Here is a 72,089-nt window from a genome sequence, read left to right as displayed (position 1 = left end):
CAACTCTGATAAGCAGCCCTTAAGATATTAACACTTTACAAAAACCCAGGAACCACAAAATGCACTCAAAGACGGCATAGACATTCAGGATAATTTTCCTCCCCATTTTTCTCTTCTGTCATCATGGCGGTATCTTCTTCATTAGACCTGTGGGCATATGACCTCTTTGCATGTGTCTGATCAGAAAAGGATAATAAATTATCTTTCCTTGTGTTTCTCAATAGAGTATGAAGTCATCCCCCCCCCACCACCAATCATTCAGCAGGCTTCATATATACTTATGTTACCCCCAACACCAGGCTTTGCTTCTGTCAAAGCAATTTTTTTTTGGGGGGGGGGTTGTTATTATTTGTTTGTTTTGTTTTGTTTTTTCTGTTTTTCAAGACATGGTTTCTTTGTGTAACAGCTCTGGCTATCCTGGAACTCACTCTGTAGACCAGGCTGGCCTTGAACTCAGAGAGATCTACCTGCTTCTGTCTCCCGAGTGCTGGGATTAAAGGTGTGCACCACCACCCCTGGCTAGAAAGTCTCTTCACACTTCTCTATGAAGTGATCTCCCCACTATTTTTAAGGTCACCCCCTTATATTTCTGAGCATTTACTGAGACTTTGACCTGCATCCTGACTCTGTCATTGGTTGTGAGAATAAGATTTCTGTATAGGAGAGATTTGCTCCCTGCTGGGGCATGTTTTTAGTCAATGAAAACTGAACTCTGAGATGCATTTTAGTGTCCAAATTCATGATACAGCTAATAAGAGGTTTGCACAAGCAGTAGGAAAATCAATACAGTCCAAAATAGCTGGCCTTGAGCTTGGCTTTTGCCAACGGGTGAAAACTTATCAAGTGGTGACCTTGACAGAATAGGCATCAATGCTATATGGTGATTTCAGAAACTGAATGAAATTGACACAATGTCATTTTGGGTTAGTACTATGTAATAATAGATCTCGCTATATGACGGTATCAAAGGAAATTCTAGAACCAAGTGGACATTAAAAGTAGGATAAAATGTAATGTTGTGTCTGCCATTTTTTTTTGAGGAAGATATACTTTTAACAGTAGGCTTAGAGGTCCCACCATTATCCACTTAGTGAAAGTAGTTACTGTTAAAGTTATTTCAAGGGAAATTTTAGCAGTGGGTGTCACTTGCAAGAAACAAAGTATCTAGCAATTCGTTTGTGGTAGAGAACAGAAGATCTGGTTGTCTGCTGCAGTCCCTTTTTTCTCCGCCACAGTTTTTTCTACATGACTTTATGATCCTCACCCCGGATACATGGCAGCTAGACTGTGCAAAACTGTGCATTTGGGTTTCTGAGTCTCTGGAGGGTGACGCTAAGGGGACAGCAGAGCATTCCTTGGAGTCTGGGTTAGATTAGCAGCAGCAGATGCCACAAGGAACAACAGGAACGGAATGATTAGAGAGTGTGCCAAGATGAAAGCAGGAAGGGACAGAAGACTTCCTGGAACTAGGACCCTTAGTCCACTTCTCCTGTGTGGAGTCTTCATAGAAAAGGTAAATGGAGAGAGTCTAGCAGAAACGGCAGAAAGAAAAAGGGTGAGGCCACCCGGGAACATGAAAGGTTACTAACAATTCCAAAAATAATCTGCCCCAGCAAGACCGCCTGTTCCTACCAGAAGAAATATTGCCCTCATTTGCATTATCTGGTTTTTTTTTTTCTCTCTCTTACAAAGAATGAGGGGAAAGTACATTAAGCTACAAGCTCTTTATCTTCGGGAAAAGCAAGCATTAGCCAAATATGTTCTTAGTATGCTGTGCTTCTCTCTCTTCCATACAGTAGAACTGATTTCAAACCAGCCCATTTTTTAACATAAACTCTCATCCTTTGAGAATGGAGCAACTGCTAGAAAGTCAAAAGGTTCCCCTCTTCACCCACATGCTTCTGCTGACTGATCCAAGAACACGAGGCAGAAGATAGAACAGTCACATGCATTTGCTTTAAAGCTGGGGCACACACGTATTGCTTTATTTGAAATAAGAAAATGCAAATGTTATTATTTCCCCTTTTTGTGTATGAAGTTTCACTGAACGAAGATTTATCACCTGGTGATCTCAACTTGTCTTTCAAGGAAATTATAAACTCGTTCCAACTCTCCCTGGAATTTGACACCTTTATGACAGATGATGTGTTAGTTAGCTACAAAAGAGTAAATAAACAACTAACAACATTTTGGTACCCAGTGTGGGACTTGGCTTTCCATAGTGCCTGAGAAAGCTTAAAAAAAAAAAAATTTAAAAAAAGAGAGAGAGAACACAACTCCTTTAAGAAACCCTGCTGTACAGCAGAACACCTAAACAGCTTCTTTTTGAACTAAATAGAAACAAAAAAACTAAGTAAAAAAAAAAAATGCCTGCCACAGTGCAGGGCACCTGCACTCCATACCTGGAATACTGAACTTCAGTCTGGCCTGCAAGCTTTAGGCTTTGTTTTCAATAGCCTAGAAGTGGGTGGAGCCAGCCAAGAGAGCTAGTGAGGAGGATGCAGGTGTAGGTTAGCAGTTTAAAGGTTTGTTCACATGGTCAAAAAGACAAGCAGTACAAGAGGTCCAGACGGAAAAAACCTCTCAACAGGTGCCACTGTGTTTTACAATGTTCGTAGGCTTAAGAAACAAAGAAAAGGGGTATGGTCATAGAAAAAAATGAATAGTTTAAGAAATAAAGTCTTTGAAGAGAGAGTTAAAGTAATATAAAAGGAAAAAAAGCCATATGAGATGGGAAATGCATGGGGAGTCTAGATCCTGTATGTTACTGCATTGATATTGAATTTTTTGACTGTGGAGAAGCAAAAGACAGCTGCTAGAAGATATGGAATTGTGAACTGGACTGCTAAATTGAACTAATCTAGATACTTTAGGCATGCCTTCACTTAAAAAAAAAGTCAAAAATGTATTTGTCAAATGGAAGTCAAAAATGTTTTGGAGTTTTGTTCCCATAGAAAATGAAAGGCTGTGTATTCCTTTAGTGTTAATATAGATCAGGTTTGATCAGGCAAGACCTCCTAAATCTTGACAGGTGATATTTATCAGCAAAGATTATAGCTGGTCTACCTAGGACTTAGCCATTATCTCAAATTTTCTCTCTGAAACCCTAAAGCTGCTTAAGATGCACAAACAGAAGGAAGCTGTCTAGAGAAAACAGTGGTCACATTCCCAAGAGTTGGGGTGTGGGTGGCTGTTGGTTATTTGGTGGGTTGTGGATGTTTATTATCATTTAGGGGTATATAGGAATGATAAGATAAAAGGGTAGATTACTGAATCTACTTTCAACTAAAAAACAGCTATTGACTGCTACTCACAAATTCAGGGAGGCTACCTAGAAAAGAGGACCCTAAGAAAGACACAGGGATCACCCAACGACAGAGAAATGAATGAGATCTACATGAGCAAACTGGACATGAGTGGGGTAATGAAGGGCAAGGGTTGAGGGAAAGAGAGCTTGGGGGAGCAGGAGATCCCAGCTGGATCAAGAACAGAGAGGGAGAACAAGGAATAGGAGACCATGATAAATGAAGACCCCATGAGAATAGGAAGAAACAAAGTGCTAGAGAGGTCCCCAGAAATCCACAAAGATACCTCCACAATAGACCACTGGCAATGGTTGAGAGAAAGCCCGAACTGACCTACTCTGGTGATGGGATGGCCAAACACCCTAATTGTTGTGCTGGAAACCCCATCCAATGACTGATGGAAGTGGATGCAGAGATCCACGGCCAGGCCCCAGGTGGAGCTCCAGGAGTTCAATCGGCAAGAAAGAGGAGGGATTGTATGAACGAGAATTGTTGAAACCATGATTGGAAAAAGCACAGGGACAAATAGCCAAACTAGTGGAAACACATGAACTATGAAGAAATAGCTGAGGAGCCCCCAACTGGATCAGGCCCTCTGGATAAATAAGACAGTTGATTAGCTTGAACTGTTTGGGAGGCACCCAGGCAGTGGGACCAGGACCTGTCCTTAGAGCATGAGCTAGCTGTTTGGAACATGGGATCTATGCAGGGACACTTGGCTCAGCCTGGGTGAAGGGAAGAGGGGACTGGACCTGTCTTGACTGAATCTACCAGGCTGAGCTGAATCCCCAGGGAAGTCCTTGCCCGGGAGGAGATGGGAATGGGGAGTGGGCTGGAGGGAGGTGGGGGGCACAGCAGGAGAAGGGAGATCAGGGGAACCTGTGGCTGATATGTAAAATTAAATTAAATTATAAAATTTAAAAAAACAGCTATTAATCTCAAATATTTTATAATGGTATGGACTTTTCTATATTGATACAAATTTAAGGTCATTTTTGTTATAATATCTGTAAATATGTTTCTACTTTTGTTTATATTGATAAAAATTTTAAGTTTATTTTTGTTGCAACATATTGTATGTATATTCCTTTTTTTTTTTTTTAGATATTGTGCCTATGCAGCTCATTTGGAAATGTAGGGTAAAGTTCTAGTTTTTGAAAGCTATTATTATAAACTCTATAGGATAATAAGGAAACATAGGTTATTGGTTAGTCACTTATCACAATCAAAATTGTAGATATGTTAGGTATGCTTTCCAGATCATACAGAGATATATTTTAGATAGATAGATGGTCTTCAAACCATTCAAAGACCTACAGAATATGGCATTTAAAATGTTTTGTTAACTTAAAGTTTTTCATGACAATGAGACACATCTGCTCCTGGAAGCAGCAATTTACTTCAGAGATGATGGGCATCTAAGAAACTCCTTATGGAGTTTTCTTTCAGTGTGGCAAGGCTAGCCATTTGGGCAAGGAGTGGCTCTTGCCTGGACTGCTTGACTGTATGTTGTATAAACTGGACATGCAGGTCCCACAGGAAAGTGACCATTGAACTTTGCCCAAACAAGGTGTGATGGTCCTTCAGGATTCCTGCTTCACAGAAGAAACTGCCAGACATTCTGCAGAACACAGAAGAAAGTGACAGACAAACTTTGCCAACATAGGTGGGTCAGTCTTTCAAATTCCCAACTTCATTGAAGAGTCTGCCAGATACTATGGTCCTGTAGGCTGAAGATGGATGCCCCAACGTTGCAGAGGAACTGTGAGTGACTGTCCGGGCAACCAGATGTCTCTGTTGTTAGGTAATATTATATCTTGATGGGTCTTTGATGGAGTTAAAGACTAAATAGAGTTTTGCAAATGGACTGAATACTATAAATTCTTACTTGATAACTGTTTTTGTTGTGTAGTTTTACTTTTTTAAAACTTTTTTTTTACTTTTATTTTTGTTTAGACAAAAAGGGGGAAATGTTGTAGAATATTATTTCAAGGTGCATTACTTTTGTTTAACTCTGTGAAGCTGTGTTACTATGCCTGTCTAAACCACCTGATGGTCTAATAAAGAATTGAACTGGCCAATAGCAAAGCAGGAGAAAAGATAGGCAGGACTGGCAGGTAGAGAGAATATATAGAAGAAAAAATCTGCGAGGAAAAAAGAGCCAGAGAAGGAGGAGGTCACGAGGGGCCAGCCACCCAGCTACACAGCAAGCCACAGAGTATGAAATAATGAAAGATATACAGAAATAGAGAAAGATAAAAGCCCAAAGGCAAAAGCTAGACAGGATAATTTAAAGTTAAAAAAAAAAGCTGCCTAGAAACAAGCCAAGCCAAGGCCGGGCATTTATAATTAAGAATAAGGATCCATGTGTGATTCATTTGGGAGCTGGTTGGTGTGATCCCCCCAAAAGACTAAAAAACAACCAACAACAGTATATTAATTCTGAGAGCCATGATCTCTCTTTCTCATATGTCATGTTAGGACACTTTTGTTCAGCTGTCTCAGGTTCAGCCCTGTGAATCCTAAACTGAATAACTGATATGTCCACAGACCCAGGTTTACCTTGTCCTGGTTTTTGTCTTCACAGCTAAATAATTTTTAAAAATATGTATCTCTCAGTCTATCATCTATCATTTATCTTCAACTTGTTCAATCCGACTTCCACCTTGGACCTCTTGGTGAACTCAATGTGTCAAAAGCAATGAAAACTAATTCACACACATTCATATGAAGTATTTAACTTCAGCTGACCTCTCAGCAGCCCTTACAATGTCCCCTTAGAAAATATCTCCTTACTTGCTATAAAATATAAATAAGATAAAATTTTAACTTTCCTAATTCCTTGTGAAGACTTTTAGTTTCTCCTTCATCGACTCATTATAAGATTCTTAATTATTCTAGATTGGTGATTCCAATAATTAATAAGGTTGTAACTTATTTCAGGTTTTGGTTTAAAACTAAGGGAAGATCAAGTTATTTCGCATGGTTCTGTTTCCCCTCAGCTTACATCTGGCCACACGGTTTCCCTCGGTGATTTTATTTAAGCCTATCTACAATAATCCTCAAACTTATTGATCCAGGCACAATCTCACTCAACATTCAATCGGAACTGAAAGCCATGAGATGAAAGACAAGTGTCTTTCCAGCCTAGCAAGAAAAAGCTAACATCACATGAAAAATAAAGAACAGGAAAGCAAAACTGAGCTGTGTATAGTTCTCGTACCCTGTAACCCAGCCCTTGGGAAGTAGGGTAGAAATCATGCTGCAAATTCAAGGCCAGCCTGGTCTACATAGGGATACCCCATCTCATACATGCACACATGCACACATGCACATACACACACACACACACACACACACACACACAAACACACACACACACAAACACACACACACACAAACACACACACACACACCACCGTCAACAACAACAACTAATAATAATAATAATAATAAAATAATAAAGCAAACCTTTGGAAAACATAAGCATTATTTGCATATTTTTCCATAAAATAATGTGTGACTTTAATGAAGTTGTTTAATTTCATTTTTAGCTTTATGTATGCAGAGAAGCAATTATCCTTTTTCTTTTTAGGATTATACTCTATCATTTCTTCCTTCTCTTTTCCTCTTCCAAGAACTGCCATATACCTGTCCTTACTCTCTTTTAAAATTCATGCCCTATTTTTTAATTGTTATTATAGCACATAAGAAAACAGATGTGTGTCTATGGATGTGTGTGTGTTCCTACGGTACAATAATGTCACTCGTATGTATGTTTGCAGGACTGATTATTTGGCACTGGACAACAAATTGGCCTGCTCTTCCCGTGGAAGGGCCCCTCTTCCACTCCCAGCTCTCCTCAAGTGCCTAGAGTTCCTTGTACGGAACTGAGACTTTGTAGATTTCCCCTGTCCAGTTTTGTATGTTCCTTGCATTCTAGTTTAGCTTGGCTTTGGACAGTCGTGTTGGTGAGACTTTATGGGTATAGCTTCTCACCCATTACTAAGAAACACAATCTCACAGCAGACCCCCCCTATCCTCTGGCTCTTACAATCTTCCCATCCCCTCTTCCACAATGTTCCCTGAGCCTTTGGTACTGGAATATTTTATAGAAGCATCCACTGGGACTGGGCTCTACAACTCTGCATTTTGACTGGCTTGTTTTCTGTAATGGTCCCTATCTATTGCAAAAAGAAGTTTCCTTGAGGAGTAATACATGATGAATTTAAAAAAAAAAAAAGAGCCCATTAATTTGAGAGTAAGTAAGGATGGGTAGGTACATTGGAGGGTTGAGAGGTGAAAACAGGGAAGAGGGGAAATGATGTGATTATAATCTCAAAATTAAAAGAAATAATTGATCCCTTGAGACAATAATATTAGTTACTGCTGAAAGGAATTCAAATTTTGTGTAATTTTTAAAATTAATTAAATTTGAGAAATTTATTATAACTGTGTTAATTCTAAGAGAAAATACCAGAGTTTTCTCATTGCATGACCTTGTTTGATAGACAAGGAATATTCTGACTGTATAAAACTCGAAACACAACTAACATTTAAGGTCGAGCCCTGAAAAGGGAATGCATTTCTGTTGTGTAACCTCTGAAGCAGACGTTGGTCAAAGAACACTGACTTGACTAAACTGATAGCGGACAGCTTGAGCAAGCGACGGGAGCTGGCATATTGGGGCTCGGGAACAAAGAAGTGTGGGTGACAAAGGTCAGAACACAGAAGGCGGCTCGAAATCCCACAGGGAATTACTGCTCAATCCTTTAAAAATACCCTGTGCGTTCCTTTACCGTTCTTTATTAGAGATCTCGGCGGGGCAGCAAAACACAGACCTTCCGCTGTCTTGATATTTTCAATAACTTCTCATGTGAAACAAATCACGATATACTAGTTCCATTAAAACCAGCAAAAAGAAAATGCCAGCTTCAAATTTATTTTCTTGTTCATTCTACTCTCCTAAAGCACTTTTTCTAGATATGATACTATACAGATTAAGAAGGTCCCAAGGAGAAATCAAATTTGTGTGGATTTCTGTGGAAATGTCCACGTTCTGATTGTTTCGTGAGAGGTTAGTTTTTCTGCTTCAAGGAAAACTATGGAAATTTGAAACGGGGTCTCAATTCACATCTCCGACCCTCAGTATTGGAATGCGCCTACAGAAACCGGAAAGTGAAGAGGTTTTCGACATCTCTCCCTTCCTGGCTGTCACTAAGGGTTCAGCCACTGTACTTAGTTCTTTATAGTCATAGTGTGATAATCTGTTGGCCTCTTTCTTTCTCTGCAGCATAAGAAAAGTGGCAAATTATTATCTTGAAATGGCACAAATTTCCATGCTGAAATCAGGCAGAATAGATAAGTTCTGATTCTCAAATGTAACAAGTCACACATACTTTTGGTCACTTCTTGTCTTCTTGTTGCTCTTGAAACTGAGGTGTGCAAAACCTATTTTTTCTTAAAAGCCGGCAGATGTTCATATTCGGCTCAGTTCACACTGTCTTGCAGAAAACCCCTGTGAGGTATGACCTCTACAGAACTGTACTTCTGAGGAGAGCTGGACTTAATAAACTGTGGACCACTCAGGATGATTTGAAGACGGCAGAGAAACCACAGTTAGGGAATCGGATTAAAGCAGGGCCACCACCTTGCCAAATTACAGTCATCCACTATAGCAGGCCTCCGCATCCCTAAACTTCAAAACCCCTCACACTGGTCCAGTTAATGATAGCATGAAGAATGGGAAAGATGTATTTAATTTTTCTCACCCAATCTCTCAGCACTACTCTGGGAAGAGGAACAAATTTGTAAGCTGAGAGGGTAGGAAGTCAGCACATGATAGAAACACTGAGACATACGGGAAACCATGAGTTTCAGCTAGTCATCTGCAGGTCTCTGGGGATCCAGATGCTTGGTGTTGTAGTAACAAAGATTTCAAACTACTGCTGAAAATTTAAACTAGAATTAGGAGTTTGGGCATCATTTAGATTTCTCTAAAATGCCTGGAAGTACAAGCCAAATAAACCCTTTCCTCACCTAAGCTGCTGATAGTCACAGTGTGTGTCACAGCAGCAAAAAGAAATCTAAATCAATGGTGAACTAAGACCAGGAGTAGGATGTGCTTTCTTGACTGACACCAACCAACATGAGCTAACCACAAGACAGATATATATATATATATATATATATATATATATATATATATATATATATATATTTTACATATTTAAAAGTTGTGGGTTGTTTTTTTTTTTTTCAGGCTTTAGCACTTTTTCCTCTACTCCAATGCACACAGGAACTCTAAGTTAGTGAATGAAAGTCTTCACTAATTGGTGAAATAAGCCATAGTTATAATCAGATAGTAAGTTTCAGACATGAAAATCAGCAATTATCAACTGCAATTAACATGGTTATAGGGTGAGATATGAGTGTAAATAAAACACGGCATACACAGATCCTAAAACGCCAGCATCTTCAATAAACCTGATATAAAGAGTGCCCAGACAACTGGTAAAACTAGATTTTTTTCAACATTTTGTATTTTGTCCTTGTCTTCGTTTTATTGCTCCTTTTTACTTTAGCATTTTTTTTTTGGATGGGGGGGAGGTTGAGACAGGGTTTCTCCGTGTAGTTTTGGTGCCTGTCCTGGATCTCACTCTGTAGATCAGGCTGGCCTTGAACTCATAGAGATCTGCCTGGCTCTGTCTCCCAAGTGCTGGGATTAAAGGCATGCACCACCACCCGGCTACTTGAGCATTCTTATGGAGGAAAAAAGCAACATTAAAGGGGAAGCTTATGTGACATGAGGTGATATACACAGACTTCATTAGACAGAGAGCCAGTGTAGCCCTAAATGGAAAGACTTGTACTCTACAGAGGATTTACAGTAGGTGACGTTGATGGAAAAGAGATAAAAAGAAAACTTATGTGTGTCTGTGAGTGTGTAGGAAAAAATGCACAGGAGAGTAAGACTAAAAATTATGACTGAAGGTTCCATTCTTTTAAATGAGCAGTACGCATCTATAACTTTATATGGAAGCAAGGAATGTTATGAAGACCCACGTGACAAAGAATGGAAATTTATAGGCATTAAGAAAAAGAGGACCCAACAGGAAAACTTTCAAAAAGATAAACACTGCCAACATTGTGAAGCCTGGAAACAAACCTTTGCCCAGTTGATATCCAGGTGAGAACTCAGCCCTGCCAGGACTAGATGAAAGCCTTGAAAAGAACTTGAGAGCAAGAAAGTACATTAAGTCACAACTGGACTCCTTGCCCACAGAAACCATGATATTATAAATACATATCATTTTAAAATAATAAATGCATGATAGATTAGCCAACAACAGAAATTAATACAGATTCTAAACTCAAGTGCAGTGACCACTCACCTACCCCCACCTCATGACCATAAACCCATATTGAGTAAATAGTTTTAAACTAATATCACTTTTATACAAACAATATTAAGGGTTGACTCCTTGCCTTGAGTGCAAAAGGAAGTTTAAACTTTCAGTGTTCAACATCTAGGGATATATTCCTGACACAAAACATCCAGCCCTTTTTTTGCTGAGCTCAAAGTAGAACACAAATCTGGTGGACCTGATAAATCATGCAATCTATGATAGCTGCCTCTTCATTCTAAGTCATTTTATAAAATATTTGTTATGCTTGATTTTTATTTTGATTTTTGTTTCACATATAACCCTCTATCTTAGTTCATTTTCTCTCAATGTGATAAGTTGACCAGAGCAACTTAAAGAAGAAAGAGTTCATTTGAGGCTCACAGGGCCAGAGGATCAGAGCTCACGATCAGCATGGTGGAAAGGATGGCAGCAAGCAGGCAGGCGTGGCATTGGACAGTAGCTGAGAGCACACATCTTCATTCATGAGCGGGCAGAGAAAGAGAAACTGGAAATAGCTTGGACTTTTGAAGCCTCAAAGCCCATCCCCAGTGACACACCTCCTCCAACAAGGCCACGCCTCCTAATCCTTCCCAAACAGTTCCACTCACTGGGGACCAAGCATTCAAATATGTGAGCCTAAGAGGACCATTCTCATTCAAAAATCCACACTATCCCCACTTACTTATATATTCACTGTCCATTTGTACAGAGCCCCCACCTATGGGGATGGATTTAAAAGATATCTTTGCATGCTAATACTGAGTGAGTAAGAAAGACCCCTTATTATTTATTTTCTTCTGTGGCTTCCAGCCAGAACTGAAAGCAGGAGAGAGAGAGAGAGAGAGAGAGAGAGAGAGAGAGAGAGAGAGAGAGAGAGAGAGAGAGAGAGAGAGAGAGATTGATTTGTTACTAGTAATGGCAAAGTACCATTCCAAAGATTATTGTGGCAGATCAAAGAAATAACTCTGATAGTAATATGTGGAATACCAGGTACATGAGTGGAAGTATTCAGTCATCCAAACAGATTCCAGCAAAATGAAATGAGCTTGGGGACAGACATGGAAAAGGACATGAATGCACGTGGTATTTTTTATTACAAAAACCCTGCAAGATTTGAGGGGAGGTATTTGTTTGTTTTGTTTTTTGTTTTTTATTCACAAAATAGATCAGTCCTTAGAAGACAGTTTCCTATTACACACAGCTTCACCAAATGCCCTAGCGGAATAATTCTGTGGGCTAGACTAATACAAATATCAGTGTAACATTAGCTTAGAAATTGTACCTTCACTGCCGGGCGTGGTGGCGCACGCCTTTAATCCCAGCACTTGGGAGGCAGAGGCAGGCGGATCTCTGTGAGTTCGAGGCCAGCCTGGGCTACCAAGTGAGCTCTAGGAAAGGCGCAAAGCTACACAGAGAAACCCTGTCTTGAAAAAACCAAAAAAAAAAAAAAGAAAAGAAATTGTACCTTCATTCAGGAGTTTCACTGGTTTGGCACCAAATTATCAACGCAAGAGCCAAGCGATGGCTCTGACCCCAGGTTTGCTAACCAAGAATTCAAACCAAGAGGTGTTGCTCCAAGTCTCATGTCTCAAGGGAACAGTAGCAAAACGCCAACACCATGAGGTGTGCCAAGTGTGAGCTGCTGTCCCTCAGTGGGGTGGAATGGTAGCTAGGGCTGTAATGACTAACAAAACACAGCTAACTCGTTCTTCCTACACTCACCTTCATATATAAAGAACAGAAAATTTATGACAAGATATATTGTATGTTGAGCATATTTCTCCTTAAACCCCCATACCTTCCCCTTATTGTCCTTCCTCCATCTAATCAGCCCCTGGTCCCCTAAGCAGTTTAACTCTACTTTGTCATATATGCATACATTTCATGTATCTGTACATAATGTATGGCCCACATTTTATATATATAATCTATGGCCCACAAGTGAGAGAAAGCATATGATTCTTATCTTTCTTAACGTGATTATCTCCCATCTTGCACCCATCTTGCAAACAGGATAACTTGTTCTTTGCGGCTGGAACAATTCCATTTTGTATATATATAAAATGCATTTTGTTTATGTATTCCTCTATTCTTGATCATCCAGCTTTGTGGGGCACGTGTGTCGCTGGCATGGGCATGAGCTTGTAAAGACTCCAACGCCTCAGACCCATGGGGAATGCCAAACCCTTCCCCAGCCTAGGTGCAGGGCAATGCCAAAGCTTCCTGGTCCAAATGCAAATGCTGACAATACGTGGAGAAAATGACCACCATAACTTTCTCCTCTTAGATATTTATGGCTGGAAGACTGCTCACTATAGAGACTGCTCCAAGATTAGCTAAGCCTGTTTCCTTGATTCAGCTGTATACCATTAAGCCTGCCTACTTGTTCAGCTGTATGCAAAAACTCCATCTCCCTGTTCACCTGTATATAATAGACACACTGAGCTTCTAGGGTGTTGCACCTTCTCCATTTGAGGGCCCCAACCACCACCTCATTATGTGTCCGTGTGTTTGTCCTTCCTTCATTCCCTCATCACCCCAGTTAGGTCAACCCCTGGAACCATGCAATGATGAGGCACAGGTTGGTTCTATAATTTAACTATTGTAAATTGTGCCATAATAATATTTGAATATTATATAATAAATGTTGATTATTGTGACTAGTTGTATGCTGTAATAAACACTGATAGACAAAATATGGGTGCTACATAGATTTTAGAGTGTCTTAGTTAAATACCTAGGAGTACTATATCAGGGTCATGTGGAAGACCTATGTTCAGCCTTTTTGAGAAACTTCATACTTATTTCCTATCCCTACATGCAGAGTTTAAAGGTTTTCTTTTCATTTTTTTAAATTATTAATTCTTTTATTTATTTTACATACCAACCACAGTTTCCCCTCCCTCCTCTCCCCCTGTTACCTCCTCCCCACCTCCTTTCTACCCCCTATCCATTCCTCAGAAAGGGTAAGGCCTCCTCCCATGGGAGTCAAAAAAGCATGGCAAATCAAGTTGAGGCAGGACCAAGCCTCCTCCCCCTGCATCAAGGCTGAGTGAGGCATCCCACCTTAGGGAATGGGCTCCAAAAAGCCAGCTCATGTGCCAGGGAGCTCCTGGTCCCATTAAGGATTTTCTTTTGTACTGCCAGCAATTTTTTTTCTTTTAAAATTGTTAATCGTCATTATCATCACTCTGTGTATGTGAGAGAGAGAGGGGGGGGGGGGGAGAGGCAGACAGACAGATAGACTGTGGGCACACATGTGCCACAGCAGGCACAGCAATGTCAAAAGTACACTTGGAGAAGCTGGTTTTCTCCCACCGTGTGAGGCAGGGTCTCTCTTCCACCTTGTTGGGGAAGGGTCCCTCTTGCTTTTTCTGTACTGTGTACTCCAGGCTAGTTGACCTTTGAACTTATTCTCCCACTCTCCATCTCCAACATCACCCTAGGAGTTCTGGGATTACAGATACCTTTAAAGGGTTGAGCCATCTGGCTACTCCTGCCATTTCTTTTCTTAATTACTGCCGTTATGATTTGGGTAAAGTGGAATCTCAGCGTAGCTTTGATTTGCATTAGAATGCTTCCTCTAAGCCATCAGAGTGTACTTTCAAATGTTGGAAAATTATTGCAGAGTGGAGTACAGAACTTTTATTGTAAGTAAATTGAAATCTTCACATGCCGATGTCACTGTGTAGCATCACGGGTCTCAAGATAAAATTGCCTTCTTTTATGTGATCTTCCTGAAATAGTTGGAAAACCATAATGCACTGTGTCCCATTTTCTTGGCACCTAGAGAGATCCTCTTTTATTTGACAAAGAACATTTGACAATCTAGGATTTAAAAATTGGGTCCCTCCCCCCCAAAAAGAAATAATAAATAATAAAATAAAAATTGGGTCCCAAGTATTCATCTAAAATTTCTGTGGATACATCATAAAATAAGATCACATATTAATATTATTTCAACACAAAAGTTTCAAAACTCCTATAAGGTTTTATCCTTTTCATTCAGCTATTAAGAGAAGAGAGATTTCAAAACTGGATCCCTCACTGACTTAACGAACACGAAAAATGTCTCAGGCAAAGTTAGCAGTCTGGACCTAATGAAATGCTGAAGCTGGGTAAGAGAGAACCAAAACTCAGCATGCTGTGGCAAAAGCCAGGCACAGAGTTTTCTGAGTACACAGCAGCAAGGTGATGGTGCCTTGATGGGGACTGTCTGTAATTCCAGCAGAACACTCTTAATAGTCCCAGGACAGGGAGAGCAAACCAAAGAGCTTCATGAAGAGTTTGGATGAAACTCTAAAATAACGAATCACACGTTTCTGTTTCAGAAGGGAGACACAAAGTGAAGGTTACAATGTGGGAGCAGTGTTAAGTTCCTATATGCAACACAATAATTAAAATTAAAATTACATCCCAGCACTCGGGAGGCAGAGGCAGGCGGATCTCTGTGAGTTCGAGGCCAGCCTGGGCTACCAAGTGAGCTCCAGGAAAGGCCCAAAGCTACACAGAGAAACCCTGTCTCGAAAAAAAACAAAAAACAAAAAACAAAAAAAAAAAAATTAAAATTACAAAGCCTAACCGTTATCTTTTAAAAATCAGAATGATTTAGCTAGAATATATACAAATTAAGACATTTTTTAAAAATGCTGTAATTAGACTTACAGACCCATTGATAGCTGTTATGATGGTTTGAGTGAGGAATACCCCCACAGACTCAGATATGTGAACGTGTGGTCCACCAGCTGGTGACATCATTGGAGAAGGCGATGGGCTGTTCAGGGTGCGGAGGCACAGCACTGGGGGAGTGCTTTGAGAGTTCATAGCTCCACCCCAATTCCAGCTGACATTTTTTGCTTCCTGCGTGTTGAAGAAACTGTGATCTCTCAGCTTCCTGCTCTAGCTGCCGGAAGCTGTCTTCCCACCGTGATGGGCTCAAACCCCCTAGAACTAAAAGCTAAATAAACTCTTAAGTTCTTTTTGCCACAATATTTTACCAGGGTAATGAGAAAAGTAACTAATAGAGGGGGTTAGAGTCAGGTGGTAGCACATGCTATCCCATCTTTCCTCCCACCCTGGCGTGTCCATCCTACGTGTGCATACCTTTCTGACTCTGAAGCTGTTGGTGTCTCTCTTCCCTAGGCCTTCCTTTCACTGTGTCCTCCTTTGTTCTACATTATTTTAAGATGTGTTACATTTGTTTACACTGTGGAACATTTGTTGTAATGACACAGAGATGTGTTACAGTCTTTTATGTTGCATTTGTTTAACTCTAGGAAGCTGTGTTACTGTGGCTGTGTAAATCACCTGATGGTCTGCTAGAGAGCTGAACGGCCAATAGCTAGGCAGGGGAAAGGACAGGTGGGGCTGGAAGGCAGAGAGAATAAATAGAAGGAGAAATCTGGGAGGAAAAGAAGAAAGAGCAAGAGAACAAGGGGAGGAAGATGCTAGGGGCTAGCCACCCAGGCACACAGCCAGCCACAGAGTAATAGTGGAAGTAAGGTATACAGAAGGAAAGGAAAAAGTCCAGAGGCAAAAGGCAGATGGGATAATTAGTTAAGAAAAGCTGGCAAGAAACAAGCCAAGCTAAGGCTGGGCATTTATAATTAGGAATAAACCTCTATGTGTCATTTATCTGGGAGCTGAGCCTGACAGACCACAGAGAGAAAAGAGCAAAAAGATACCAACAATACTCCTTACTGTGCTTTGCTGTTTGTTTCTGTTCTAAGCTTCTGACCCCATTTTCTAGAAAGCTTTAAGGGTCTCTCTAGATAGCTTTGGGTAGCCCTTGTATACACTTCCATTGGCCTCTTCATTGCACATTTCCATTTGGTGTATAAGGAATTACTTACCAATTTAGCACCATTTGCCTTCTGACTGTCCATGGGGGTAAAAAAAAAATCTAAGCATATTTGACCAGCTTCTCTCTTCAGGGAGTCGTGACAGTGGTTGAGACATCCAGCAGCCTAACGGAGCTGCCCCCTGCAGGCTCTAGGCAAGACTCAGCTTCTAGGTGTGTCTGGGTTACTGGCCCCATCAGTCCTCAGGGTTTGTGACCCTCGTTCTCACCTCTGTGAAGCCAGCCTCCAGCTTAGGGCATCCTGCCCTTCTGTCGGCAGCGGCAGGTGGAGTCCTCGCCTTCTATAGATCTCTGACTTCCCTTCCAGCTGCAGCAGAGAAAAACTGCCTCTTCTTAAAGGTTTCTGAGATCAGATTGGGCCCACCAGATAATCTGTTTTAATTAATCTCAGAAGAGCTGATTAGAAACCTTAATTAAATACACAAAAATCCATTTCCCCATGACATAAGCACTACAGAAATGCTGCCTTGGCATGTGTGCCCAAATTCCTAACGGGGGAAATTATACAAGGATTCAGATTACTGGGTGTTGTCTGTAGAAGTCTCTCTTACTACAAACCCCAGAGTCCCTTTTGATGACCCACAGCTAATCCCAATTGTTTGTTGGTTGCTGCATTTTGAAACCCCTCCTTGGGTCTGTACAAAGCTCTGTCCTCTCTTTAAAGGGGGGGGGGGTCACACTATGACTCTGGCCATTTCCAAAATTAGGAAAGCAGAAGGCTGGCGAATGTTAGGTAATCCGTCATCATTTGATGTCTCGTTGCTGTGACACATACCTGAGAAAGGACATTTGAGGAAGAAAGGGTGGATGCAGGCTGACAGTCTGGGGGTACAGACCCCTATGGGGAAGCAATCCTGGTGGGAGGAACTTGAGATGCCGGTCACATTACACATTTAGTCAGCAAGGAGGGAGTGACGGACGCCTGTCCTCAGCTGCTTTTCTCCTTTTACGTAACACAGGATCTGAGCTCCCAGAATGACGCTGCCCACAGCAAGAGTGGGTGTCCTCATCTCAAGTAACCTGGTCTGGAAAAGCCCTCACAAGCATTCCTGCAGTGTTAACCATCACGTTGTCCAAGGTCACACAACAGTGGAACAGGGGTGGGTTAAAAGGCAGGTGGGCTGATCCTGGACTCTAAACTGGGGGCATCACACTAACGTCTCGGCCCAGCCCGAATGTCGCTTTCAGGAGCTAATCCCTCTCATGCTCATTGTACTCCTGTGCAAATTTTTGGATGCTTCCGTATCTAAATCATAAAGCAATACTGAATAAAATTTTTCTGTGCATTTATTTTCAAGAGCTGTTATGTAGCTCATCTCTGTGGTGTGGGGGTGACTATGGTTTACATATGTCATCCCTATGTTCAAGCTATGGTTCTACATACAGAGAAAACACCATGGTGGCTTGGACCCCCTTTTGGGAATTTGTATGAATGGCCAGCTATACAAGTAGGACTCAAGATAGAATATGATATCTTAAGTGATATAATATAGTTAACTTTCGTTATCCAGCCAAGTTAAAGAACGTAAGTGGAAAGCGTAGGTCTGCTTGGTACACTGGGCTGTGCTCCATCAAATCACACCAGACAGTAATTTGGGAAATGATTGGAATGAAAGTTGTGCCCTGGAGAAGCAGGTGGTCTAACTTACTATCTTTACCTTCTCTCTATCCTCTCCTCCAAATCCAGTCCCCCACTTTCATCTCATCTCCAGCGGACCACACACATCTTCTCTTCCAACCCTCTTCCCCTCTCATCCCTTCGTCTCGGGCCCCAGCTCCAGCAGGCATCATGCCATGGGAAGCCACCAGCCAAGCCTGCGAGAGAAGCAAGAAGGCCAGTGAGCTGCCTCAGATCATTCCTCTTCTCCCCCAGATCCAATCCCCGAGTCTCCTCTGCAGCTCTGTATCAGAGCAGCTGCTGTGACTTCTCCTCACTCTCTGCCCTCATTTCCAGGGATAAATGTGGAGAGGGAGGGAAGAGGGAGATGAAGGAGGGAATGTGGGGAGAGACAGCTAAAATTAAGGGCCATGTGATGGGTAGTATGGAAACTGGGTACACTAGACTCTTCCTGAAATATATACTGTAGTGGGCAGCCATTCCAGCTTTGATCTGGAAGTTCCAACCCCCATTGAGGCTTTGGTAACTGTCACGCCTACAAGGCGGGGCCAAGAGAGGACCCTGAAGACCCGAGGTCCAGTCTAGTGATTAGGATTCGGCTCTCTCATCACCGTGGCCCGGGGTTCGATTCCCCGGTCAGGGAACCAAGAGAGCCGGCACATCCAGATCTCGGGTCTTCAGGGTTCTCTCTTGGCCCCGCCTTGTAGGCATGACAGTTACTGAAGCCTCAATGGGCGTTGGAACTTCCAGATCAAAGCTGGAATGGCTGCCCACTACATCATACAAATACGAAGCTGATCTAAATGAAATCACCAAAATAACTGGGGGAACAGACTGGATATTGGTCATCACCACATGAAGCTTCCAGTACAGGGAATGGGCGACATCTATTTGAGTTGTTGGTCAAAAGGGTCCTATGGGAGCCCCCAAACCTCCCAGACTGTTGCCAAGACCATAGATTGCCCTCTACAAACTGACAACAAGGCCCTATTATTGAGGAAAACACATACACAACTCATTGAACATGGAAAAAATCCAGCTGCTGTATACCATGAGCCTTCCCCATACAGGCTAATTCTTGGTACCGGAAGGTGTTCTGCATGCCACCAAAGGAGAGCTGTAAACACCAGCCCAGCTATAAACCCTTCAATCTGCAATGCTGACCAGCCTTCAAGATATACTAGTGCAGCAGTCGCACAAATCTTAGGGGAACAATCAACCAATACTTGATTGGACTTAAGGCCTACTCCATGAAATGAAACCCATACCCAAGGCTGCTCTTGGGTGACCAAGCACCTGAGACTACATAGCTCAGGGACCTAGGGGAAAACCAAATGCTATTGTTCTACTAAAGGAATGCAGCAATAAAATGACTCCTAATGACTTTCTGCTAGACTCATAAATCAGTGTCTTGCTCAGCCATCATCAGAGAATCTTCCTCCTGCAAGCAGATGGGAACAAATACAGCGACCCACAGCCAGACTGTGTGCAGAGAATGAGAGATCTTGAAACACTCAACCCTAAATGGGTTATCTCTATCAAATCCCTCCCCTTAGAGTTCCAGGGAACCCTGCAGAAGAGGAGGCAGAAAGAATATAAGAACCAGAGTGGATGGAGGATGTCAAGGAGACAAGGCCTTCAAACCCAAGAGGACCAAAGCACATATCAACTCACAAAGACTGTGATAGCATGCACAGGGCCTGCAGGTGTAACTAGAGTTTTCCTGCCTTGCCCATAGTCAGGACAAACCTTGGTCACCTGCCAGTCCCACAGCCACTCAGACCCAACCAAGTAAACACAGAGACTTACATTGCATACAAACTGTATGGCCATGGCAGACTTCTTCCTAACTGTTCTTATAGCTTAAATTAATCCATTTCCATAAATCTACACCTTGCCACGTGGCTTGTGGCTTACAGGCATCTTCACATGCTGCTTGTCATGGAGGCACCTGGCAGTGACTCCTTCCGCCTTCCTGCTCTCTCAATTCTCCTCTCTGTTAGTCCCACCTATACTTCCTGCCTGGCCACTGGCCAATCAGTGTTTTATTTATTGACCAATCAGAATAATTTGACATACAGACCATCTCACAGCATGCAGGGGTCTGAGCCCAAAGAAGTACTAGAGCTGAAAGAAGTGGACACATGCCCCACCCCTAACCCAGAAGCTATTTCCAATTGATAACCATTTGCAAATGAAAACTTAGTTTTTTCCTAAAGAGTCTCACTAGGGAAACAAACTACTCTCAAGGGTAGGCTGAATGACCAGCCATAGACCAACAGTAAACAAACTCAACAGCATCTTTGGAGATCTCATAATGTTGTGTCAGGGCATTCTCTTTTCTTTCATCTTTTTGTTTTTATGTTTTTTTCCTCCCACAGGTCCTTTGCATATATATTAATGGCTTCTGGACTTGTGTTTTTATGGGGTTACTGTGTGTACAAACAAGTGAGTCTCTGTGTCTCTGTTTCTTGTGTCTTTTCTTGGACTCTTTTTCCTTCTGGTTATTTGTTTTGTCCTATTCTGGTGGGTTTGTTTTTGTTTTATATTATTTTATTATGATCTCTTAGATGTCTGTTTATTTTCTAATGAGATAGAAAGGGGTGGATCTGGATGGGAAGGGAGGTGGGAAGGAACTGGGAAGAGTGGGGGGAAGCATAATCAGAATATATTGTATAAAAAAATCTATTTTCAATGAAAGAAAAAAATAAGCTAATGATTTAAAAAAAAAAATGAAAGAAATGTCCTAAGAGCCAAAATATTACCCAATCACAAAATTAAATTTTCAGTTCTCTCTGCATCCTGTTTTCTTCCTTAGACTTTGAAATTAATCATACTCCCAAGGGTGGAAAAGCTAATATAGGTGAGATTAGCAACAGGGATTTGCCCCAATTGCTGCTGTTTGTGAATATATTACTGTCCCCAGGTGGAATTTGAGTGGAAGCACTTTAAATCACATCAGCACCAAAATTAGTCTTCTTGATTAATGTCATATTTTATAAGAAGCAATTGCCAAGCAGCCAGCCTTTGCTGCTATAAATGGGGCATCTGTTAATGGGTGTTTATATCGGCTCATCGATTAAACTTAATTGTCTTTCCCCATGGTTTTCAGCCCAGGAAGATTTACATAGAAATGTATGGCTTCTCCCGAGATTAGCATATATTCTGCATGAAAGGATAAAAGGGAAGACGAAGATTGAAATCAGGGTTTATTAAATAGCTACTATGTGCCATGGACTTCCGTTTTATCCCATTTACGTCATCCGATAAGTGCATTTAGCATTTCTAGCATAACTTGTAGTTTACAATTAAAAACCCCAAGACTTGGTGATTCTGAGAAAATTATTTAAGATGGTACAACTCACACCTAACTTCTGGAGTGCCATGTACTCTCCAGGTTTCTGCTTCTCCAGGACCTTTAAATTGTTTCTTCCTGTTTCTTACATCACTGACCCACAATGTGCTGTGACTGTACTTCATAGGCTGGCACATTCATCTTCTCAAGAAAATCAAGTGCTCCAGAGTGTTCACTCTGGACATTGGTGCTCCAGTCTCTTCTGCATCCTGACAATATTCTGATGTCCTCTGTGGTCCACACTCACCGCTCACTGTGTACATTCAACTGCCTACAAAAATTCAAAAAAAAATGAGATAAACAAATGGATAACTGGTGTCTAGAACGACTTGTTAGGGGGAGGGAATTCTGCATAAAGTGTGATCTTCAATCTTCTGTTTTTAAAGGCTGTCTCCCAATGTTATAAACATATATGCATCATGATACAAGTTATCGATTCATCACTAGAAACAGTAGGTGTCACAACTAAAACGTAACTTGAAAATAAGGAAATCTCCCCTTTCGCTTCTCCTGGGAATGGCATTTGATCAAAAGAGTGTTTAAGGCTGGCACTTTTTCATCCGGTTCCCATTATCACAGGAATGCCTCTCTTCAAATTAGCAAAGAAAAAAAAAACTTGATAATTTAATAAGGGAAATTGCAGAAAGGCTTGAAAATAAGCAAATATATAAAAGTAAGATAAGGGGGAATGAATAGTGAATGAAATTAGTAGAATCAAAGGCAGGCAACAAAGATCCAAATTTCCATAATTTGCTTACCCCCAAGGTTAGAATGAGTGGGCATATCTAAAACAGCACAAAGTTTCTAGATCATCAACAAGAAAATAACTTTTTCTTTCTCAGAAAAACTTGTGTTTTCTTTCTATTTTTTTTTTTTTTGGTCACAGCGCACTTGTTAAAATATTTTTTATTATTCAATGTGTGTGTGTGTGTGTGTGTGTGTGTGTGTGTGTGTGTGCGCGCGCGCGCGCGCGCGCATGTGTGTGTGCATTCACCATCTGTGCCACTGCAGGCACACTGAAGTCAGAGTACAATTTGTACTAGTTAATCTTTTCCTTCTACCATGTAAGACAGTGTCTTCACTCCCTGAGGCATCTCCCCAGCATAAATGATATAGGTTAAGTGCATCTGTATTCGTTCATGAATTCAAATAGCTAATGTTTAGCTAAAGATCTATTTTATCTTGGGAAACATTGGTCTCCAATTTTCTTACAGTGTGTTCCTATTTTAGTGTCCACATGTCCCATGTATGTTCTCTCCTCTACTACTTTTTCAAGTAGTTTCTTGAGGGTGGAAATTATCATGAAAGGTGCTGTGTGTCAACCCTTGTCGGGTACAGTGACTTCACATATCACCTTATGGGACTGTAGAGTTACCAGTGAGACTGTGGGGATGTAGTTCACTGACTATTTACTTTCCTGCATATTTGATTACTAGTTATCTGCCTTCTTTTTGGTTTGAAAACTTTCTTCACGTATTCTGTAAAGCCACATAATGACAGAGTCCCTTAGGTCTAATTTGTCTGGAGCAGTTCACATTTCCACCTCATTTCTGAAGGACAACTTTGCTGGGTAGAATATTCTTAATTAACAGGCCATTTTCATTAGTGCTTTGAATTTAAACGTTATCTTGACATAGGAGCTAGAGTCCAAGTCTTTACATTCCCACACTCTTGGCCATCAGGTGTGGGCCACATCTGCACAGGGAAGATGACCTTGGATGAGACAATTTCCCTCATTAGAAGCTATCCCCTTTAAGAGCAGCTATAGCTAAGAGCTAAGGTTCAGCATCACCTCAGAAACTGCGGAGATGAGCCCTTCATTTCCTGAAGAGAAATGCTCTGGGAAGGGCATCCTAGCATCTACCACCACACAGCCACCTCCTTAAATAACTACCATTGACAGATCATTTCAATTTGTCCCAGGGGCATTGAAATATGTTTCTTTATTGACATACCTCTGTATGAAAAAAAAAAAAAAAGAATCATTGGCAAGTTGAATCACCTGACACTATATTTAAAAAAAAAAGAAAGATTTACTGGCAAAAGTTGCTAATATCATGAAAACCAGGCTGTCTGCTCCCCTGAGAAAAATATAATTGTAGGGAATTGGCCTGTCATTAATTCTTAATCTGCTATCTAATTTAGACAGTATACCAAGGATCTTTGTTGAGTCACAAAGTAATATGTCCCCATGAAACTTGTTAGAGGTTGCTAAGTATGTTGTTTAGGCTAGTAAAGTAAACCCTGAAGAATATTTCTAATAAATGATATATTATTTATCCCATTAGCATGATTTGCCTTCTAGCTCCCCAGGGCTAAAATTCTAGCATGTTCTGTTTCTTTTACAAATAACAGATCTAAAACAATAAGGATAAGAATGTCTAGGGCCCAAATCAGAATCAACAGGCATAGTGAAATACAGATCGCTTGACTTGTTCTAATGAATTTCTCATGAATTCTTCCTCTGTTAAGAAAGAGAGGAGAAGGGGAGTTGGAGGGGGCGTATTCCCACAACTTTAACTATCATGCTCTGTCAAGTGTTGTCAAGCATTTAAATGAAGAAGGCCATTTCAACAGGAACGAAACAGGAATAAAATCCTATTCATTAATTCTCTCCTCTCTTCTGCCCCATGTGCTGGCACCTTTCCTAAGGCTGCTCAGATAGACTTAACTTTCTGTTTTAACTCCAGCTGCTGGGAGAGGAGGAAGTGATGTGGCATTGCCCCTGTGGGCTACATTAACCTCTTTGCATTCTAGGGCTTAGTCATTGTGCCTTGCTGAGTCTTGTTCTGACCTGTTTGTCCAGAACTGTACATTGTTTTCTATAAATAGAGCCCAAGACCCAGGAATCACAGATACCAGACAGGCAAAAGATGGGCTTCTTTCTATCAGATTTGCCTCTATAAGCAAGTGCAAAGAGAAGAGAGTTGTTACGCTATAGAAAGGTTGGGAACGGCTGTGGGGGACCAAGGGAAGATATTTCCTTCCTTGTCAGTACAGCTCATGAGCATTGCACTCGCTGGTGTCTTCTCTAGGGAAGAGTTAGACTGACAAGACTAGAAAATTTATAAGGAATAAATTGGACTCTTTCAGCTTCTCTGAGCCCTTCTACTGCTTGGGAGCAGAACTGAATCCCCCACTCCCATCCCGTGGTCCAATGCTATTTGTTAGCCACGGTCTTAGAGATGTCTGCCTCTAAGGAAGTGCAAATGGCTTGTGTCTATACTCCAGCTTCACATTTGGGGAATCCCAAAGTGAGAATTTCACGTCTATCTGTAGCCCTTTGTTTTATTTCTGGACCTAAGGACAACCCTAAGAATTGTTGATTTCCAGTACCTCATGTGTGAGCCAAGAACTCTGAAGGACAGAAGAGTAGAAAAGAGACATGGAAGTCCAGACTTACAGGTGAGAGACTTCGGTGGGGACAATATATTTGATATTATACTTCAGCTTTTTTTCCTGTATTTTTTTCAAAATAATATTTAAATTTTGATCTGTACAAGGGGCCAGGTTTTCGCTGCTGGGACATGGGAAGCAAGGGCTGGCCTGAAGAGCACTGTATTTGGAAGTTAGTGAATGCAATAGGTCAGACAGTTAGATCCACAGGCCAATGACTGATTCTTCGTGACTGAGGCTGTGAAAGGAGAATCAACCTTGGGAAAGGTCCTTAAATTCAGTCAGTTTTCTAAGGAGCTGGAAGTCTAGCAAGGCACCAATTAGATCTACAAGTGGCAGGTGGTCCCAGCCCACCGGATCAAACCAGCAAGGCCTTTTTTTTTTTTTTTTTTTTTTTTGGTTTTTCGAGACAGGGTTTCTCTGTATAGTTTTGCGCCTTTCCTGGAGCTCACTTGGTAGCCCAGGCTGGCCTCGAACTCACAGTGATCCGCTTGGCTCTGCCTCCCGAGTGCTGGGATTAAAGGCATGTGCCACCACCGCCCGGCCCAGCAAGGCCTTCTAAAGGGAGCAGTGGCTTAGGTGATGTTCATCAGTGATGGGACTTTCACAAAATTTCTGCTTTCGAAGAATGAGGAGCTCTTCTGGTCTTACCAGGTTATCAGCCAAAACCAAAGCTCTGGCTTTCAATTTTAAGTGCTGTATCTAAGTAGACTTCTCAAATCCTCCTCCTCCTTCTTTTTTCCTCTCCTTGTCTTCCCTCTCTCTCTTTCTCTCTCTCTTCGTTCATTCTTGTTCTGAATTGTCCCACAGGATAGAGAGAAGAAAATATGTCAGACTCAGCCTTGGATTTATGAAGTTTGTCTACAAGTCGCTTTTGCCGTGATGTCGCTGGAGATAATTAAAATGGACACATTCTCAAGGACCAACGCTGTGGGAAACTAATACAACTGTAAATTCGGGAGAACTGTGCTCTTAGTGGCTCAGAATGGATGCTGGCTATCAAGAGTGAGGGGGTGGCATGGGAACAGAGTCCACACCCAGTACCAGGAGCAGAGGAAATACAGTGATGTTGAATGCATTACTCAGCAACTAGAGAAACATCTTAGCTAAAATTTGAAGTTTAGGACTGTTAGTAATACAAATTTCTTAACCCTTTGGAAAGATGTAAATGGCTTTTCTGCCACCCAAGACAGAAAGCAATACATAGGGGAAAATATTCCCTATCCAAAACAGGCAAGTCTGTGGCACCTAAATCAGTCTTTTTTTTCTGGTAGATTTATCCTACTGTAGTTTGAATTAATAGGCTTTGGGTTGTTGACAAGTGCTACCACCTAGCTGTTACCCATTTCCTCTTCTCTTTCTTTCTTTCTTTCTTTCTTTCTTTCTTTCTTTCTTTCTTTCTTTCTTTCTTTCTTTCTTTCTTTCTTTTTGTTTTGTTTTTCAAGACAGGGTTTCTCTGTGTAGCTTTGTGCCTTTCCTGGAACTCACTCTGTAGACCAGGCTGGCCTCGAACTCACAGAGATCCACCTGGCTCTGCCTCCCGAATGCTGGGATTAAAGGCACGAGCCACCACTGCCCGCCCATTTCCTCTTCTCACACAGACCAAAGAATGTCTGCCATAGTCTTTGGTAGCAACGGCTCTGGCAGCATAATTCTGCATCTAATGTCACTCGAAGTAGTAGAGATGGGCTCATGGTCTGAATTGGTGAGGATGGAGCCAGTACTCAGCAATCTTCTTATCTGTAAATTCTTCAGAGGCTTCAAATGAGGTATGCCTGAGAGCTGGCACTACAAATTTTATAGGTCCAAATGAAGGAGATATAACTGTATGTGTGTGTGCACCTGTCTATCTATCTGTGTGCACGTGTGCATGCATGTATGTGTGCATGCATGTGTGTGCACACACATTTGTGTGTGTACATGTGTATATGTGTGTGTGCGCTAACATATGTGTATATGGGGGGCTTATATATTGGGGTGGAGTGCCTCCAGGAATACAGCTGTGGAAAGACCAAGTCCATGAAGGCATCCAGAATCCTCTGAGACAGAGATGGGTTACAGCATGAGGAAGATAGTTGAGTCTTAATTACAACTTACAAGTTTCAAACTTCGAACATTTAATTCCACGGGGGAAATAATTTGATATCAGACTTTAATTCACTTGGACTTTAATCTATTTTGACTTTCACTTGAAAGAAGATTTAATCTTTGAACTTCAGCTTTGCCCTGGGACTTTTATAATATTAGGGGTGTCTTTATATGAACAATTTGAGGTTATTTTCTATGGTATTGGCATCTCACAACTAGAGAAATTTTATTCTGTCTTTGTGGTTGTCATTAATTCCCCTTGAAGAACTTGTGAAACACTGTTGGAAAGATGAAGCTGGACATAATTTAGAAATGGAACTAGAACAGAATGGATTTTAAGCTTTGGATTGCGACTGGCATTAGAGTTGATTTACTTAATGAAATGTGCATATATATTTCAGGGCATTCTAGAAGCAAATTCTCCAGTGGTCTGGGGCACCAGAACGAAAACAGACAGGTGTGGAGGATGTTAGTCGCAAGATGAGAGAATACATCCTGGTGTGTGTGCATCTCCCCTTCTTGAGTCCTTGGGATACAGTATGTGTTATGATTTCCATTTTCATGGACTGAGAGGGAAATGAATCTGGGGAGTTTGAGGCGAATGCTTTCTTCCCATTCCCGGTGATTCCTTCCAGGTAAATCAGAGCTCCTTACCATATCCTTGCCCTGAGCTGTGTACTCCATCTCAGAAGGAGCTGGGTAATGTGACTGGCATACTGGGAACACCAACTCTAACACGCTTATCCCCCTCTCTCTTCTGACTGAGAAAGTGAGCCACTATCGGGAATCAGGCTTCCCTCTTGGTTATCGCTGGAGTCCACATCAGCTACTAGTTAAGTTAGACCCTTTCCTGAGGGATTCAGAAAAGAGGGAGACAAAGGAGTCAAGGGGTGTGGCTGTGAGTGGTCTGACCCAGTCCTGTGGAGGCAAATCTGACTCATCCTCGGATTTGATATTAGCAAAGTCCCATGTTCCAAGTTAACGCCTAATAAAAGATTCCTGCCTTTCATCTGTCCCCCCTTGACTCCTTACTCAGTGTGCTCCAGGGAAAGGTATACGTTATTCTTCACTTGGTTCCTTCATGGACTCCCCGTGGAATCAGTCAGAACTCACCTGGACAACTGGCTGATCACAGGAACTTGTCTCTTCTATGAGACCTGGCCTTCTTTTCTGGAACTCAACAGTAAAGCCTACCTCGCTTTGGGAGTCAGGGCTATGAAATTCTATTACTAAATGTGGTGTCAGTTTTAGGGCTGTGAACAAATGCACTGGCTCAAGTTTCCCTGCCAGCGAGAGACAGAGGGCAGCGGAGCGGGCAGTCAGAACCACTACAAACAAAGAATGAAATCAACTCCACCGGCATGCCATCCAACAGAGCGGCCATCCAAATCCAAGCATGCGCATTTCTTTCTGGGGCCCATCCAAGTCCAAGCATGCGCGTTTCTATTTGGCAGATCCATCTGCTGAAGAAGAGCCATCCTCATGGGGTGAATGGGAGTTCCAAGAAAGACAAAATTTCAAGGACTAAGACTTGAATGAAACTCCTGGGCATAGAAAGAGGACGTTTACTATCACCCTCAATGGTGGGGATTCCGCATGTATAGATTAGATGAAAGAAAGTACCCAAAGCAATGCAAACATTTGTAGATTCACACGAGGAGTCAGAAGCTTACTATCGCCCTGTGAGAATTCTCTGTCACATGAATTGATTAGAACTTTTCAATCACATTGAAAAAAAAAGAAAGTATAATATTAATGCTAATTTACTTGGAATTTGTAGTTCTTTCATTAAAAGAGACTGAAATATATATATATATATATATATATATATATATATATATATATATATATATATATATCACTTTAGGTCTAGCCTAGTTACTAGAGTGGATATGTAAAAATAATGTATTATCTCCCCTAGCCCTAATTGTTGACATACTCTATAAGATTTTTTTTCATTGTTAGAGAATGTCTCCTACACCCCCTGTCGGTAAATACTATCTCTAAGCAGTTGTATACTAATCTGTACATTACATTCATATTTTAACAAATAATATGTAAAAGAAAATAGAACAGATCCAAACCAGACACAATGTAATGGAATGACATGGAATAGGGAGAAGTAAAATGGGGAGGGGAGAAGAGGGAAGGGGAGGGGGGGAAAGGGGAAAGGAGGGGGGAAGGGGAGGGGGAAGAGGGGAAAGGAGGGGGGAGGAGAGGGGGAAGAGGGGAAAGGAGGGGGGAGGGGAGGGGATGGGACGGGATAGGACGGGACGGGAGTAAGTGGGTTGGTGAAGATGGCCTGGGCTGGCCTGGATTGCTTTGAAACTGCAGCACAGACAGGCTACTCGACAGATAAGGAAAAGGAAGCCACAAAATTACATAACTTGCCTGAGGTCACTCCCTTATTAGTGGAATTGCTGGAAAAAAAAAAAAAGAATCTAGTTTTCCTGAGCTCAGCAATACATTGCTCCAATATACTGCCTCTGGTAATTTGCTCGGTTCTGAAGTAATGTTTTCATTTGTTAGCTGCTTTTATTTTGTCTTTATGCCTAGACTTTTCACCTTACTTAGTTTTATAATTGGATAGAAATCACCGGAGGAAGGAAAAACATAAGACTTAAGAGGTTTTCCTTTCTGGGCCCAAGTAAGAACTCCCTTTAGGAATCTTTATGGTCAAGTTCGGCTGCTCTGGTTCATCAACTGGGGACACCATAATATGGGAATGGATTTTTCTCTTGAGATAAGATATCCAAATGCATTTTTTTCTAAACTTTATGTAATGGAAAGGTTCAAACTTTTGCTACAGCAGAATAATATGGCAATCTCTCCTGACCCTTCAGTGTATCCCATAACCATATACTGACACATAACCTAATGCTTTTCACCTGCGTGGCTGCCCTTCATTACTTCAAAGCAATTATTACACAGCAAAATACTCTGGGATATATTTCTAGAGGATTAGAACTTCTCTTTCAACACAAGCACATCTCTTCTGTACTTAGAATATTGATATTTGCCTGGAGTCACTGAATATTGATATACATTTTGACTGGTTTGTTAGGTTGACTCAGGATACAATTATTGCAGCTGTTTACTTAAAATTGCTGGTTTTCATCTCTCTCTCTAGTTCTTACCTTCAGATACCCTTGTTTAAGGATCAGGTCATCTCTTTTATAGTATTTCCTGTAGCTAGAGTTGGATGATGATGCTTCTCTCGGCCTAGGGCCTTAGTGGCTGAGCACTGTCCTCTGAGCGGGGGCCACAGCTCCACCAAGTGCTTACCTCCTATATGTCGTGCCCCAAGTTCTATTTCCAGTACTGAAAACAAACAAACAACAACAAAGTGGTACTCTGTGTTTTATCTAAAGCGGTCACTAAATGCACAGATAATTAAATTCAGGTTTCTTTTTCTTAACAAGAATGTTTTGTAGGTGCCAAAGAGATGGATCAGTAATTTAGGGTCCTTGCCACCAACCTGAAAGACCTACATTCAATTCCCAGGACCACGTGATGAAGGGGGAAAACCAACTCTGTCGTGTCCTCTTCTGACTTTCCCCGGGCCTCTTTTTAGCACACAGATGCCCACACCCACACCCACAGTTTCATAAGGGGCAGGTCAAATTGTGCAGTTTTCACTTTGTGTAATGACATTGCCTAGATCCGTATAGACTGCATCCTTATTCTTGAACTTTTCCATACTTATTAGCAAACATATTTTTATCTAAAATCTCCTTAATCTTTCTTTACTACCTTGAGATGTACACTGTTTGGAAAATGGAGGTTCTTTCATGTTGCAGTTATCCCCAGTTGAACAGTCTAGCCCTTGATCTAGCGCATTCAAACAACACCTGTTATGTTGTTGTTACCTCTGGTAACTGGGGAGTCAGTCGCTCTCAGCTGGTTGGCTCAAGGTAGAGCTAGTCCTGTGCTCATAGATGGTGACCAGAACTGCAGTTCTTCTGAAGGTATATGTCCACTCAAGCGTTGGAATTTGTCATCTGGATTGTATGGTCTTCCTTGGGCTTCGTCCACCCTGGTGACTGATAACTAGGAGTGACTGTTCCATCATAATTTATGATCTAGCATTAGATGTCGCAGACCAAAGTCACAGGCACACCCACTTGAGAACCTGGAGCTGATGGAATGCCAATTTGCACTGTAAAAGGGACGCAGGAGACTGCAGGACTTGTTGCTGTTGCCCTGCGATCAATTTGCCATGGTTTATTTATCTGTTTAATTTTGCTCTAATTAATTTCAGGATCCACTAGCACTTATCCAACTCACTTTTACTCTCATCTTGAGCTGGGGAAGCAAGTGCCTTTGAGGTATTTTTAGCTGCTCACACTTATTGTCATGACCCACCCACCATCTCCTTCCAGTTTAGCAAGTGAGAATCCCTTGAAATCTGCCCCTTCACTCTCCAGACACAACTCCGCTGCTTGTGAGAACGTCTTCGAGTCCACGTCTGATGTGTCCACATCTGGTGTGACACCCGAGAATCTCCTTGAACATTTCTCATTTCAAAACTGGAATCGGGTACTTCTCCAAAAGCTCTCGGTTTTTGGGATAAAACAGAAATTCCTTCTGATGTTTCAAATTCAAATTCAGGACTGTAGAGTTTTCCTAACTTCTTTGATCATGTTTCTATCTTTTTTCTTTCTCCCTATTAAATGTGTGAAGTCCTGGTTATGGCAGCATGCCTTATTATAAAAAAAAAAAAAAGTACTTAAATGTGTATCAATAATGAAGTGAATGAAAGTTGTTTCTCTACCCATAATTCTCATGGCCCAAAGCTTCATGTTTTAGGTGCATCTCAAGGTTATGTAACAAAGCCAGCATACTCTAAAGTCACTTGGAACAAGTGTGTATGGTTAGAGGTTAACTTCAACACAATTACATTCATCTGCCTATGCTTTTCTTTCGTAAGGATGGCATTTTGAAAGTTTAATTTAATTGCATTATAAAATATTTATGTAGTGTCAAAGCCTAGCTGGCAAAAGCCAATTTATTCAGGGAAGGGTGACGTCTATCCCCATCTCTTCTAAATCTCCCCTAGCAGTAACTTTCTGTTCAATGTTGGATTTTTTGTTTTCATCAGGAGAAAAATCATATATTTTTAATCTCACCACTCTCTCATGAGCAAATAGATGTATACAATGCAAACTCCTCCACGGTGCTTCCCCTGCCTTAACACCGCAGATCACCTCAAAGCAGAACATAAAATACCTCTTCTTCCCTTCTACAGATCTGTTCACAGACCCATTCTTTATTCAGCGAGAGTCCCACTGAGGCTGTTTACTCTCTTCCAGTCTTTCCTGATCTCAGGCAGTTCTGCAGTGAAACGATTTCAAGATGATACTCTCTTCTTTGTTTTTTTCCAGTGTATTTTAAAGAAAGATTTCAAGAAATCGGAATTTATCTTTGTCTTAGAGTTTCTATTGCTGTGAAGAGACACCATGACCACAGCAACTCTTATAAAGGAAAACATTTCATGAGGGCTGGCTTACAGCTCAGGTGTTTAGTCCATTATTGTCATCATGGCAGGAAGCATGGCAGCATGCAGGTAGACATGGTGCTGGAGAAGAAGCTAAGAATTCCACATCTTGATGCATAGTCAACAGAAGGAGACTGTGGTCCCACACTGGGCATAGCTCAAGCAACTGAGACCTCAGAGCCATCCCCCACAGTGACACACTTCCTCCAACAAGGTCACACCTACTCCAGCAAGGCCACACCTCCTAATGGTGCCACTCCCTATGGGCCAAGCATTCAAACACTTGCGTCTATGGGAGCCACACCTATTCAGATCACCTCAACCTTAATATAAATTTCATTGAACAGTGTTCAGTTCCCTTTCATAACTGGTATCAGTTTTACTTTCTCTCCAGCAGTAATGTGTGTAAACTATCTCTCACAGCTTTAATCTGTTTAATCTAATTACATTGTCAGACCTTTACATTTTTCAACTCTGTTAGGTTGTGAGATTTTACTTATATGTGTATATATACACATACATACATACATACAAAAAAAACACCTTTTTGGCATTTCTGATAGGACATTTAAATATAGAACATGAAAATAAACTACCATCTTAACTGAAATGAATTCGACAGCCTGCATTTTAAAACACAAAAGCCAATGTTTTTCTCCCTACGACTCAATAGTCACACAGCAGAGCATTTTGTAGGCTTTTACCGCACACCGTTTAAATATGTCTTTGGTCTTCACATTCAACAGAAAACAAACCATTCCTGGTATGCATTTGACTGGAATTTATCCTCATATACACACCTTGTCAGAGAGCACCCTGTCTGAGGTATTACTTAGTAAAACTACGCTGACCCTGGGCTGGTGGCTAAATCAGATGATTGTCGTGCAGTCTCAAGGGGGTGTGACCTCCATCCTGCTGGGTGCACCTCTGAGTCAGTGTGCTGCATCCACACACAGGGACCTAACAACCTTTCCTAGCCAGCCTCACAGTCTTACACTGACAAGTTAATTGTCTCCCATTTTACTACTTAACCTCTCCATAACCTCAATCTGTGCAAGGTTTAATGATCAGGACTTTGGTGACCCAGTAGAGACATGATTTCTCTACCTGGTTTGTCTCCAGTTTAAATGAATAGGCAACAAGGTGGGGTGTTAAGACAAACATTGTTTCTGCACATACCCAGACAGTCAGCCTCTCTGCACCTTTCCCTCCTTACATTATTTGAACTACTAGTTGCCTACTCTTTAACTGCATGAAGTTGAAAGAAAAAATATCCCCCTCCTCTGTTTCTGGTCATTATTCATCCATTCATCCCTCCTTCTTTGTTCTCCTGATTTTAATTCAATTAAAGCAAGGATCCCCTTACTTCTTACATTTTAGCTACTTCCTACAAAATAGCAGATGAATGTGAGCAAGCCCAGTCCCACCTTTCCTTAAATTTCTGCTACACCAATAAAGGGCATTTTCTCAGAGGTGAGCTATTTCTGATGGTTCTTAAAATACAGGCTTACTTTAAATAAGTTCCCCCCCCCAGGAGGAATAGGGGCATTCATAATGGGGGGGCTAGAACTAGAGCTGGAAGATGCATTAGTAGGTTTATAACTGACTCACAGACTGGATTCTACCTATAGAATTGAACACTGGCTTTCTGTATTTCAAAGACCAAAAAGATTTGTTAAATTAGATACCAAGTATTTTCACAGTACCATCCTAACTGTACACACCTAGGGAGAAAAAGGAATATCTGACTTAAGTAATTTAAAGGAGGAAGGATCTATCTCAGCTCATGGGTAAAGGGGGTGCAAGCCATCACAGCTGAGGAGGCTTGGTGGCCGGAGTAGACTGCAGCTCTCCTGGTAGGAATTTGATCACACCAAAGTAGATTAGGAAGCTGAGTTGGGACAGAAAGAGAGGCCAGGCTATGACCTTCAAGGTCACAAAGATCCACTTCTCCAGCTAGGCTTGACCTCCCAAAGGTTCACAGTATCTCCAAACATTAATATGTGCTAGGGGCCACACATTCAAATACATGGGCCTGTGGAAGACAACATACTCAAAACCATAACATATCCCAAACTATTTTTTTAATGAAAGTTCACTAGTATGAGAAAGATTTTGTGAAATGTCTGAAATTTTGCATTTTTAATTAGTTGTGAAGGGTGTGTGTGTGTGTGTGTGTGTGTGTGTGTGTGTGTGCAAGCACACATGGATGTATGTGTCCGTGTGCATGTCTATGTGTGTGTGTGTGTGGTGTGTGTAGGTCAGGGATTAACATTGGGTGTCTGTCTCAATCCCTTTCTACCTTAGTTCTTGAGAGAGGGTGTCTCACTGGACCTGGAGCTCACCAATTTGGCTGGCTAACAAGATCCAGGGGTCCTCCTCCCTCCCTGCCCAGAAGCTGGGTTGCAAGGTATGCTGCTGTGTCTAGCTCTTACATGGGTTCTGGGGGTGAAATTCAGGTCCTCACACTTGCACAGAAACACTGAGCCATCTCCCCAGCCCTCGTCCTGAAGCATTTTAATGGCATACAAGTACTCTGAAATCCACCAATAGATCGATTGAGGAAGCAAAAGCATCCAACCCTCCATGAAGTTTTATTGTCCAGTATTCTTACACTGATCATTTTAAAAAAACTACCATATGCTATATTGTTTTGTTCATGTATCTTTGGTAATGGCACAGAGCTGGAGAATGTTATTCACTTTTCTAAGATTTGGAAAACATATCTACATGGGCATGGGCATTAAGCTTTAATTGGTTAGATAAAAGTCATGAGGAACAATACTTATCAGGTTCTTGTATGTGATTGGTTTCTTGTTCTCCTTTGCTATCTTTTAATATGCTTCTCTTACGTTCAGGTGAAGGGATACTGTGCATATCAAACTGGTCATTTCCTTTGTAAATTATTCATATGCATGTCTGAACATGTTTGTGGCTCACAATTTGTCAGAATAAATTATGTATTCCCATTCCTTTTCCATTCTCACCTCCATGCTGGTAACAAACTCACACAGACAGAGAGACAAAATATCATCACAGAGGCAAGTAACAGCAGCCTTGAAACAAAGTGCTGGCTAAGGGGTTTTCCTATAAATAAGGGGGAGGAAAAGAAGCAGGGCGAGGTACTTTGGTTCCTCGAAAATAGAACATTTTCACAAAGACTAGAGGCAATGAAAAGTAGGAAGAGTTACGTGGTTGAACTGGGCTTATGTCAGCCCATCACTTTGTGGATTTGGCTGACACAAATCCTCACAAATGTTGAAATCTGCCCAATCTACCATACCAGTTATGAGAATTAGGAGGGTGGGATCAGTGGTACTTCTAAAAGCGATCATCCCAGACAGTCTTGACCTGAGTCAATTGTTGCTGGAGGGCTTCTCTCCAGGTTCCACCAAGCCCCACAGTCCCACAATCCACATATAAAATAATCACTCAGACGCTTATATTATTTATAAACTGTATGGCCATGGCAGGCTTCTTGTTAACTGTTCTTTTATCTTAAATTAACCCATTTCTATAAATCTATACCTTGCCACATGGCTGGTGGCTTACCAGCATCTTTACATGCTGCTTGTCCTGGCGGTGGCTGCAGTGTCTCTCCCTCCTTCTTCCTGTTTCCCCAATTCTCCTCTCTCTTTGTCCCGCCTATACTTCCTGCCTGGTCACTGGCCATCAGTGTTTTATTTATATAGAGTGATATCCACAGCAGTCAATACCAGTGAGTAACTGAAAAGGTGGGGGGAAAACCTCTCAGGAAATTTGTATCTCAGAGGCATTGACCTTTTTTATCTCAGTGTCTCTACATGTTAAAATTAACAAACATTTAGGGTTATTTCATGATTTAAAGTCTTAAAGGTGTTTTTTTAATTGAAAGTAAAGTTCTCCTAAAATTAACAAAGTATTGTTGCTTTAGTTTGGGTTTTTGTTTCTGTGAAGAGACGACATGACCACGGCAACTCTTAGAAAGGAAAACATTTAATTGAGGGGGCTCACTTACAGTTTCAGAGGTTCAGTCCATGATCATCATGATGTGGAGCATAGTGGTGTGCAGAGAGACATGGCGTTGGCTACATCTTGACCAGAAGACAGGAGGAAGTTGACTGACTGTCACACTGAGGGAAGCCTGATCAAAAGAGATGCCAAAGCCCGCCCCCTCAGTGACACGCTTCCTCCAGCAATGCCATACCTCCATCTAGTGCCACTCCCATTGGGGACCATTTTCTTTCAAATCACCACATATGTACAAAACTATAGTACAGCTAATTTTAATCAGTATGTATTATATCAAGTAATTCTGCATGGGCAACTCAATGACTGTCTTAGGGTTTCTATTTCTGTGAAGAGACACTATTGTGAGACCCTCACCACCCCTCCCCATATTTGTTTTTAAGGGGACTCTTTGACAGTAAAACTCAGGCCAGTTTCACATTCCCAGAGCTGATGGTGGTCCAGTCCCGCCTCTGGGAAAATTCCAAAGCACAGAGTCAAAATGACTGACCATCTAGTGGTGATTGATAAACCATGAGATGTCCTGACTCAGGGACAGCGTGACCTGACTCATAGGGTGGACTGTATAACTTTAGACAAAACAAAGCAAGACAAATAAGGATGAAAAAAAGAACAGAGACCTCCAAAAATAAAAATAAACCAATCCAAGTTGCACCTGTGCCAAATTCCCAAACGCCCTGAAGGGCCTGTGGTTTTTGCCTTTAAAAAGCTAGCCTCGCAAAGAAAGAGGAACTCCTCCCTGCCTCGCTGCGGTGAGTGCTTATGGACGAGTTCCCTGCCCAGCTTGTACTGTGTGCCTCCAATAAACCTTGCTGTTGCATTCTGGATATCCTTGGTCTTTGGTGGTCTCTCTGTGGGTGATATCGGCATAACACTATGACCATGGCAACTCTTATAAAGGAAAACATTTAATTGGTGTAGCTCTCTTACAGTTCAGAGGTTTAGTTCATTATTGTCATAGTGGGAAGCATGGCAGTGTGCAGGTAGATATGGTGCTAGAGAGTTGTTACATCTCACTCAGGCAACAGGCTTGAACATATTTAAGAACTCAAAGCTCATATCCTCACTGACACACTTCCACCAACAAGATCACACCTACTCCAACCAGGCCATATCTCTTAATAGTGCCACTCCCTTTTGGGGCCATTTTCTTTCAGACCACCAAAAGAACTCTGGTGCTGGTGTTATCTGCTATATTTGATATTTCCCTTTTGTAATACATTACAGTGATTGTAATTAATACTCCTCTATATAAAACATCCTTCCCATTTTACTTGCCAAAACATTACACACACACACACACACACACACATATTGGTTTTCGAGACAGGGTTTCTCTGTGTAGTTTTGCGCCTTTCCTGGAACTCACTTTGGAGACCAGGCTGGCCTCGAACTCACAGAGATCTGCCTGTCTCTGCCTCCTCAGTGATGGGATTAAAGGCATGTACCACCACCGCCCGGCCAATTTTTATTATTGTTGCTACTTGGTTTCTTAATAACTTTTTCTCTGCCACCTTCATACATACTGACAACGCTATGCATATATTTATTAAAATAAGAAGTCAAAGTGAATTGCATAGCTATATTTCGGCATCTTTTATGCTAATTATCAAATTAAAAATTATCTGCACAGTACAGCATTATTCTTTCATTACTTTTAAAACTTAAAACAGTAAACACATAGCCCATCCAAACATGCAGTATCTGGAGTCAAACTTTCACAGAGAACTCTCAGTTGATGATGCAAAAATAAAAGTGATTTACTGAAATCACTTTAACTCAAGCATGTGTATTCAAATGTACAGACTTGTCTAATAAATATTCATGAAATTTAATTTAATATTATTTCAATGCTTTTTAAATGGCCTCTTAGAACACAAGTTAATGAAGTTCCTAAGGATGAATTCATTTCATCTAATCATGAATAACGCTCACATTTTTTTAACATTCCAGTGTATTGTGGGAAGTGCCAATTTTTCTGTGTGCCTTATCATGATCAGTCTTGTCCATCTGCTATTTATTCTTTCTCTCTCCCCCTCTCCCTTCTGAACTCATAATTTATATTTTCTCTCCAGGAGAAAGATTGCTCCCTGATCAGGTCAGAACAAAGATGGCAGATTTGCGGCTCGCAGAAAAGATTAAGTCATACAACATCAGAGATAATTTAATGGCAGGTACAGTTCCAGACACTGAAGTGACAGGAGTCTCTGAAAGAGTGGAAAGGGTAGTAATACCTAAAGCTACAACCTAAAGCATCATCCTGATGCCCAAAGCCTTCACCTACCTTCTTATTTTATATCCCAAGTTCTTGTCACAGAGCACAAATCTATTCGCGTAGAACAGATCTCTTGTTTGACATCATGTGTCATAGTGTTCTTTCAAAAGGTGATAATTTGTTGTATTTGATGTCTAAAGATTCTCCAATACTCAAATGTGTGTAAAATGACATAGAATCTAGGTAGGCCCTCCGCCAGGCCACCACTGAGTGGTGTCCTCAGCCACCACACTCCAGATCTGAGTAAGTTTTCATTCAATTTCCTTTAGCCGTTACTTTTGCTCTAAGGATTGGGAATTTGTTTTTAATAATTTTATTTTAAATATCAGCCACGGATTCCCTTGTTCTCCCCCCTTCCCCATCCCCGGCCTCCCTCCCCCCAGCCCACCCCTCATTCCCATCTCCTCCATGGCAAAGACTCCCCTGAGGATTGAGTTTAACCTGGTAGATTCAGTCCAGGCAGGTCCAGTCCCCTCCTCCCAGGCTGAGCCAAGTGTCCCTGCATAAGCCCCAGGTTCCAAACTGCCAGTTCATGCACTGAGGACAGGTCCTGGTCCCACTGCCTGGATGCCTCCCAAACAGATCAAGCCAATCAACTGTCTCACTTATCCAAAGGGCCTGATCCAGTTGGGGGCTCCTCAGCTATTCATAGTTCATGTGTTTCCATTCGTTTGGCTATTTATCCCTGTGCTTTTTCCACCCTTGGTCTCAACAATTCTCGCTCATACAAACCCTCCTCTTTCTCACCAGCAGCACATATACTAAAATTGGAACCATACAGAGAGGGTTTGGGAATTTTTTATGATGTCTTTCCTTAAGTCGATCTATATTTTTGAATTACCTTCCAGATTTCATAGCAGGTCATTCTTTTATAATGGCGGATAGATGTGCATTAACTCTGACTTATATTTAAAAATTACTAACAAAATTTACCTCAGGACAGGCATGCACTGTCATTGGCTCAATGCTGCCTTCGCCATCTCTGCAGCTAGAGGCTTCTCTTGTGGAAGTAGATGCCCGTTGTTCAAGGTACGTCTTCAGAGTCTCACTTCACGTCAACAAAAATCCACCCACGATGCACTTGCCACTGTACTCTATTATTCTATTTAATTACTCGATCTCTCTGTGTAACACCTTTTCCAGGTAAAATTCACAGACGCAATGAATGCATTCTCTAATGTATTTCTTATGTTGACTCAGCTAAATAGAGGTTTAAATAAATATAAAGTCAAAATGCAAAATTCCAATAACGTTAAAAAATTATCTTTCTGTGGGGCAGTGGTGGCGCATGCCTTTAATCCCAGCACTTAGTAGGCAGAGGTAGGCGGATCTCTGTGAGTTCGAGGCCAGCCTGGTCTACAGAGGGATTTCCAGGACAGGCTCTAAAGCTACACAAAGAAACCCTGCCCCAAAAAACAAAAAACAAACAAACAAAAAATTATCTTTCTAAATATGTTTTCTATTTAGGGAAGTGTTCTCAAGCTTACTTTGGTCTAATTCCAAATTAAATCCTTAACCTATTCAAATGCACCCTAACATAATGATCTACTTACCAATCCATCACTTGGTGCGTCTGCTAAGACAGGCAGGTGGTCTCTTACAGAAATACCATTAGATAATGATAATGATTGCAATTAGGTGGTAATGATCTTGGTCATTTACAACATGCAGAGTCATTTGTATAAATGATTTTTTTGTAAGTATGGCATGTAGCTGGAAGGAATCAGAAGATATTTCATTCCTGGATTACAGTTTCCCTAAATAGATACAATTAGTTAGGCATATGGGTTTGGGAAAGTTTCTTCCTTGTTCCTATTTAATAAGGCAAATGACATCATTATTTTCAGGAGTGTGAGCTAGCAATGGTTCATACCAAATGCAGTTTACAGCTTACACTCTCACCCACCAACCAGGCCTCTGGTATTTTGATTTGTGACTGAGTCCTGCTAGGTAGCTGAGCTAAGCCTTGAACTTGTCAGCTTGCCTCTGCATCTTGAGTGCTGGGCTCACATCTTCAACGGCAAAGCAGAGAGAACAAACTGGAAGTGGCAGGAAGCTTTTAACCTCAAAGCCCACCTCTGGGCCCCTAGGATCGTCCTTTCTCCACCATGGCGCTGCCACCTAAACCTCCCCAAAGAGCCCCATCAGCTGGGGAACCAAGTGTTCAAACGCCAGACTATGGATGGGGGGGCACTTCTCATTCCAACTACCTCAATAGCATCCCCCAAGCCCAGGTTTAACATATAAGCCCAGCTTCCACCTCTTCTGTTAAGGAACTCAAGCTGGGGCAGAGCCCTGAAACATCCCTCCACATTTCCCCTTTGCGTATCACAGAAACTATGACCCATTTACCATTTTCCTGAAGCGACCAACTCCAGTCTCCAACACTACAACAGAGAGCTAAAACTGACTAAAGAACGTGGAGTAATCCCGGAACTCTGTCTATCCCTAATGAGCCACTGAGAAACAAATCTAGATGAGACAGGTCGTTTTTCATTACTCATACAGTTTAAAATAGAGTATGAATAAATTATCTAGTTTACACATAATTTTTTGAAATGTGGTGTGAATCTTTAAAACCAGCCATCACGTTTGCATATGAACTCTGCAAAACACAATGTATTGCAACCAAATTGGCATGTTTCTTTGCCTCTCATAAGTAAATTCCACGCTGTGTTCTTTGGAAATACATTAGCTTCTTTAGTACATAGGCTTAAATAAAATACCTGTGTTAGCAACTCATAAAATATTTGTCCATAAGCCATTCAACAAGACCTATATAGTTAGCACATCATGCATGTTGGTGTTGTTAACCCTTCCCATTAACATAAGGATAAAGGAGGGCTCGGAGGTCAAGTGCACATCCATAGCTAACAAGTAGCAGAAATAGGGATATAAATTGACTTTTCTTTTACACTCCTTATTCTGTACACCATGTCACACTGCTTTGTCTCACTGGATAAGGAAAAGAAATAGACTTTGTTAAGAGCAATACAGACATATCAAGTTTCCTGAATAGTGATATATTAGAACCCACATAAGCTAAAAAGATGTTTTTTTTCTCACCAACCACACAACAGTAAATAACGTTATTTTATATTTATCCAAGCTGGTTGCAAATTTCTGTTTTGTAACCATTTTCTCTAAGATATGAGAAATTTAACTACTTAAGGAAAATCTGTTGAACTCTTCAGGATCACATGTACCATCAGCAGAGAATGCTGTCTATGGGTAAAAGGCTTTGCCTCAGAAAGACGGCTTCAAAGACAGCCTGAACTACAGCTGGGTCCACCACTCGATACATACCGAAATGATGGCTTCTTTTTAAATTGTTTATAACCTCTTTTTTATTCTTTGAGATGTTCATACACACATATATGGTGTTTAGATCAAATCAGCTCCCCCCATTACCTCTCCCCAACTCCTTCCCTGTTTCCCCCACCCCTTGCCCTCCCTGAACCCACTGTCTGCTGCCTGTATGTACATGGATGCAGGACCACCTACGAGAGCATATACAGCCTCTTTGGGGCTGCATCCCTGAAGAAAACTGACTCTCTCGCTGCCAGCAGCCAGCAGTTACCCATAGTTCTTCAGTTAGGGGTGGGACTTGATGAGTTCTTCCTCTATCCACACTGGGATTGGGGTTGGCTTGGTCCTGTGCAGATATTATGCATGCAGTCCCAGCCTCTCTGAGTTCATGTGTATAACTGCCCTCTCCTGCCCAGCAAATATTGTTTTGCCACGGGTGTCTACTCTCTCTGGATCCTACAGTCCTTCTCTTCCCTCTTCCTCAATGATCTCTGAGCCTTCAGGGAAGAGGGAAGAATGTATGGCCCATTTAGACCCGGGAACTCCATTGTCTCTTATTCCCTGATTAGTTGCAGGTCTCTGTACTAATTGCCATGTGCTGTATGTATACAGAAGCTTCTCTGATGAGAGTTGAGAGACAAGACACACTGATCTACGGGTATAAAAATAGGAACGTAGGGGGCTGTTATTACTATGTCCATTTAGCAGAACAATCAAATTAGATTTTCCTCTAGGGCCCATTACCCAGCTATCCAGGGATCCTTGGCCCAGGTAACAGTATCAGGCATGAGTTCTGACTTGTCAAATTGAAAGCCAACCGAAAAATGTTGGTTAGTCCCATAACATTCAGGCCCCTATTGCCCCAGTGGACATATCTTGCCATGACATATTGTTATTTTTAAGCATATGTATCTGTGTAGAGATGTGAGTACACAAGTTCAGTGCCCAAGGAGGCCAGAAGAAGGAGTCAGTTCCTCTGGGGCTGAAATCCTAAGATATTGTGAGCTTCTGTAATGGGCACTGGGAACTGAACCGAGATCCTCGGGAAGGGCGATGGGGCTCTTAACTTCTTTGCCTTCTCTCCAGTTCCATAAACAGCAATTTCTAAGATCTGAAGCCCAACTGATTCTGTTCAGGGGAGCTGTTCTCTTATAAACATTTTTTTACATATGAAATCACCCCCAAATTTGGACAACTGGGCATTTTACTGAACATAAAGAAGTTAATGATGAAAATCCTCAACAAATACATTACCCCGAGCATTCTTTTTTTTATGATCCAACTAGAAATTTGGTAAGTCTCTGATTTCAGAGTCATAGGCGGTGACTTTCAGAGAGTGAACTGTGGGTAGTAGTCAAAAGGCAGATGCCGCCGCAGTGGCGCGGCAGACTCACTTTGGTGAGAACGCAATCGTGCTACCGTCTGAAGTCTTGGGAAGACTGGTTTTGTATTGCCAGATATCCTTAACAGTGAAAATACACTGTGAAGCGTTCCCTGACAATAGGAAGCTATTGTGCCACTGAATCAAATCGTAACAACAGAATGAACCTACAGAGAGAAGGAATTTCAGGCCCTTCAAGGAAAGAGACCCGGCAGGGACGTGAGCTACTTCCTGAATTTCCCAGCTCTCTCCTAGCAACCATAATCTACTTTGTACCTTCATAAAAGCAGCTTTAAGTCATCAGAGAACAGACTCCCATCCAAAGAATGAAAAACGATGGTGAGAATGAGAGCTTGGGCATCCAAGAGGGCATTTCTTTGAAAAAGACCCACTTTGGTACCAACCTGCAGATATTTTTTGCAAAAAAAAAAAATAATAATAATCATAATAATCATTTAGATAAACAGTTTTGCCTGTGGAAGTTGCACTCTGGTGGCTCATACCTGTGACCACCGTGCCCCCCAATCCCCCCCCATCCCGCAAAACACACACACACACACACACACACACACACACACACACACACACACACACACACACACACCCGTGATCTTGAAGCTGGGGCAGGAAGATTGACGCTAGTTCAAGGTCTGCCTGGACTGCATAGGGAGGTCCAGGACACTCTGGGCTACCTAGGGAGAACCTGTCACAAACAAACCAACAAACGCTGCCCAAGGCAGAACTTCAAAAGGGTGAAAGATCCACACAGGCCATCACTTAGCTCTGGGCTCTGTCACAGCTTTCGCACACATTTGGAGAAAAAGCCAGCCCTTCGACATTGTTTGATGATGAGTCTCATAAACACAAATGTGAAAAAGGAAAACAAAACCAGTTTTTCCATGAAATTGAAATCACTTCCTTTAAGCAATATTGTATTTGTAAAACATGTTCAGCTTACAATGAAACATTTATCGCAAATAAATTAGAATAAACAATTCAACACTTTATTTGTGTAACATATTTATACGGTTTTTTTTTTCTCCATATATGTCCCTTGAATATATTTTTCAAGAGAAAATGCAAGCTAGGAAATGATAAAATTGGATGGCATTTTCTGGACTTGGAGATTAAAGAGATTTATTAATTCATTAGGCCAATGCTGGAAATAAACAGATCTGAGTGTCTCACATAATAGATGTTTATTTCAGACATAGGTGAGAGTTTCATGTGATACTTTGGTCATGTGGCATTCCTGCTTCACTCTGACTCAGACAGGGGAAGACGATGACATAGTCTTCCGGTTTCTGAGATCACCTGGCACTGCCATTCACCAGTAGTCGGAGAAAAGAAAGTGTTTCTGCAGCTTTAATCACAACATGCCCCTTCCACACAAACCCCCTGAGCTGACGCTCACATACATGGCTACATACACCTGCAAGGACTTGCTGTGAACACTTGCACACGAGAAGGAGAAGTAAGATTGTTCCCTGAGGGTAAGACAGCTAAATGGATATTTACCCACAGTGTCAATCCCAGACTTTAAACGTCTCTAAATAACAAGCTGTATTTTTTTTCCCTAGCGTGGAGTTAACTGCTAGCAGAGTTAATCAAAATAGGATATTAGCATAAATATCTTAAAGCCAGAGCCCCATTTTCATTAGGAAGTATTGTCAGTGGGAAGGGACAGAGAGAGATACACTCAGACCACCTCAATGAAAAGCATCACCGAACAGGTTCCTAGGAGCCATATGGGAATGGGCAGAAACAGGAGTGAGGGAAGGCCTAGCAAGGAACTGATGGCCTTTACTTCCTCAGACACCTGATTTCTTTCTTTTATTGAACTACTGCCTCCATGCAAAGATTGCTGCCTTCTCCTCACTTTAATAGATTGTCCGGTCATAATTCTTCTATCTCATAACACAAGCTCCCCTCAGATTCAATCTCCATGGTTTTAAGTCTCATGCCAACATTTCAGATTCCTGAGGGGGGAGGGGAAATAAAGTACAGATGCCAGCTCATCTAAAGTCAAACCCTAGTAGACAAAGAACTAGCCAGCCTATTGATTTCTTTGGTCATGGTTCACTGTCGGCGTTGGGTCTAATCAACTGTAAACAGATATTGATCGTATATAATTTCCAGGCAAGGAATTATAGCAGTAATGAGTGGGCTCATTGGTTAATATATTCAGCATAGGGTTTGAAAATAATATAAAGAAATCTAAAGAAAACCAAAGAAACTCAAAGATCAACCTTTAATACCAAGTGAGGTGGCACAGGCTTCTAATCCCAGAATTTAGGAGAGTGTGGCGGGAGGATCAGGAAGTCAAGGCTTGCCTCAGTGATAGAGTGAGTTCAAGAGTAGTCTGGACCACAAGAGTCCCTGTCTCCAGCTAGTCCAGGGGTAGTGGATTATCATCATCCAAGAGCTCCTATCTCCAGCTAGTCCAGGGGTAGTGGATTATCATCATCCAAGAGTCCCTGTCTCCAGCTAGTCCAGTGGTAGTGGATTATCATCATCCAAGAGTCCCTGTCTCAAAAAAAAAGAAAAAGAAAAGGAAGGAAAGAAGAAGAAGAAGAAGAAGAAGAAGAAGAAGAAGAAGAAGAAGAAGAAGAAGAGGGGGAGGGGGAGGGGAGGGGGAAGAAGAAGAAGAAGAAGAAGAAGAAGAAGAAGAAGAAGAAGAAGAAGAAGAAGAAGAAGAAGAAGAAGAAGACGAAGAAGAAGAAGAAGAAGAAGAAGAAGAAGAAGAAGAAGAAGAAGAAGAAGAAGAAGAAGAAGAAAAAGGGGGAGGGGGAGGGGAAAGAAGAAGAAGAAGAAGAAGAAGAAGAAGAAGAAGAAGAAGAAGAAGAAGAAGAAGAAGAAGAAGAAGAAGAAGAAGAAGAAAGAGAGAGGGGGGAAGAAATAAAAAGAAACTGAAAGGGGGGACAGATGCCCGCTCATTGTTCAGAACCCTGAGACATCCTCATCAATTGACTTGGAATTGTCTACTTTAGCTGCCAATGACATCTGTGTGGTGAAATCAAGTCTGCAAACTCTCTAAAGGACTCGGGCAGGGCTTCCAATGAAGATCAAAACTACCCTCCACCAAAATGTGTGATTTCATATATCCAATCACATATTTCTCAGCTATAGACACTGTCCAAATGTCATAAATAACACAGAAACGCCAAATGGATCTTTGCAAATACAACACTGTGAAGCATTACTATGCTGTGTCCAATAACAACATACTCTATAGATCATATAAACATCTGTTGGGTCAGATAGAGTCAAATTTTATGGCTCCTATTGTAATTCACTACCTAATGAGATGTTAACTTTTTTCAGTTTTTGGAAGGTGTGGGGGGAGCATTCAGAGAGCAGCAAATCTACACTTCAGTTACAATCTCCATCTTAGATGTTCACATCTAGCTTTTTAAAAGAAATGTCTCACCTAATTTAATTCACCTAACAGCCAATCATGCATATGTGTTTGCGTGTGTGCAGATACATGTGCACAGATGTGTGCATGAATGTAGAGACCAGAGAGAGGTGAACTTCAGATGTCATTTCTCACTGGACCCCCATCTTATCATTTGTTTGTTGACAAGGCCTCTTGCTAGCCTGGAGCTTGCCAAGCAGACCAGGCTGTCTGGCCAGCAAGCTCCAGGGACCCATCTGCCTCTTCTTTGCCAGCACTGAAATTACAAGTGTGCCTCCATGTCCAACTTTTAATGCAAGTTCTGGAGATCAAATCAGGTTCTCACACTTATGAAACAAGCATTTCACCATCTAAACTGTCCTTTCAGTCACCTCATCTTTTAATTATTATTTTAGTTCCTTGGTTGAAGGAAAAAAATTAGTAGCACTTAGATTCCTAATATTTCAATAACTCTCTGGCAGGTTATTCAGAAAATAGATGGTCAATGACTGACTTACTTGAAATTGACAATTTCGTGTATAGATTAGTTACTGTGAACCCTTCTCTCATCATTTGATCTTCCTGGGCATTAATGTGACCCTGTTAGGGTTTCCTACCTGACTAGGGTATCTAATATTGTTGAGTAATTTGAAGTCCAAGGACTAGTCTAGGCTCCACAGTTATGGCCATCACTGAGTTAGTGAAGAGAACTCAGGGGCCAGTGCTATGTCAAGTCAATGATAAAGGATTGGTGATATGGCATGTGAGATGAGTCTAAGTGTAACTGTCAGTCACACTTAAATTAGAAATTATATCTCATTTCCTCCTGATTGCATGGTTTCTGGGTCATGGTGGCAACGCAGTATTACTTGGCACTTGATTCCTCTCTCTCTCTCTCTCTCTCTCTCTCTCTCTCTCTCTCTCTCTCTCTCTCTCACGCACGCAAATAAATATTTTAAAAGCATTTTCTCATTTTCTTATAACGTTGTACAGAACAAATGAATGTTTGTGTCCCCTCCAAATCTCCAGTGTTAAAATCCTATGTTGAGCTGAGATTTGGGGAGGTGATTAAAGGTAGAACCTCCATTAATGTCATTAGTGCCATTTTTTAAGTCTCTAGAAAGTTGCCTTGCCCTTAACGTCTCATAAGAACAAAGGGGCACAATTCTCTTTTATCAACCAAGAAGAGGACCTCAACTGATACCGAGTCTGCCAGTGCCTTGATTTTGGACTCCCCAGCCTCAAACACTGAGAGAAATAATTGTTGCTTGAACCACCTAATCCATGTGGTTTTTGCTACAGATGCCTGAAGAGACTGAGACACCTGATAACCCTGAATGGATATTAATATCAAAAACCCATGGGCCTGATTTTGAGTTAAAGGAAGCTGCCCACCATCATACAGCCAGTGAAGGGGGAGTCAAAATAAATCCATCTGACATTTGTCTGATTGCAAAGTTCATTGTTGTTGGCCAGTTCACCAACATCTAAGAAAAAGTTAAAGATATTTATTTTTAAAAGAAGAAGTTGAGGGCAGAGACATTCAGGCCCAGCGGCGGCCCACAGAGGTAGACGGGCCCAGCGGCGGCCCGCTGAAGTAAACGGCCCGGCGGCAGCGGCCAACAGGGACATTCAGGCCCGGCGGCAGCCGGCAGAGACATTCAGGCCCAGCGGCGGCCCACAGAGGTAGACGGGCCCAGCGGCGGCCCGCTGAAGTAAACGGCCCGGCGGCAGCGGCCAACAGGGACATTCAGGCCCGGCGGCAGCCGGCAGAGACATTCAGGCCCAGCGGCGATCCACAGAGGTAGACAGGCCCGGCGGCAGAGACAAGCAGACGCAGGTAGGCCTGCGGTGGCGGTCCGCGGAGGTAGACGGGCCCAGCAGCAGCCCGCTGAGGTAGACGTGCCCAGCGGCGGCAGCAGACAGGGATATTCAGGCCCAGCGGCAGCCAGCAGAGACATTCAGGCCCAGCGGCGGCCCACAGAGGTAGACAGGCCGGACGGCGGAGACAAGCAGACGCAGGTAGGCCTGTGGCAGCTGCCCGTGGAGGTAGACGGGCCCAGCGGCGGCAGCGGACAGGGAAATTCAGACCCGGCGGCAGCCGGCAGAGACATTCAGGCCCAGCGGCGGCCCACAGAGGTAGACGGGCCCAGTGGCGGCCCGCTGAGGTAAACGGGCCCGGCAGCAGCAGCCGACAGGGACATTCAGGCCCGGCTGCAGCCGGCAGAGACATTCAGGCCCGGTGGCGGTCCCCAGAGGCAGACAGACCCAGCGGCAACTGACAGGGACATACAGGCCCGGCGGCAGACTGCAGAGGTAGACAGGCCCAGGGACGGAGACAAGCAGACGCAGCTTGGAACAGGGATGCCCCTAACCCCAACATCTGGGGAAGAAGCTATCTCCATGGGTCAGAACCAGAACGACTCTGAACACTCCGTCTGAGGACAACCCAGGGCCCAGCTGCTGATCCTGTAAAACCCAACAACTTGGAGGTGTTGGTGAGACTACCCTGCTCAGCTGAAACCCATCTGGGAGAGGATTCAGATGCCTACAGTTTAAAGTCTGAAGAAACAAGATCAGCTGAGGAGTTGACAAATGAACAAAACGTGACCTGAGAACACAGAAGAAGGTGCTACCCAGACACCAAACCAGATCACCAGAATCATAAGGCCTCGATCGAAATCAGCTGCCCCTGAAGAAATAGCCCAATAGCACCAATTTAACCAAGAACCCCTACTAAACCAAGACTAAAAATTAGAACAAGAGAGGCACTCTCAGACACAGACACCACCTGCACCGCACAGAGGAAGAGATGAGTAGACGCCAGTGCAAAAATACAGGCAACAACATAAAGACCTATATGGCAACATCAGAACCTAGTGATTCTACACCTGCAAGACCTAAACATACCATGACAGAAGAAACAGAAGAAATCAACCCTAAAAATGACTTTAAGAAGATGATAGAGGCCCTTAAAGAAGAAATAAAACATTCCCTCAATGAGGAAATAAAAACTTTCCTTAAAGAGGAAATGAAAAACTACCTTAAAGAGGAAATAAAAACTTTCCTTAAAGAGGAAATAAAAACTTCCCTTAAAGAGGAAATGAAAAACTCCATTAAAGAGGAAATAAAAAACTCCCTTAAAGAAATGGAAGAAAAAACGAACAAAAAATGGGAAGAAATCAAATCAAGCCAAGAAAAAGCAATTAAACAGATGAAAGAAACATTCCAAGATCTGAAAAATGAATTTGAGACAATAAAGAAAACACATGCTGAGGGAATGCTGGAAATAGAAATCCTGACTAAACGAACAGGAACTACAGAAACAAGCATAACCAGCCGATTGCAAGAGATGGAACAGAGAATCTCCGACACTGAAGACACGATAGAGAAAATAGATTCGTCAATCAAAGAAAACACTAAAGACAAAAAAGTCGTAACACAAAACGTCCAGGAAATTTGGGACACCATGAAAAGACCAAGCCTAAGAATAATAGGGATAGAAGAAGGAGAAGAATACCAACTCAAATGCACAGAAAATATATTCAACAAAATCATAGAAGAAAACTTTCCTAACCTAAAGAAAGAAATACCTATGAAGATACAAGAAGCTTACAGAACACCGAATAGGCTGGATCCAAAAAAAAAAGTCCCCTCGCCACATAATAATCAAAACACTAAACACACAGAATAAAGAAAAAATATTAAGAGCTGCAAAGGAAAAGGACCAAGTAACATATAAAGGCAAACCCATCAGAATAACACCAGACTACTCAATAGAGACTATGAAAGCTAGAAGATCATGGACAAACCTCATGCAGACACTAAGAGACCACGGATGCCAACCCAGACTATTATACCCAGCAAAACTCTCAATCACCATAGGCGGAGTAAACAAAATATTCCAGGATAAAACCAGATTTAATCAATACCTGTCCACAAACCCAGCCCTACAGAAAGCACTAGAAGGGAAAATCCAGCCCAAAGAAGCTAAACACATCCATGAAAAATCAAGCAATAGATAATCCTACACCAACATACACCACAGAAGGACAACACAACACAACCAAAAAAATAACAGGAATTAACAATCACTGGTCATTAATATCCATCAATATCAATGGTCTCAACTCACCTATAAAAAGACACAGGCTAACAGAATGGATAAGAAAACAGGACCCATCCATATGCTGCATACAAGAAACACACCTTAACTCCAAAGACAGACACTACCTCCGAGTAAAGGGCTGGGAAAACGTTTTCCAAGCAAATGGACCTAAGAAACAAGCTGGTGTAGCTATCCTAATATCTAATAAAATAGACTTCAAACTAAATCAATCAAAAGAGACCAGGATGGACATTACATATTCATCACGGGAAAAATCCACCAAGATGAAGTCTCGATTCTAAACATTTATGCTCCAAATACAAAAGCACCCACATTCATAAAAGAAACACTACTAAAGTTTAAAACGCACATCAAACCCCACACATTAGTAGTGGGAGATTTTAACACACCACTCTCACCAAAAGATAGATCTACCAGACTGAAACTTAACAAAGAAATAAAGGACCTAACAGATGTTATGACTCAAATGGACCTAATAGATATCTACAGAATATTCCATCCTAACACAAAAGAATATACCTTCTTCTCAGCACCCCATGGAACCTTCTCAAAAATTGACCACATGCTTGGACACAAAACAAATCTCAACAGATACAAAAAAATTGGAATAACCTCCTGTATCTTATCAGACCACCATGCCTTAAAGTTAGAACTCAATAACAACAAAAATTATAGAAAACCCACAAACTCATGGAAACTGAATAATGCCCACCTGAAACATCAATGGGTCAAGGAAGAAATAAAGACAGAAATTAAAGAGTTCCTAGAATTCAATGAAAATGAAAGTACAACATACCCAAACTTATGGGACACTATGAAAGCAGTGCTAAGAGGAAAATTCATAGCTCTAAATGCACACATAAAGAAGATGGAGCGATCCCATACCAATGAATTAACAGCACAACTGAAAGCTCTAGAACAAAAAGAAACAAACTCACCCAGGAGAAATAGACGCCAGGAAATAATCAAATTGAGGGCTGAAATCAACGAAATAGAAAACAAGAGAACAATACAAAAAATCAATGAAACAAAGAGTTGGTTCTTTGAAAAAATCAACAAGATAGACAAACCCCTAGCCAAATTAACCAAAAGGCAAAGAGAGAGCACCCAAATTCACAAAATCAGAAATGAAAAGGGAGACATAACAACAGACAATGAGGAAATCCAGAGAATCATCAGATCATACTTCAAAAACCTGTACTCCACAAAAATGGAAAACCAGGAAGAAATGGACAATTTTCTGGATAAATACCACATACCAAAATTAAATCAAGACCAGATAAACCATTTAAATAGACCAATAACCCCTAAAGAAATAGAAACAGTCATCAAAAGTCTCCCAACCAAAAAAAGCCCAGGACCAGATGGTTTCAGTGCAGAATTCTACCAGACTTTCAAAGAAGAACTAATACCAATCCTCTTCAAAGTGTTCCACACAATAGAAACAGAAGGAACACTACCAAACTCTTTTTATGAGGCTACAATTACCCTGATACCCAAACCACACAAAGATGCAACAAAGAAAGAGAACTACAGACCAATCTCCCTCATGAACATTGATGCAAAAATACTCAACAAAATATTGGCAAACCGAATCCAAGAATACATCAAAACAATCATCCATCACGACCAAGTAGGCTTCATCCCAGGGATGCAAAGATGGTTCAACATACGGAAATCAGTCAATGTAATACACCATATAAACAAACTGAAAGAAAAAAACCACATGATCATCTCCTTAGATGCTGAAAAAGCCTTTGACAAAATCCAACACCCCTTCATGATAAAGGTCTTAGAAAGATTAGGAATACAAGGAACATTTCTAAACATAATAAAAGCAATTTATAGCAAGCCAACAGCAAACATCAAATTAAATGGAGAGAAACTCAAAGCGATACCACTAAATTCAGGAACAAGACAAGGCTGTCCACTCTCCCCATATTTATTCAATATAGTACTAGAAGTTCTAGCTAGAGCAATAAGACAACAAAAGGAGATCAAAGGGATACAAATTGGCAAGGAAGAAGTCAAACTTTCACTATTTGCAGATGATATGATAGTATACATAAGTTTCCCCAAAAACTCTACCAGGGAACTTCTACAGCTGATAAACTCCTTCAGTAAAGTGGCAGGATACAAGATCAACTCAAAAAAATCAGTAGCCCTCCTATACACAAATGACAAAAGGGCTGAGAAAGAAGTCAGAGAAACATCACCCTTTACAATAGCCACAAATAATATAAAATACCTTGGGATAACACTAACTAAACAAGTGAAAGACTTTTTTGATAAGAACTTTAAATCTCTAAAGAAAGAAATTGAAGAAGATATCAGAAAATGAAAGGATCTCCCATGCTCATGGATAGGTAGGATTAACATAGTAAAAATGGCAATCTTACCAAAAGCAATCTACAGATTCAATGCAATCCCCATCAAAATCCCAACACAATTCTTCACAGACTTGGAAAGAAAAATACTCAACTTTATATGGAAAAACAAAAGACCCAGGATAGCTAAAAGAATCCTATACGATAAAGCAACCCTTGGAGGCATCACCATCCCGGACCTCAAACTCTACTATAGAGCTATAGTAATAAAAACAGCTTGGTACTGGTATAAAAACCGACATACGGACCAATGGAATCGAATTGAAGACCCTGACATTAATCCATGCACATATGAACATCTGGTTTTTGACAAAGGAGCCAAAACTATACAATGGAACAAAGAAAGTATCTTCAACAAATGGTGCTGGCATAACTGGATGTCAATATGTAAAAAATTACAAATAGATCCATATCTGTCACCATGCACAAAACTCAAGTCCAAGTGGATCAAAGACCTAAACATAAATCCAGTTACACTAAACTTAATAGAAAAGAAAATAGGAAGCACTCTTGAACGCATTGCACTGGAGACCATTTCCTAAATAAAACACCGACAGCACAGACCCTGAGCACAACCATTAATAAATGGGACCTCTCGAAACTGAGAAGCTTTTGCAGGGAAAAAGACACAGTCAATAAGACAAAAAGACAGCCAACAGATTGGGAAAAAATCTTCACCAACCCCACATCTGACAGAGGACTAATCTCCACAGTATATAAAGAACTCAAGAAACTAGACATCAAAGCACTGAACAGTCCAATTAAAAAATGGGCTAAAGAGCTAAACAGAGAATTCACAAAACAAGAACTACAAATGGCTGAAAGACATTTAAAGAAATGCTCAACATCCTTAATCATCAGAGAAATGCAAATCAAAACGACTCTGAGATATCACCTTACACCTGTTAGAATGGCTATGATCAAAAACACCAATGACAACCAATGTTGGAGAGGATGTGGAGCAAAGGGAACACTCCTCCACTGTTGGTGGGAATGTAAACTTGTACAACCACTGTGGAAATCAGTATGGCGGTTTCTCAGAAAATTAGGAATCGAACTACCTCAAGACCCAGCCATCCCACTCTTGGGCATATACCCAAGGAATGCTGATTCATACCATAAAGATACATGCTCAGCTATGTTCATAGCAGCACTATTTGTAATAGCCAGAACCTGGAAACAACCTAGATGCCCATCAACGGAAGAATGGATGAAAAAAATGTGGTACATATACACAATGGAGTACTACTCAGCAGAGAAAAACAATGAAAGCATGAAATTTGCAGGCAAATGGATGGAACTAGAAAAAATCATCCTGAGTGAGGTAACCCAAACCCAGAAAGACAGTTATGGTATGTACTCACTCATTGGTGGATTCTAGATATAAAATAAAGAACAATCAGACCACAATCCATAGAACCATAGAGGCTATATATATAGCATGGAGGTCCCTAGGACGACTGTGGCTTATAATAAATTTCAGTTTTACTCAATTAAAAAAAAAAATAGCCAAATGAATGGAAACACATGAACTATGAACCAAAGGCTGAGGGGCTCCCAGCTGGATCAAGCCCTCTGAATAGGTGAGACAGTTGATTGGCTTGATCAGTTTGGGAGGCACCTAGGCAGTGGGACCAAGTCCTGTGCTCATTGCATGAGTTGGCTGTTTGAAACCTGGAACTTATGCAGGGACACTTGGCTTAGTCTGGGAGGAAGGGACTGGACCTCCCTGGACTGAGTCTACCAAGTTGATCATAGTCCTCGGGGGAGGACTTGTCCTGGAGGAGGTGGGAATGGAGGGTGGGCTGGGGGTAAAGGGAGGGCGTGGGAGGGGGGAGAATAGGGGAACCCATGGCTGATATGTAGAACTGAATGGTATTGTAAAATAAAAAATATATATCAAAAAAAAAAAAGAAAAAAGAAATCTAAGAGACAGGCATAACATTCGGGAGGCAGAGGCAGGGGGATCTATGTGAGTTCGAGGCCAGCCTGGTCTACAGAGTGAGTTCCAGGACAGCCAGGGCTGCACAGAGAAACCCTGACTTGAAAAACAAAAAAACAAACCAAGCAAAGAAAAAGAAAGAAAGAAAGAAAGAAAGAAAGAAAGAAAGAAAGAAAGAAAGAAAGAAAGAAAGAAAGAAAGAAAGAAAGAGAAGAAGCTAAGAACAAGCTGATTTGTACTGCTGAAGACTCATGATCAGAACTGGCAACACGATGTTTCCCACACAGGCAGAAGGCTGGAAGATTTCCCTTGCTCTCTACAGTCCATATAGTCATGTTTAAAGACACAAGAGTTTTCCTAGTCAAGTGGTAGAGAGCTTGCCTAGTATGCACAAGGCCCTGAGTTTATCCTCCAGCACCATAAGGCAAAAAAAGACTATTACAGGGCAATGGGATGATGGGGGGGTGGGGGGATGTGTCAAGGAAGGTTACTGCCAAACCTTTACAGAAATGAAAAAAATATGCAAAAGTAAGAATAAAATCCAGTGCTATGGAAAAAAAAAAAAAAGAAAGAAAGAAAAAAAAAAGAAGTTGAAGTCCCAATGATATATGCACTGGCTGATGCCCGTGTTCCCTGTATATTCCTCTGTGGGGTCACACCCTGAATCTTCCAAGCTCCCCTGTACTGGGAGCAGCTGTGTCGATTAAGGCTGGTCCCCATGCTAATCCAACATTAAAACACAGTTAGATGGCGCGGTGATCCCAGGAAGCTAATGCACAGCTAGGAAAATTCATCAGAGAAGGATCTCTTCAGACCCATCCTCAGAGTACTCGAATGTAGTCTAAAATATCCAATAGCATTCCCTACAGAAGAAATCATTTCCCCAAACTGTAAATACTCTTATCTTAACAAAATAACAACTAATCCTTAAAAGTGCCCAATCTGACAAAACAACTTTTACAACAGAATTGCAAGACGCACAAGAAATATCTTCTCAAGAACATTTGAATTTAAATGCCAATTTTGAAACTTATTATTAAACCTCACTATTTTGAGAAATATTTGAAAGAATAACAGAAGTATGAGGGTTGATAATGGAATTCCTCTCTACACTGTCTGACTATTTGTCATTGTAAGACTATGATGTAATCTTATTTTCACTGTTCTGATATCAAACTGAGACAGTAAAAAAAAAAAAAAAAAAAAAAAAAAAACTAAAGTAAATTTGAGGAGCCCAAGAAAAATATCATGATAAGACTGCTACTGAAAAAAAAAAGTATTTGTGCAACTAAGAAATATCTATTGTTATTTTAACATTCATCACTATCATACTTTAAATTGTTCCCACACTACTAGTTTGAGATACTGAACTTTAATGGCAATTCAACAAGAAGAAAACAAAATAGAATGCGGCCAGTTTTAGTGTCTTCCTACCTTACTTAGAATCAACGAGATAAGAGACGTGCATGGTTAAAATGCTCACCTTCAATGAAGACCCAACCTGTGTATTCCTTTGCCATAAGTGTTGTTGAAGGCAGAGCTCACCATTTCCACTCAATTCCACATCAAGCCGTAATCTGGGAGCATTTTATTCAGCAACCCATACCAATCACTGGGAAACAGTGATGTTGTTGCTATCTATTCTTAACAAATGAAAACAGAAAAAAAAATGATGAATAAAAAACTTGCATTCATAAAAAATTATTTATGACTTTACAAATCTATGCAAGTAATTTTTATATACATATATGTAAAATTTTACGTGTAATGCAATAAAAAGAATTCATGATATATGTTCCATGTATTACAAAGTATATACTTAATTATATAACTAAAACACAATATATAAGTGTATCATTTATTTTATGTTTTACAAAGATCCTACTCCTAAAATATTTTTGTTTGTTTGTTTGTGTTTTGAGACAGGGTTTCTCTGTGTAGTTTTGCTGCCTGTCCTGGGTCTTGCTCTGTAGACCAGGCTGGCTTCAAACTCACAGAGACCCTCCTGGCTCTGCCTCCCGAGTGCTGTGATTAAAGGCGTGCACCACGGCCGCCTGGCTCCTAAAACATTTTTGAATAGAAAGTTTAAAACTACCTGTCAATAGCCACCCTAAGTCTGAGACCATGCCTAGGTCTCCCCAAGCACCATTTTTGTATCTCCCATTTCTTCATCAGGTATAGAGCACTGTGTGACAAACGCAAAAAAAAGCCTGTGTTTTACACTAGTCATACCACAGCCAACAGTAGACCCCTCTGAAACTTGTATCCCTCACCCCCAAACAATGTCATGTATCTTTGCATAACAGCCCATAAATCCCACCCTTCTTTTAACGGCATGCGTGGTGTCCACATGTCGTAATATATAGCAACGTAACTTTCCATCTCAATGTTTATTTAACCTGCTTCCATTGTATTTTGCTTTTATGTTTAAAACAATACAGAGAACATTTTAGATCAAACTACCTTGTGAATGTGCATGAATTTCTCCAGAGAAAAACACTGACAGTGTAAGTGCTGTAACGGCATATGCTCAGTGTTTTCAACATTTACATAGACACTGTCCAATCGTCTTGCTGAATTCCTAACCTCCGAACACTTACCAACCACCCAGGACTACTCGTTCCCACCAAGCAACCCTTAACATTCGGTGCTGGTCTGGTGAGTGAAAATGGTGTCTCATTCACTTAATTTTCCTTTGTGCATCAAATGCATTTTGTTAGCATCCATTCATTGTTCAGAGCAATGGGTTCCTTTAGGACATTTTCACACATGTATGCGGCATGCTTTGATTACACTTGCCTCTCTGATACCCTTTCTTTCCCAGCCCCGGTTCCCACTAGTCCCATTTTCTCCTCCAGTAGTCCCCCTCTATTTTCAACACACACACACACACACACACACACACACACACACACACAATTTTCATTTCCCTAATTACAAGCTATGAAGTTCCATTTCTATGTGTATGTCGTCTTATTCTTCTTACCTTGTGATGGTGAAGACTGATTGCCAACTTCAGAGTCTAGAATAATCTCAAGGAGACAAACCTCTAAGCATGTGTGTGAGGGAATATCTAGATCAGGCTAACTGAAGTAGGGAGCCTCACTCTACATGTGGGTAGTATCCCTGCATCAGCTGACTGTATAGGAAAAAAAGCAAATAACAGAGCGACAGCATTCATCTTCCTCTGCTTCTTGGCTGCGGATGTGAAGTGTTCAGCTGGCTCACTGCTGCCCATCTGACTTCCCTGCAGCGAGAGCCTGTACCCTTGGACTGTGAGCCCAGATAAACTCTTCCTTCCTTGAGTTTCTTTCCTGACGTTTTACCAAATCCAGGAGGAAAAAAAAAAAAAAACAACTAATACATGTACCAGGCTTTCTTTGGGGCCACCAACCAGCTCCCACATCATGACACAGAGACTTGTTATTAGTTATGAAAGCTCAGCCTTACCTTCTGCTTGTCTCACTGGCTCTTATAACTTAGATTAACCTGTTTCTCTTCATCTACCTTTTGCCTCGGGGCTTTTTGTCTGTCTTTCCTTCTGTACGTCTGACTATCACTGCTTGCTCTGTGTCCTGCTGGCCCCAGGCATTTCCCTCTCTTTCTCCCTTGTTCCCTCCTCTCTTCTCATTCTCAAGCCTATATTCCTTCTCCTGCTTATTCTCTCTGTCCATCAGCCCCACCTATCCCTCTACTTCCTAGCTATTGGCCATTCAGCTCTTTGTGAGACCCATCAGGTGAATTAAGCAGGCAAAGCCACACATCTTTCTTTACATCATTAAGCAAATGCAGCATAAACAAATGTAACACATCTTTACATAGTTAAAGTAATATTCCACAACAAATACACATAACTTTTAACATTTTCTGTGCTTTATTTTTTTAATATCTAACTTTTTCATGTGTTGCACATTATAATTATTTCTACTAGTTCACTACTTGTTCTGTAAATTTATAGTGTCTTTTGATTTTGTAAATATTATATTATTAATGAATGTATTCATTGACTTTATGTATTCTCTTATTGTATATTTTAAAAGAATATCCTCAGTGCTCTAAAGTCCGGACAGTTTTCCTTATGATGCGTATATGCCTTTCTTCTTTTGTAGACAGGTAGAGGATGGATGGATGGATGGATGGATGGATGGATGGATGGATGGATGGGTGGGGAGAGAGAGGGGGGGATAGAGCTATTTCTTGTCTCTATTTGGAACAATATTTGTGAATCTTCAATGGTAGGGAATCCCACATCTACTTTCCAAATGATTAGAAAAACCATCCAATCCCATTTTTTAAAGAAGTGTATGTTTTGCTAAATGATCTAGAAAAAAGAAACCTTTTGTGAATTTAATATCCCAAACATTATATACATTCCTGTTGTGCTCCATTAGACATACCAACTAATCACTCAGTATCACAAGTGTGTGTGGTATCTGATGACTCTTGTTATTTTTCTTCAAAATTGCTTTTCCACACTAATTCTGCATTTTCTTTTCTACACTAATTTTAGAATTGGGTTTGGGGTACATGCAAAAGTAAAACAAGGGTCCATGACTATTACATTCACATTAAAAACAAGTTTTTAAGTTGAGATTTTACATCTATAAATATGGCTCTTCTTCTATGTAGCTCTTCTGAATATAGCTGTAAAGTTTTATGTTTCCAGTTGTTGCAAGGCTTATCGTTATTACTACTTACCATGACTAACATTCTTACTTTCAGTGGGAATATTTTCTTTTACATTGTTTAATGAGTACAAATATAACTGTGTTGTAGCACTGAAACTTAGGGCTCCATGCACTACCGCTGAGTTATATCCTCAACCTCATTTGAACTTTGTTTTGAGACAGGGTCTCACTAAACTGTACATGTTGGCCTTGAACTCACTCTATAACCCTGGAAGGCCCTGAATTCAAGAGTCCTCTTCCTTAGCCTCCTAAGTATCTGCAACTATAAGCTTGGCCACCAAAACTGAATAAAAATATTGATTTTGCATATCACAGCACTGATCTCTTAATATTTCTCAGAATTTTCCAGTCAACTTTGTTGTGTGATAACACCTATGTAAAAAGATGCTTTTATATTCTTCTTTTGGATGTGTATGTTTTTATTATTGGTTATAGAACCTCAGTAGTATAGGACAGGAATTTAGGACTGATCTAAATTTAAGCCACATTATGTACAGTGCTTGAATATGTCATTCATGCTAGTTCTGAAGGCTAAATTTAAGTACTGATGTCACCAAGTGTTCTCAGTGTGAATAGGAGCAAGTGTTAACCACCCGTATACTTCCAGAAAGACAACACTGACTTCATGGGTTGATGTGAAGACTGAGTAGCACATAGTAAGAACTGTATAAGTGTGAGTTGTTGTTATTGCTATTTTGACACTAAATATGATGTTTGGTATAAGAATTGATATCCTTCATCCTATTTCTGAACTTCTAGAATATGAACTAGGCACTACCTGATAATAGACAAAAGGGTTACATTATAGGCTTAAACTACTGGCCTTAATAGAATAATCAAGGTAAGTTGCATGCAAGTAATTTGGGATGAAATTTAAAATAAAAGATAAAGAATATCTGTTTACTGAGCACAAAATATGATCCAGAAAACATGGGAGATGAACATGATTTTTCACCACAGCAATGCTTTAAGAGGTGCTATCTATCTTTAAATAAGAAGGTGCAGTGGATGAACTTGGCCAACATTACCTTACAAAATTGATGGACTATTCAAATTCTTCTAGACTTTGCCATTTCTGTCAACGTGGAGGCTGGCCTCAGAAGAACAAGGATGTTTCTTTTCCTTCACTGTGTACTCTAGAGAAAGTCAATTTGAAATGGCAAAGGTGTTCACCCCCTTAAAACATAAGTTGCCAGCAAACAAGATCAGTCCTTCTCAAAATGCTGTCCATGAACAATACCAGACTCCTAAAAAATCATTAAAATGCCATTATTTAAATACACAGAGGACTGTGGAGATGGCTCAGCAGTTAAGGGTACTTTCTGCTCTTGCAGGGGACCTAGGTCTAGTTCTACATGGTGGCCCACAATTGCTTGTAACTCCAGTTCCAGGGGATCCAACACTCCCTTTTGGTATCTGCAAGTATCAAGCACACACATAGTACACAAAATACTCTTACATATAAAATAAAAATAAATAAATATTTTAAAATATCAGTTAATACTAGCATGTATGAACACATAAGTGTGTCTTCATCCTGAGAACACTCAGACCGTGGGGTACAGATGAGCGGTTTCCACTCCAAAGGGTTACTTCTGTGCTTTCACGCTGATAATAGTTTGCATTCTTTACTTCTGTACAGATGAGAGGGCTGTTAAACACCCAAACACAGAGCACACATATCTTCAGGACGTTGCCTTGCCAGATGTGTGTTCACCATACACCAGCGTGTTTCTCCCATCATTGCTAATGAATCTTCATCTGTTCCGATGAGTTCGGCTGAAATTTTAGAAGGAAACTACGTTCCGCATTTGCTTTACACAACAGCATCCTTAAAGGTGACATGGTTGGCACATTAAATTGAACGTTGAGAGCTTCCAACCAGCCCTCACCTCCCACGACCAACGGCACCTCCTTTGTGTTCAAAAGTGGGGAGGGGCTGTTGATTGACTTTTCAATCAATGTTGGGATCCTGCGTTAGGTGCTCCGAGAGGCAAAGTTTCTTCACAGCGTGGCGTGTGTGTGTGTGCTGCTGTATTTCGCGCGGAGGAAATTGAGTCTGTTCTTGGAACGAGCCATCTTTTTGGCAGTACAAGTCGCTTTAATGGACGCCTCTTTCTGTTCAGCCTTTGCCATCTGTTTCAGCCCTCTAATTACAAATTCGGGGAGAGCACAGTTCACAGTTGCGTCTCTAAAGAGCAAGGACTTAAATGCAGGTCTACATCACTGCATCTGCTGCGGATTTTTAAGCCTGGGAGGGAAAAAAAAGGAGGCGGGGAAGCTTCCTCTGCCTTCTCCATCCAATCAGGGAGAACAACAGAATTCGCAGCACTAAGTTGTCAAGATTGGCTCATCTGGAGAAAACTGGCAAATTACCCTATTATCCTTGACCTGCGCTTCACTTTGTATTCTGCTGGGGTTGGTCGGTTGGTTTCTCTGATTCTAATAATTTTACAGAAATTAGGAATTTTTAGAGGGTAGGTAAGTAGAATAATTCAATGAGGAGTATGACTCCTATGCAGGCCCCTGTTTAAATATAATTTGTTAAGTGAAAGGACAAAAATGTTTCTTTCACTGTTTATAATATTCTGTTTGATAAAGCTCATATATTTGTGGGTTAAGGGAATGCAGACCATTTGTCGAGTGAGGGCTGAGGCTTCTTCAGCCTGGTGGCTGGGGCTAGACTCACACTCTAACTAGGAAAGGCTGCTCAGGAAAGCTGGGCTGGTTATACAGAACTAGACTGTTCCACATTCCGTAGGTTCATTTTACTATAGGTGTTATGACAACCTATAATACTGTCTTTTCTTCTGAATTATGACATCCATCAGTTGCTGAAATGTAGAAGTTGCTCAACGCTGTGAACCAGTGAGGTTATTTTAAAAGTTGAATTCAAAAATATCCCAAGATATACAGAAATAATTATCTGTGTTGGGGGAGGCAGAGGTTGACATCTGGTGTCTTCACAATCACACTTCATCTTACTTTTTGAACCTGGAACTCACCCCCATTGGGTATATTGGCTGGCTAGTGAGGTCCATAAATCTGCCTCTCTTTACTTCCTCTCTTCTAGCATTGGGGTTACATGTGTTCACCATAATGCCTGGCTTCTATATGAATGCTGGGGATCCGAACTCCTATCCTCAGTCTTGAGTAGCAAGCATTCAGCTGAGCCACACACACAACCCAATTCCCTGTAGAAAACAATCTAAATTATCTGAGCATGAAGACAGTATTCACTACAGTTCTGGGCTATCTTGGTTCTGGTACCGCTACAGCAAGACTGTAAAATATAACATAAGAGTTATCCCTTCCTTCAAGACATATATGTACTAGTAAGGAGATCCAACCTAGAATCCCAGAACTCTGGAAGCTGAGGCAGAACTGCTTCAGGTTTGAGGATGTCTTTGACTACACAGTGAGACCCTGTCCAGAGTGTAAGGGAGAGAAAGTGAGAACCTTACCAATGTACAGAGGAAAGCATTGAGAAGTATGGCGACCGCAGCATCATTGTCAATATTACACAAAAAAAGAAAACCCTGAAATCACCAAAGACTGGGGAAGTCACCAAGATTGAATAATTTATGCCTATAAACACAAATTTTCATTTTCCATTCTATTCATGTCTTGACTGAAGAGGGTAGAAATAGAATATTTAGTCTGGTGGTTTTATCTAAATGTTCATGATTATCCTCTTTTTGGTGCATATAGAGGTATCTTCCAGCTAGATCCTTTCTGCAGAAGAGGGCCATTCTACCTATGAGTCACCCATGTGGGTTATTATTCCATATTCTCCGGCTACTTTCTGGGCCCTGGTGCTGTGGAGCGGATGCGGAAGCAGCCCATCGACCCTGCTGAACCTGATAGCCCCATGATTTACAATACAGGACACATCCGAAGTCAGCTGCTCCCCTTGTCTCATTAAGCGGTGCAGACAAGGGTGGAAATATTATTTGCCGGTGCTCTGACCCTGAAATCTACAGGAGCACGCCTGTCCTCGGTTCACTTCAACATCGTGTGCAGATACTCAACTGCCGCTATTAAAAGGAGATGACATCCTTTAGTCTTGATGTTTGTGAAATAGGACCCAAAGTCAGTGAAATTCATTTCACTCGCATGTCAGAGATTGTCACACAGTCGTCATTGTCCTCCTTCCAGTTTTATTCTGTCAGCATCCATGGCTTTTCCCTACAAATCTAAGGTCTACCTTAGTGGTAAATGTGACCTGCTCATTGCCCAAATTCTCCACCTTGCTCCCTGAGCTACTATCTCCACACACCAAGGTGCCTGCCCCCCAAGTCCACTACACAGCCTGAAAGTTTCTGTTGCTAGGGGCTGTAAGACCACAGACCCTTGCTTCATACTCAAAACATGTGTAAATGTTTGTATTATGCTATGAAACAAATACTTTCAAAGCTCAAATGAAGGTTCACCTCTATTGTTTGTCCTTAGCAAGAGAGTAGGTGAAAGCATTATGAATAGTTGATTAGTATTATCAGTATAATAATAGTATTATTTGCGTTTCTTTTTTTTTTCTTTTTTCTTTATTTTATAGGATTCTTTTGCCTGCACTTATGTAAGCACACTATGTAGGTCTGATGGCCATTGAGGCCAGAAGAGGGTGTCAGAACCCCTGGAACTGGAATTCCATACAGTTGTGAAATGCTGGGAACAAAACCCAGGCCTTCTTCAAAAGCAGCAAGTGCTCTTAACCACTGAACCATCTCTGCAGCCTAAGATGACTCTTAAATAATTCATCACAGTTCATCATTGAGAGTGATACAAGGTTCCAGCACTGGAGAAATATCCTTGGAGTTTGCCTACCGGCTAACCTAGCCAAATGGGCAAATGCCAGGTTCAGTGAGAGACCCTGCCCTCCCCAACTTAAGGTGGAGAGTGATAGGAGCAGAAACACAATGTCATCCTCTGGCTACCACGTTCACACACATAGTAACCTGAGCACACACCCAAGGTAGACATCAGAGATAGAGTGAAGAACACAGTAATGCCCACTGACACTTCACTCTTGAGGGCTTTGCCATGGTGGAAATGTTCTGTGCATTCAGATGACTAGCACAGTCACCATTTATCACACAGCTACTATGCACCTGAAACGCTGCTGGCAAAACTGGGTTGAAAAGGAACTGTCTGGCTGTGGGTCTCATGTACATACGCATCAGGGCATCTGACAGCAAAGATGCTAGTGAATGTCTCCTCAGAATAACCCTCTGCTCTGGAGTAAACACAAAAAGAGGCACCAAGGGTGCAGTTAAGCAAGTTAGGAGACTCGAGAATCAACCTCTTACACCGTAAATGCTGATCTGTGGAGGTTAAAAGTCATTGATTACATTTGGATCAGAGAAAAAAAAATCACTGTCTTTTCATGAACTGAGGTTTGAAGAGTACTTAATATTTTAATAAACTGCAGTTTTATGTTATAAAATACGTCGAGCCTTAAGGATCACTAGTCTCTTTTTGCATAGCAACATAAAAGATGCTTAATCGTTTTACATTACTGGAGGAAAGGTAAATGGAGTCTTCCAAATGGTAGAAAATGGAAAGGGAATCATTAGTGCTAGATGTCTAGATGGAAATTGTAAGATATTTTCCATTCTGTACTTGTGGTTAATAAGATGCATTTAAAGAAATATACGCAGATGTTATTTGTAAAAATGAAACATCCTTTTGATTTTTTTTTTTCCTAAACATGTCTTGAATTAGTAGAACCCATTTTTGCTAGTGTGCTAGTACATCTAGGGGTATTCCTTCTTTTGAATTAAAAACCAAGTGAAATAAAAGGATGAATGGATGGATAGACGGATGGACAGACAGACAAATGGTATAAACAAAACCTTATCAACCCAGACAGCACTGTACATATTTCAGCTAAGTGGTAAAGTGGATATTTGGGTCTTCTAATCCAGTAGCTAGTTCAAGACCTGAGGTTGAAGCGCCCTCTATTGTCAGTAATAATATAGGTCAGTGAGACCCCAGGGAAAGGGGTGCAAGCTGTTTGATCTGACAGGAAGTGACTATAGAGCTCTGGGGTGCTCTGAGACTCCAGGCCACAGGACACCAAGTGGCTGATCCAAGAGTAGCTTTGAGTCAAGATGGTGGCAAACCTCTGCGAAAACTGTGAGAAAAATAACAGTAATTTAAGGTTTTTTAAATCTCTTTTCATTTTCCATTTTTAATGTCATGGAGATTTGACAATAAGTACAAAGTGATAAAATGTATAAAGAGATAAAAAACACAGCCAAGAGTAAGTGCCATATACTGCCTTTTGAAGAGTTTAAAGCACATTTGTGCATATCATCTCGCACTGAGAAATGACATTTAATTTTCTGAAGCCTTAGAAAGTAAACGTAACAATATTTAAAGTACATACACTTGCTCTTTTCTTTACACCTAAAGGAAATATGCATCCTTCTCATTTTCTTGGTATTTTCTTTGTCTATCCTTGATAGAAACCTGAATATTGTGCTATAGTATACCTTCTGAGGGAACAGGTTCATTTTTTTCCCTACATCCTCAATGAGTTATTTCTTTTCTTTTTCTTCAATACCCCAGCTTTTATTTTTGTTTCATTGTGTCTATCTCATTCCTAAAACACTCTTTTTGGAATAAGATATGGTAGAAATCAATAACTCACCTTTGTGGATAGATGGCCTACCAGGCTTTAATTCCGAACAGATTGATCACATAAATCCCTCTCTTCATGTGCTTAGTTCTTTATTATTGTTCACTAGACCCTGACAGTGACTGCCCCAGGCTAGAGACATGTTTTATTCATCTTTATTCCACCTACAGGGCCAGCACAAGATTTACATGTTGTAGGTATTCATGCAACATTTATTTAATGATTGAGGAAAATTAATGAATTAATTAAATTAGATTTTCCTTTCCTTTGCATTTATGACAAGTACACATGCTAAGATCCATTTTCATGATATTAATTTCCAAACCAAAGTAACTAATGTTCCTATTATTTCTAGTTTATTTAACTTCAAAGTTTTCCTGATAACAGTAAAACCTGTCTCTTAAGTCCTTTTTATAGTCCAGACTTTAAAATATCAAATACAGAAAATAAACATTAACTCCATGTTTCACCACACTTCACATGTCCTTGTACTGGAATGACTGGAGAGAACAGGATCTGTTTCATCACATACACCCACAACCATGTGCTGCAGGGCACACTGCATGATCAGACATATGTTTGGTGATCCTCACCCAAGTTCCCACCCTACACAGTAAATTAGAAAATTGTGTTAAAATGTCAACAAATATAATGCTTCATGTTTATGGCTTCTCCAAAATGTCCAAACAGAGTTCGTGATTAAGTCTAGGTCATGCTTATCCAGTGATGCTGTGTCTCCAGAAGCTCTAGGATAAGAAAGATTGACTCCTCAATTTTACTCCCCAAAAACAGACATTTTGAAAGTTCAGTTTTGAGGCTTGGTGCTGCTAGAAACCCTTCACGTTTGCTGTCTCTATCCCATCTTTAGGTAGACAGTTTGTCTGTGATGTCAGCCTCTAAAGGTAGGAAAGAGAAGTCCCGGATGCCTCCCCATTGATGCCACTTCAGCTTCCACTTGCAGAAAAGACTCCATCCTATCTGTGAGACTGCCGGATCAGAGTTTGGTTCCTTTTCATTTATAAAAGAGTGATGCTACTTCATTTACTATACTCTTCTTCATTGTTGGCAATTAGTGTCCAACTCTAGTCTCTTCCATTGAGATCCTACATTCCTTCTAAAAGAGTTTTGTATTATTTCTGTCCTGCTTCTAACCTTTCTGAGAATCTTCTCACCTCCAGAGTACATGACTTCTCCCTATTTCAACTTTATTAAAAAATCAAAAGCAACAGAATTTGGAGGGACTATTTTAAGTGTATTATAACATGGAGAGAATCTAGGAAGCATTATAAAATTAGCTTTGACAAATTTGCTTAGTTCCTGTGCTGATGGTATGCAGATAATGTTGTGTGTGGGTATGTAGATAACTAATGTAGATCCCCCTCCTAGGTTTTAGCTTCCCTACCCAAGTTTTGAAACGTCTCCTCACCTTCATTCTTATTCTAATCATTTTCTGATCTGTTAACATAAGTATCTTAACAAGTGATAAAACCATGGACATGGGAAAAGATTCTAGACAAGGTTAATATGTATGTTAAGGAAAAGCCATGTATTCAAAAGACATGTTCTTGTTATGTCAGCCATTTGTCTCTTCATTGCTTTGTAACAGAAAAATGAGAGGTGAGAGATGATGAATGGATAGATAGATGGTAGGTAAACGGCAGATAAGTAGATGCATAGATGATAGAGAGAGATAATAGAGAGATAGATGATTTATAAATGGATTGATAGGTAGATATATAGACAGATAAACAGAGAGAAATAGAGAGAGATGATAGATAATTGATGAATAGAGAGATAGATGATACATAGGTAGAAAGACTGATTGATTGACAGATAGATAAAGATAATATATACATCATAGATAAGTAGATAGAAAAATGATAGATGATAGAAAGACAGAGATGACAGACAGATAATAAAGAGATAGCTAATAGATAGATAGATGATAGACAGACAAATAGATGAATAGATAGATAGATGAGAGAAATAGATGATATAGATAGGTAGATAGATAGATAGATAGATGATAGATAGATAGATAGATAGATAGATAGATAGATAGATAGATAGATGTTAGAGAGAGATTGATAGATACATTGGTAGATAGATGCACAGGTAAATGATAGATAATAAATAGATAGAAAAATAGATGATAGATAAATAGATATAGATGATAGATAGATAGATAGATAGATAGATAGATAGATAGATAGATAGATAGATAGATAGATAGATGATGGATTATAGATAGTTGTGCACATATATATTAGTGACTAGGGTATAAAAGGTTACTTCAGAAAACTGTTATTAGTAAAGTACTTGTTTTGCGACTGAGGAACTGTAACTACAATGCCAACAGTGCTGGTTTGGAGCTGCTGTGTTGCTTCAACAACTTTGCCATTGTCGATCTACGTACAGCATAAATGCCTCTCCATGTGGTGAGAATAATAGAAACCAATTTTCTAAGTCACTTGAGTTAACTGTTACAGTGTCACTTTTGCTAATGTTATAATTTGATGAATAGTACTAACGAGAAATATTCTGTGCTTCCTAAAACAGTTTTGTTTACGAGATACTTACCTATCAGCTTATGGCTTCAAGTACAATCTAAGTCACATCTGTTTTCATGTCACTGTTACCATAAACATGGACTGTAGTTTCACAGGAACTGTATTTCATTGGTCTCAGATAACTCTGAAAAAACAGCCACGACCACATAATCAGAAGACTTTGAATTCTTTCTGGAACCTATCATGTTTTAATTGTGTAATCTCAACGAACCTAACTATTATTTGTGAAATTCAAGTTTTTGTAAAATAGAAGTGAGAATATCACCATTCAATTCTTTTAACCATATAAAAAATGCTGCAAATAAATTCCTCCCACCAAATCTGTTTCATGTAGTTTTAATTTGTAAATCTTGACTAAATGTAGAATTTTAAAACATGAAAATAATAGTACCTGCTTCACAGAATTACTTTAAAATATACAAACATTTTCTTCATAAACCATAATTGATAAGTTGAAATTGTCTACATGTTGCAGAATGTGATCTTGTTAAATTTACATAATGAAATGTAATAGAATAACATTCCTAGAAAGAAAACTATTATATGGAGTAAAAACTGGATAAATTTGGTTTGCTTCAGTAGAGCTCTGATCTACAACATCATATTGATATAAAAAAGGAGAGTCGTTTTCATAATTTAGAATTATTGCCATTTGTTGATTGTCAAAACCTAAAGCAGGGTGGGACAAGCAATATACTTGGAGTTCTGAGCATGAGCTTTCTGTGTTTCTTTCCATAAATTATTGTATCAAAATAATTTATTCCACTAGATTTTTTTTCAACTCAGTGATGCCACAGATTAGTAATTGATTATCTGTGAAGCCAGACTATCTGGTGAATTGGTTGTACATTCTCTTTCATTTTCCTCATTTGGGAGAAAAATATGAAAAAGTACTTACTATGTTGACTCAAAATCATTTCTGTGAAGCAGCCAGCATTTTGATATATTTCTACGTGTCCTCTTCTCAAAGAGACATGTGTCTCAAAGTCAAAGGTTCTAAAGAAGGTTATTTCTAAATGTGATAGTGACTACATAGTTTGAACTCAGTAAAAACATCAACTGCGAAAATGTGACTTCATTTTCTAGTATTTGTAATTTTCTCAAGAATATCCCAGGGTGATTGTAAAATGTAGCCCACTGAAAATTGAGCTTACAATGGGGTTTGTATTTTGCAACTTGATTATAATGAGAGGAAGGAGATAGCAATTTTTTTAAAACCAGTATGACCCAAATTGAGGCAAAAGCAGCCAGAGCAATCCTTGGTGTTATGACTAGCCACAAGAAGACATGAGATTTTGAAACCCAGCTTTGGCAGTCAACCCTTGCACAAAGGTGTCTCCACAGGAAACCAGAACAGAGAATATCCATTTTCCATGGTTAAGACAAGCTGAAGTTCTGGCAGAGGAGCTGCATTCTGGGTTCTCTTATCAGGAACAAATCTAACAAATAGTTAATATGCTGTCCCCAGAAACTGACTGACCACTTTCCCATGTACAGTGATAGTGTCTCCTATTCATTTCTCTATCCCTCTGTCTACTTTGCCTTTTAAAAATTCTTTCACTGTGACTTAGTAAATAATCTGTTAATCAACTGCTTAAATATCACAATAATAACCATTTTGTAAGCATCCCCATTAATTATTTAGAGAACAATTGAAGGACTTACTGTAATCTCCCATTATTTTATTTGTAATTCAATTTGTTGATCCTGCTAAACCACCTATTAAATAACAGGGAAATCTAAAATTGTGTCCATCAACATAATTAGCTTCTTGTATTTCTCTAACTCATTGCTTTTGTTTGTAGAGCATTTTTTTTTTCTACATAAAGAGATGGATGATGTTGAGAGCTATTAATTCCACAGGTTTTTTTTTTTTTATTGTTCGTTTGTTTGTTTGGTTGGTTTGGTTTTACAATTTTATAAAAGAACATTGGTAGGAATTGTACTTTTCCCAGATTGCCTAAATGAGCTGGATGATTTTTTAAAAAGTCTTCATCTTTTGGAAAATAAGTTCCACAATGTTAAGAGACAGGATTTAAATAATTTAAGCTTGTCTGCCCCTCCTGTTCCCCATTACTATACGAGGCAGCACAGTTTTTAATGAGCACAAATCTAGGACAAGGAAAATGAGCCAACATACAGCACAGAACATAGACGTCAGCAGTTTTTTGCTTTTTGTCAACAGGAAATGGATGGTTTATTAGAAGGATAAAAAGAGCATAGAAAAGTTAGACTGTTGTAGAATATTATTTTAAGATGTGTTACATTTGCTTATGTTGTGGGATATTTTTTAATAATGCAAAGATGTGTTTCATTCTTTTATGTTGCATTTGTTTGACTCTGTGAAGCTGTGTTACTTTGCCTGTCTAAAGCATAAGAGTTGAATGGCCTATAGCAAGGCAGGGGAAAAGATAGGCAGGGCTGGCAGGCAGAGAGAATAAACAGAAGGAAAAATCAGGAGGAGGAGAAGAAAGATAACAAGGAGAGAGAGGATGCTCAGGGCCAGCCACACAGCCAGCCTCTGAGTAAAAGAAAAGTAAGATATACCAAAGTGAGAAAAGTAAAAAGCCCAGAACCAAAAGGTAGATGGGATAATTTAAGTTGAGGAAAGCTGGCAAGAAATAAGCCAAGCTAAGGCCGGGCATTTACAAATAAGAAAAAGCCTCTGTGTATTTATTTGGGAGCTGGGTGGTAAGCTTCCAAACAGTAAAGAGTAAAAAACAACCAACAACATTAGACCAATGGAATCAAGCCAGTGAGTACTGAATGAAGTGCTTAGACCAGTTGTTACTTGGTGTAGTTTCCTCAGAAGTTGAGTGTCACAGTATTAATGTA

The 72,089-nt window shown here is 40.6% G+C and overlaps 1 long non-coding RNA gene across 1 annotated transcript; it reads right to left on the bottom strand.

Moving 5' to 3' along the window:
• Positions 1-65,438: 65,438 nt before the first annotated feature.
• On the bottom strand, positions 65,439-69,379 carry LOC143269334 (uncharacterized). The gene is made up of 2 exons (XR_013045736.1): positions 69,265-69,379; positions 65,439-66,177 (listed from the first exon to the last, which is right to left on the bottom strand). It is a non-coding gene; the product is annotated as an uncharacterized LOC143269334 (long non-coding RNA).
• Positions 69,380-72,089: the final 2,710 nt, after the last annotated feature.

This window comes from Peromyscus maniculatus, chromosome 18, assembly GCF_049852395.1.
Source record: "Peromyscus maniculatus bairdii isolate BWxNUB_F1_BW_parent chromosome 18, HU_Pman_BW_mat_3.1, whole genome shotgun sequence".
NCBI lineage: Eukaryota > Metazoa > Chordata > Mammalia > Rodentia > Cricetidae > Peromyscus > Peromyscus maniculatus.
The sequence above is the reverse complement of the archived record's forward strand: the minus strand, read 5'-3'. Positions and strand labels throughout refer to the sequence as shown.